The 72,089-nt window shown below is 39.8% G+C and overlaps 2 protein-coding genes and 1 non-coding gene across 5 annotated transcripts; 2 read left to right on the forward strand and 1 right to left on the reverse strand.

Annotated features, from left to right (window-relative positions):
* The first annotated feature begins 7,643 nt into the window (after positions 1-7,643).
* LOC149070793 (uncharacterized) lies at positions 7,644-29,221 on the forward strand. 2 transcript variants are annotated; one of them, XR_016194999.1, is made up of 2 exons: positions 7,644-7,814; positions 12,053-16,854. XR_016194999.1 is itself a non-coding variant. In XM_089248771.1 (2 exons), the coding sequence occupies exon 2, from the start codon at positions 24,221-24,223 to the stop codon at positions 25,307-25,309; it is 1,089 nt and encodes a 362-aa protein (XP_089104897.1). In that variant the 5' UTR covers positions 7,666-7,814; positions 23,721-24,220; the 3' UTR covers positions 25,310-29,221. The 2 variants fall into 2 exon arrangements, 1 of the variants encoding a protein (XP_089104897.1); XM_089248771.1 differs by lacking the exon at positions 12,053-16,854 and adding an exon at positions 23,721-29,221 and having other exon boundaries at positions 7,666-7,814.
* Positions 18,014-42,948, forward strand: LOC149070794 (uncharacterized). Of its 2 annotated transcripts, none has more exons than XM_089248775.1 (2): positions 18,014-18,137; positions 40,778-42,948. In XM_089248775.1, exon 2 carries the CDS (start codon positions 41,020-41,022, stop codon positions 41,758-41,760), a length of 741 nt encoding a protein of 246 aa, XP_089104901.1. In that variant the 5' UTR covers positions 18,014-18,137; positions 40,778-41,019; the 3' UTR covers positions 41,761-42,948. The 2 variants fall into 2 exon arrangements, with proteins under 2 accessions (XP_089104901.1, XP_089104900.1); XM_089248774.1 differs by lacking the exon at positions 18,014-18,137 and adding an exon at positions 33,239-33,481.
* A 17,561-nt stretch (positions 42,949-60,509) lies between these two features.
* On the reverse strand, positions 60,510-60,713 carry LOC149070795 (small nucleolar RNA U3). The gene has a single exon (XR_016195007.1). It is a non-coding gene; the product is annotated as a small nucleolar RNA U3 (small nucleolar RNA).
* Positions 60,714-72,089: the final 11,376 nt, after the last annotated feature.

Raw genomic sequence — 72,089 nt, forward strand, 5'->3', positions numbered from 1 at the left:
TTTTTTTTGACTAGTCAGCGTTTTCGCGCGGAAACATGGTCACGTGACGCGAAAGAGGGAAAATTAATAGAAATTTCTCTCCATTCAGGGAAAAGTGATTTTTTTTCTCTTTGGCCGATCGACCGCTGACCAATCCAAATTAAGCTTGGGATATATATATAACTGCTACTATCATCGCGCTTATATTATAGTAATATAAGCTCGATGGCTACTATACATTTACTGAATTTTTTGTTCAGCGATGGTGGCAACGCAAATTCATTTTTTATGCACGTGCAGAACATTTGTTGTTGTTTTTTAGCTCATTCTCAAAAATGAAAGGTGTTAGCGGTGCTATATACACTGAAGAGCCAAAAAAAACTGATGCACCTGCCTAATATCGTGTAGGGCCTCCGCGAGCACGCAGAAGTGCCGCAACACGACGTGGCATGGACTCGACTAATGTCTGAAGTAGTGCTGGAGGTAATTGACACCATGAATCCTGCAGGGCTGTCCATAAATCCGTAGGAGTAAGAGGGGGGTGGAGATCTCTTCTGAACAGCACATTGCAAGGCATCACAGATATGTTCAATAATGTTCATGTCTGGGGATTTAGGTGGCCAGCGGAAGTGTCTAAATTAAGAAGAGTGTTCCTGGAGCCACTTTGTAGCAATTCTGGACGTGTGGGGGTGTCGCATTGTGCTGCTGAAATTGTCCAAGTCCGTCGGAATGCACAATGGACACGAATGGGTGCAGGTGATCAGACAGGATGCTTACGTACCTGTTACCTGTCAGAGTCGTATCTAGACGTATCAGGGGTCCCATATCACGCCAACTGCACATGCTCCATACCATCACAGAGCCTCCACCAGCTTGAACAGTCCCCTGTTGACATGTAGGGTCCATGGATTCATGAGGTTGTCTCCATACCCGTACACGTCCATCAGCTCGAAGCAATTGGAACCGAGACTCGTCAGACCAGGCAACGTGTTTCCAGTCCTCAACAGTCCAATGCCGGTGTTGTCGGGCCCAGGCGAGGCGTAAAGCTTTGTGTCGCGCAGTCATCAAGTGGTACACGAGTGGACCTTCTGCTCCTAAAGCCCATATCGATGATGTTTCGTTGAATGGTTCGCACTTGTTGATGGCCCAGCATTGAAATTTGCAGCAATTTGCGGAAGGGTTGCACGTCTGTCACGTTTAATGATTCTCGTAAGTCGTCGTTGGTCCCGTTCTTGCATGACCTTTTTCAATGTCGTAGATTTAATTTTATACCGGATCCCCGATATTCACGGTACGCTCGTGAAATGGTCGTACGTGAAAATCCAAATTCCATCGCTACCTCGGAGATGCTATGTCGTTCCCATCTCTCGTGCGCCGACTATAACACCACGTTCAAACTCACTAAAATCTCGATAACCCGCCATTGTAGCAGCAGTAACCGATCTAACAAGTATGCCAGACACTTGTTGCGTTATATAGGCGTTGCCGACCGCAGCGCCGTACTCTGATTGGTTCCATATCTCTTTATTTGCATACGCGTGCCTGCACCAGTTTTTTTGGCTCTTCAGTTTATATATTTGCTAGATATTTTTTTTCCTTTTAGGAAGATGGAAAACAGAGGGTGGACATGAAGAATTATTTTTATGGTTGGGCATATTTTACAGCGTGTAAATATTATTCACGAGGATATTTCAGCATTATAATTAATTTATCGAAGTTCTTTAAGCCGTACTTCATTTGGGAGTTCATAAGGAACTATATTCAAATCGAGATAAAAAATGTATTGTTGTCCTTCATTGCCCATTTTGATGGACTTGGGTGATTATTATACTGCTTCATTAATTGTTTTCAGTATGTATAATGTAATTTTAGGAAAACATAAGTATATCATCGACTATTATACAGTGAAATCTCAATAGAAAGATACTCTCTGCGGACCAATAAAAAAAAAATCGTTTTAGAGAGGTTATCGTTGTATCGAGATGCAGCAGTTATATAGAGCGCAAGCATTTGCACAAACAAGACTCGAAGAAATATAGTTTAGTAGAGGGACTTGCCGTTGCAGCGAGGTTTCAGTGGTAAAAGGTAGATTTCTAATTTAATCCAATCAATTGTATAAGGCCTACGAAATTAATTTTATTGTTTACTTTCGTGGTGACCATACGACCCGTATTTCCGGTACGATCCCGTTTTTTGACTGTCCCGACTTTTTTCACGTATTTTCAAGGAAGCTAACTTGACTTTCTATCTTCCAAATTAACGATTAAAGTTATCTTTCCAACTCAGAAATTACATTGCGATATAATTACGACTACAAACATTCATCTCACACATTTGTCTCTGTTTTGGCGCTTCATTTCTGCGATTGGCGACTTTTCTGAAATTTCAGCAGGGCTACTTTTCACTACTTTTGGTGATAGTTGGCAATGTCCCGTATTTCGAAGCTCAATTTCCCGTACTTTCTCGAGCAAATATGGTCAGTCTAGTCGTCTTAATGAATTTTCAACTCAAAAAATAAATTTTTCATTAAACCTGTGCCATCGCAAGTAGGAAAAAATACAGTAAAACCTGTCTTTAACGGAATCGCAAGAAACCGAGATTTTTTTCCCCCGTTTAGGGGCCGTTCAAGTATTACGTCATCATCGATGAGGGGGGGGGGTTTCCGATTTGCTGACTTTTGATCACAAGGGGGGAGTGGGGTTTGGATAATGCTTACGTCATCAACCACCCTTTATGAAAATATGAATTGGATTCAGAGGGGCAGAACTGATGACGAAATTTTGCTGACAGGGGGGGGGGGAAGGGGGTCAAAAATGGCTAAAAATTTGCTTACGTAATACTTGAACAGGCCCTTAATAGAGGTACAATTGACATAATGTGCAAAAGTTGGTAACGATCTCATGTGTGATTGAAATAAAAGTAAAAATTAATTAATTGAAGATGAATAGCAGTAATTACTAAGTACTGTATTTAGATTTTGTCACGAAAAAAAAAGTCACGATTCGTAGAACAAGGGTGGTCATATCATGTGCACATGCTCCTGATAGGACCATATCAGGGACACGCACCTTAATTGGCGATATCCCGTATGAAAACAGCATTTTTATGGAGGAAATATGGTCAGCTAATGCATCTACTGTGTTGTATGCATTAGTTGCTTGTCCGTACCAGAAGACCTTTCTGTGGGGTCGGATGAAACCTCTTGACGGACCGCATTTGGTACCACCGGCTTTGTCGACCCAGGGCAAGCACGCATTTTGGCGCTCTGTGTGACGTTGAAGAAACCGGTTTAAAGCCGGGTTTTTCCTAGGGGCAGGTTTCCTGTGCCGCGCGCGCGCGCAACGTGATTCGCCCAGCGCGACAAGGCCGTCCACTCACCAATAAGAAAAGCAGCATGACTGTTTTCCTACAGAGCGCAATACGCCTCACGACAGCTCTTTACGTCGGGCGTGATTGGCCGACTGTTTATGGAGGAGTCAAATGCGTCGTGCGCCGCGGTTTTGCCGGTAATCTCTTCACTCGTGTGTGTTTTCTTTCCCTTCCCTTCAAACCGGAGCATGCAGACGACAGAGTAGCTGATGCCGGGGCCATATACTATAACATAGCCGCCCTGATCTGATGCGCCACGCTAGGGAAACACAAACGCGCAGCGTAATTATGTAACTCGTTTCTGCCGGCGCGAAATGGTCTAATTCGGTTCACGCGGCGCAAGAAACCTATTCCCAGGAAAACCCTGTGCTCACTAACTTACCCATTTGCTACGTCGGTGCTAACTTGCTCATTCACTGCTTCTTGCTCTCTCCAAATTCCTCATCCACTACTTCCGCGCTCTTTTGCTCACTAATTTGCTAATTCAAGTGACCATTAAGTGACCAGATCAGCGAGCGGGTAAGCACAGGAGTGAGTAAATGAGAAAAAATAATGAGCGAGTGACCTTGCGAATGAGTGAATGAACCGATCAGTGATGAAGTGACCATGGACAAGGTAAAATGAGCATGAGAGTTAGCAAGGAAAAATAAATTGGGCATGAAATTGAACAAAGAGCAAGTGAGCACAGATGTAGTGAATGATCAAGTTAGTGAGGAAGTGAGCATAGCAATGAGTGATTGATCATTTGATCAATGAGTGAATGAGCAAATCAGTAAGGGAGCATAAGACTGGCAATTGAGCAAATAAGTTAGCGAGCAAGTAGGCATAGGAATGAGTGAAAGAGAAAATCAGTGAGCAAGTTAGCATAGGAGTGGTGATTGATCAAATAAGTGATAAGTGAGCACAGAAGTAGTGGATGAGCACGTTAGTGAGCAAATGAGCATAAGAACGAGTGTGTTGCAAAGCAGTGAGCAAAGGAATGAGTGTAGGACAAATCGGTGAGCAAGTGAGCACTGAAGTCAGTGAATGAGCATGTCAAGGAGCAAATGAGCACTGAAGTGAGTGAATGAGCAAATCAGTGAGCAAGTGAGCACAAAGATATTGAATGAGCAAATCAGTGAGCAAGTGAGAATAGAAATGAGTTAATGAGAAAATCAGTGAACAAGTGAGAATAGAAATGAGTGAATGAGAAAATCAGTGAGCAAGTGAGCACAAAAGTAGTGAATGAGCAGATCAGTGAGCAAGTGAGGACAAAAGTAGTGAATGAGCAGATCAGTGAGCAAGTGAGCACAAAAGTAGTGAATGAGCACGTTAGTGAGAAAATTAGCATAGAAATGTGTGAATTAGCAAGTTTTAGTGAACATAGGAGTGAGCGAATTAGTGCTCACTGACTTGCTTATATCCCACTCACTAGCTATAGTCGTTGAATTGCTTGTTGGCAAACTGCGTGGCGGTGACTGGAACCTGACCGACACTGAACTGGTGGGTGTGAATAGCCCACACTGTAACGGGTCGGATGCATCGGCATCTGAACTAAGACGGTACGTCAGCTGCACTGATGCGTGTGAAGATACCTTAAAGGGTGAATTCGGCACCCTCTCTAGTCCAGCGTCCGGGGCATTCCCCCCCCCCCCCCCCCCAGTTGCGGCCCTGGTTGTGCATCCCTGTTGTAGAGAGTTTTACGGTTACGGTATCACCTGTAATAAGCCGGCATGCCGGGAACGGACAAGACCCCTAACATTAAAAAAATATATGGTGCCTCCCTCCCGTGTTTGGTCGCATGCCGGCTAAATGTATATTCACACACATCAGTACAATCGCCTTTGTTCAGACGCCATCAGTTCAATGTCGGTCAGGGGTTCCAATCACCGTCACCAACAAGCAATTCACTCACTATAGTTAGTGAGTGGGATCATGGTCAAGTCACTCAAGTCAGTGAGCACTAATTTCCTAACTGATTTGCTCACTCGCTCACCGATTCACTTATTCCCATGTTTACTCGCTCACTTATTTGCTCATTCACTTATTCCTATGTTTACTCGCTCACTTATTTGCTCATTCACTTATTCCCATGTTTACTCGCTCACTTATTCCTATTCTCACTTGCTCTTTGTTCATTTTCATGCTCACTTGGTCTTTCTTATAGCCCTTTCCTCACCGATCATGCTCACTCACTCACTAATTTTTTCGTTCACTCTTTCCTGTGCTCACTTGCTCACTGACTGGGTCACTTAATGACTCACTTGAATGAGCAGATCAGTGACCAAGTAAGCACAGAAGTAGTGAATTAGCAAGTTAGTGAGCATAGAAATGATGAAATGACAAATCAGTGAGCAACTGAACATAGGAGTGGTGATTGAGCAAATAAGTGAGCAGGCGTGCATAGGAGTGAATGAATGAGCTAGTTAGTGACCATGTGAGCATAGGAGTGAGCAAATGAGCATAACAGTGAATAAGTGAGCACAGAACTAGTGAATTAGCCTAACTATGAGCAAGTGAGCACGGAACTAGTGAATTAGCATAACACTGAGCAAGTGATCACAGAAGTAGTGAATAAGCAAGTTAGGGAGCACAGAAGTAGCAAATGAGCATAAAAGTGAGCAGATAAAGAATAAATGAATGAACAAGTTAATGAGCAAGTTAAGTAGTGAATGCGTGAGCATAGCAGCGAGTCATAGGAGTGAGTAATAAAAGGGAACACATATAAGAATGAGTAACAAAAGTGAGATAGGAGTCATAAATAAAAGTGAGCAGATGGGAATAATTGAATGAGCAACTTAATGAGCAAGTGAGCATAGGAGTGAGTAATAAAAGTGAGCATAAAGGTGAACAGATGGGGAATAAGTGAACACAGAAGTAATGAATGAGCAGGTCAGTGAGCAAGTGAGCATAGGAGTGAGTAATAAAAATGAGCATAAAGGTGAACAGATGAGGAATAAGTGAACACAGAAGTAATGAATGAGCAGGTCAGTGAGCAAGTCAGCACAGAAGTAGTGAATGCATGAGCAAGTGCGCATATAGGAGTGAGTAATAAAAGTGAGCATAGCAGTGAGGGATTAAAGTGAGCATAAAGGTGAACAGATGGGGAGTAATTGAATGAGAAACTTAATCGCAAGCAAACGAGCACAGAAGTAATAAATGAGCAGGTTGGTGAACAAGTGAGCACAGACGTAATGAATGAGCAGGTTGGTGAGCAAGTGATCACAGAAGTAGTGAATGAGCAAGCATAGGAGTGAGTAAAAATCGGAAAAATCACTTCACAAATTCGGAAAATGGGGCCCTCACTCGGTCGTCCGATTTGTCCCTTCCAAAGAAACCGAAAAATGACGGGTCGGATTCTGCGCTGCGCAGGATGAGTGCGAATGGAAATTGAATAATGAGTAGGCTGACCATATTTCCTCGAGAGAAATACGGAACATTGAGATTCCAAATACGGGAAAATACGGGACATCGCCAATTATCGCCAAAAACGACGCCAAAACCATACAAAGTTGCCAAATATTGTTGAAATTACGGATACATCACAATGGCAGAAAATGATGCATTACTGCAAATTGTAGTGGATTAAAATGTATTCCACGAAAAAAAAAAACGTTCACCAAGGCAAATGTGGGAGATTAGTTTTCTCATATATAGATGTAATTATCATAAAATAATTTATGAGTTGAAAAATAATGTCAATCTTTGACTTCAATAAAGAATAAAAATTTAACTAGGCTTCGTGTAAAATACGGGAAAAACCGGGACACTTTTGCCGAAAATTCGGGACGTCCAAAGAAACAGAAAATACCGGGACTGTCCCGGGAAATACGGGACGTATGGTCACCCTAATAATGAGTGGCAAGAAGCGTATTATTTTTCAACTGAGATGAGAGGCGGGAGTTTCGTGACTGCGACGAGCTGTCATGGATATGTTTGAATAGACCCTGTAGTACCCCCCCCCCCCTTCCTGTATCTCCACCCATGGAGAGGGGGGGGATACGGTATATCGAGTATCGTTACAGCGAGGTTTCACTGCAATCAGTTAAGAGTCGGGAAGTAATTTCAATTGTAAATTTCGATGAAAAGAATAAAAATTGGTTACCGTTCGTTGAAAATACATGAAGGTACGGTGATGTCTGAGGAAATACGGGACGTATGGTCATCGAAATCATGCAGGGATGAAATTTGTGAAGAAGTTGTCTGATGTTCCCTAGATGGCACTAGCGTACAGAGGAAGAGGAAAGTGCGGAAAAAAAAAGAACATCCAAGAAGACCAATGACGTCATAATTCGCATTGATAACCATCCAATCACATTCATTCTGTTAGAAGTCGTCATGGTCGGCGGCTGTGTGCGTAACGACGGCTGCTAATTTTAGTTATTATTATTATTAAGTGGATTATTTCAATACATAATCGATGCATTAACATAATCGCTGAACTGATTTGCTGCCAGTAATAATCTCGCAACGCTGTTGCTGTCGAGGTAAGCCATATTTATTGTTATTTCCTGGAAAAAAAATGGAAGCCTTTAGGATGTTTGGGGGGAGGCAGAGGGATAGCGTGCACTTTGGCTGTATTTGGGGGGGGGGCCCTTCTATAGTGAATTTTTAGCATGATAAAACTAAAAAATGATGGTAATTGCCTCGGGCCCCATTTGCCCTGCCATCAGGGGCGGACCTAGAGCTCGCTGTTGGGAAGGGTGTGTGTGTGTGTTTTTAAAAAAATAAATAAAAATACATTGTTGTGGATTGAGTGACCATACGTCCCGGAAAAATGTCCCGTTTTTAAATCGAATTTTTTTTTTTTGGGTTCCTCATATTTGTATTTCGCTTGGTGGGGGAGGGGGTTATCACCCCACAATCACATAGATCCGCGCCTGCCTGCCCTTGTGGGAGTCATGGTGCTCAATCTTGGGAAGAGTGGGGCACCCAATTAAGTGATCTGATATGTGCCACGGGACACTCTCAAGTGATCTGAAACCGTTGCACGGGCCACGTGAATGATCTGGAACTGTGCCGCGCGTCGTTAAAGTGGTCTGAATTTGCCTTGGGTCACAAGTGATCTAGGCATGTGCCGCACATCACTTGAACGATATTGAACTGCAGTGCGGGTCACTTCAGTGATCTGTAAACGTGCCTCGGGACCACTTGCGTGATCCGAAAATGTGCCTCTGGTCATTCAAGTGATTTAGGAACGTGCCGCACGCCGCTTGAATGATGTGGAACTGGACTGCGGGTCACTTGATTACTATGGAAGTGTGCCACTTGAGTGATCTGAGAATATGTCGCGGGTCACGTCAGATGACACCGAAGGCCAAGATATGAGCGTATATGTTTTAGGGAGTGCGGTGAGAGATCCGGCGATGCTGGGTGGAAGGCCTCAGTCAGTCGATCGTGGCGAAGGTGGGTATGGTGCGGACAACGCCTCATCGGATATATATATATATATATTATGTGATCATCACGTATTCCCAAGAGATCTTTACGATCTGTCAGGGAATTTGTTAGTGTGTTAATGCCCGAACAGGGATTCGAACCTAGACCTACACAGTCAGAAGCTAGCTCCTTAACCACTGTCAGGTGACAATTGCTGTTGGTACATCCGGTGTGCTAAGCGCCCATTGCCATCTGCTCGACCGTAAATCAGATGCATATCAGCGTATTCCTCAGCCATCACGATACTCATTGAAACGGACAACTAACTGCCAGTGTCGTCTAACGCATGGGCCCGGATGGCCTCAGGAGATGAGGGGCCCTCACAAAAATGAGATCCGGCTGAAATTGTCTAGAATTTACAAGGTAGGGCCTCAGAAAAACCACTTGGTCCGGGGGCCCATGATGCTCTTTTTTTTCCTTTAAAAAACGATCAAAATTCGGAATTTTCTTTAAAAGTTCAACTGGAACGCCATTAAGACTACTTAGCAAGTTGCCCACATTTTTAAACCACAGCATGTTTATATTCGTTTTTTCTTATTTTGGCGTAGAATCTTCCTGGTTGGCTCACAAATACCGCGTGGTGATTGCATGTAGGGGCATAGGAATCACCAATATTCTCTAAGCCCGATCATAATTTTCCCCGCACAACGATGAGGAGGGAATTTTTTTCCCCTGAATATTCTGATGGAAATTGGACTACTTGCTGACGTCACGAGCAGCGTGCGGAGGCCTTCTATCTCTAGGAGGTGCTATTTGTATGAGCTCGTGGTGATATTTGTACCCAATATTACGGAGGCTCTGTTTGATTATTCTCGTCGCAGTGGAGTCTCTGTGTTTTCTGTGTATGTGTATATTGCATATTCTGTAAAAGGAAGGGGAAACAACTGCCCAGCACAGTGTGGACGGAGGCTTTGTTTCTTGTTTCTTCGTTTCCCGTCTCGGTGGAGGCACTGTATGTGTGTATATATATATATACATACACATACATACATACATTGTGTATTTATATTTAGACCATTCTCAAATCTCTTCCTACTTCAACAACATGCCAACTTCTTCCTCTTCTTCTTAGGGGTCATTCCAGTATTACGTCATCATCGGGGGGGGGGGGGTGTTTCGGATTTGCTGACTTTTCATGAAAAGGGGGGGAGGGGGGTTTTAAAGTTGCTTACGTCAACAACCACCCCTTTTTGAAGATATGAAATATTCTAAGCTGCTGACGAAATTTTTTCTGACGGGGGGGGGGGCGGCGGGGTCAGTGTTTTGCTGACAAGAAGAGGGGGAGGGGGGTCAAAAATGGTCTTTCGAAATCCCAGTCTGCGGTCCCCGGCCCTTATGTGCCACTGGGCGCACGTGCAATTTTTCTCCCTGGTCATTTGGTTCAGCTGTCCATTCAAGTCAAATGTCTTGTACGTTGCATCGAGTTGATGGCTGTCTTCATGGGGAGAACGACGCGAGTGATTCGAAACTTGCGAGCACGGGGCAAGGGAAGCCACCGCTATAAATCTTTGCTAACTTTTCCGACACAACTCTGCCTCTTTTGAGGTAACGGAATTAAGGTGCTTTGCATCAATCCGGGGTTGTGAGTGGTTCTATATATTTATCTAAGGAGGTGCTGCATCAGGGCGGATCCGGGGGGGGCGCGATCGCCCATCCCAAGAGCCGAATAGTAAGGAGAAAAAATTGTTCTGTCCCGTAAAATAAGGGGGGGTAATCGAACGAACCTACACGAAATAAATCGCCCCTCCCGTCATGTTGTCCTGAATGGGGGGGCCTCACAAAAAATTTACACTCATTTCGCACTATAATATTTCTTACGGCCCAAGGAAAAGTCGGCCCCGAGAAGGCATGCTACGGTCCTGAATCTAGATTTCCCAGATCACTGAAAATACGACCGCAAATTTGTGTGTGTGTGTGCGCGCGGTGATGGATTGCATTGAATGTTCATGAATTATTTTTCTTTCAAACCGAGCACAACTCAAGTCTATCACCATCTATGGGCGATGTACTACCTAGTGAGTTGTGCCGGAAGTGTAACTGTGTGTACCTAACAGTCTGAGTGCGCAGTGTTGTGTTTGATTTTTCAGTGCTGCCATCTATAATTCAAAAGTGAAGTGAGTGATGTGTTATGATTGAATTACATTTGTACTGTTTGTAGGTCTGTTGCTCTTTGAGGCGAGACTTTTTTAAAGGGGAGATCGGCTCGCATTCGCGCCTTGAATCATGAATTATTTGATAGCTTTCTCCCAACTGTTACTTGGGGGGGGGGGGCTTATGTGGCCTGAGCTAAAACACCCCTGAAGAAGACTCCCTCCCTCCTGTTCAAGAGGGTGTTGCCTGAGCTAAGTTCCAATGCGTATGGGGTGTTGCATTTAAATGAACTTTAAAATTTTTTGGTGCATGTTTTGAAAAAAGTCAAACAATAGGTTTTGCCACTTTATTCAGTATTGCATGCTTTAGCAATGACAGGTACTTCGGAAAAACTTTGGATGGACTTTAATTTGTGAAGGAAATTTATTTATAGAATTTTCTGTCAATTTTTTGGCAAAACTTTCAGCATTTTAAGGGGAAAATCACCCCTTATATTGAAGATATAGTCTGTCTGTACTCCTGCTCCATTTTCAAAATTTCTGCTCCAAAAATGAAAGTTTGCTGCTCAAAAATGGATGAGTAGCACTTGCATTTTTTTTTTTAGGTGTAGTAAGTCCGACGAAGGGATCGATCGCTCTCTTTTCCAGGGATGCCGAACTACCTGTTACGGGATCAGATCCATTCCCTGAAAGAGATCGTAAATCGAATCATCGACAAGAAACGGTCATCCTTGGATGTGTGTCAAGACACTTGACAAAGATTAATCAGTTAAGACTAGAAAAGTTAATGTGGTTCCACAGTTTATCAGATAATCGGAGGTAAACGGACGAGGAGTTTTACAGCGAATGAAATACATTAAATTTTGACTACACGTTACATGTAATATCACTTCCTGACTAAGCTCCAATATTTTATAATCAGTAACAAAATATCAGTGTGGTCGACCGAATTCTATATGGCCATTTGTAAAACGATCATTGGCTTGCTTCGTCATATTTTCTAAGACCTATCAAAAGTTTGTTTAATCTAGCTTTTTCAAACTTCGAATGTTTGGATATATTTTGTAAAACTTAACCTGCCAAAAAGTACATTCTAAAATGCAGTAATGTTTCCGCAATAAAGTGTATTAAGAGCGACTAAATTAGTAAAAATCAATTCAGAAAAAATTACGATGATGGTACCTTTTCTTTCGCAGGTAATTGAAAATCATTGTTGGAGCTCGCACAAGAAAGAATTATAGATTTTGTGAAACTGCACAAGGCTCCCGACCGTTCTTCCAAAAGGATAGGAATTGTTAAATACATTGCAGAATGTCTGCTCTCTGCTAGATCACTTGATATTTTTGCATGATAGGATTCTTTGGTAGATTGGAGGTTACAGAGGTCACTCACTCTATGGGGTCGCAAAACGGGTATGACGAAGTTAATTCAAATAGTGTTCTGACCACGCACACCTTGTAAGTGAAGTGTTCCCAATCTGTCGCTTGTCATCTCATACATATTGAAGAAAACCAATATAATACCCAATGCTGTGAAATATTTTTGAGAAGAAATGGAGGAGAAAAACAGAAGATAAGATTGCATATTGAAAGAAATGTGATGTAAGGGCAATTTTTGTCAACTAAACATTTTATAAAATGGCTAACTTGAACCAACATAGACGAGTGCACACTGCAAAGAAGCCCCATGAGTGCAACTACTGTGGTAAAACTTTTTCCCAATTTGGTTATTTGAATATTCACATAAGAATTCACACGGGAGAGAAGCCACATGAGTGCGATTGCTGTGGCAAAATTTTTTCTCACATCAGTAATTTGAACAAACACAAAAGAGTCCACACTGGAGAGAAGCCACACGAGTGCGGTTGCTGCGCAAAACTGTTTTCTGACATCAGTAGTTTGAACAGACACAAAAGAACCCATACTGGAGAGAAGCCACATGTGTGCGATCTCTGTGGTAAAGCTTTTTCTCAAATAGGTAATTTGAATGTTCACAAAAGAGTCCACACCGGAGAGAAGCCACATGAATGCGATTTCTGTGGCAAAACGTTTGCTATCGTGAGCAATTTGAACATTCACAGAAGAACCCACACTGGAGAGAAGCCATACGAATGCAATTCCTGCGGTGAAACATTTTCAGGAATCAGTAGTTTGAATATTCACAAAAGGGTCCACACCGGTGCGAGGCCACATGTGTGTGATGTCTGCGGTAAAAATTTTTGCAACGTCGGTAATTTGAATGTTCACAAAAGAACTCACACTGGAGAGAAGCCACACGAGTGCGATCTTTGCGGTAAAACGTTCTCTCAAATGGGTCATTTAAAAGTTCACAAAAGAGTCCACACGTGATAAAAGCCACTTGAATACGATTCCTGCGATAAAACGTTTTCTGGCATCAGTAGTTCGAACGGGCGTGAAAGAACCCACATGACGCATTAAAACGTTTTCTCAGGTCGGCCGGTCATTTGAACGGTCACACAAAAGACTATATGTAATAGTTTAGTTGGTACAAAAGGTTTTCTCTTATAGGGCCGTATTCACCGACATGGTTTAAACCTGTAGTTACAATTTTTGGATAAGAGGTCAACATAGATTGGTTAAAACCCTGAATTTAAAATTATTAATTAATAAATTAAACCCTTAAACCATGTCGGTGAATACCGCCCATAGCGTAGTTCTGGTATAACCTATATGGGCGGACACAAGATTTTCTCGGGGGGAATAATCATTTCCTTCTACTGAAAGGGGTTTTAACGTTTTTTTCGTGTAAAATAGCATAATTTTTGCCTAAAGGGGGAATTAGAACCATCCCCCCCCCTCCCCATGCGTAACACCAATGAGACCATGCGTATATTTTCTGTGCAGGTATACCGGGGAGAGGGAACAGTGAATGACGATAATTGGGAATTAAGCAATTGAATTCAAAGTTTTGCGAAAATATAACTCACCAAAAGTTGTTTTGTTTGAATTACTGAATTTTCGAAAGCTGTGGTGAATCATGGGCGGTTAGAGGTAACCAATAATTGTGAGTTATCACAGTTATCACATTATTGTCGATCACTTTTTCAGGATTGTATTAAAAACTTTTATTTCTTTATTATAATTAACTATTTCACATGTTATGGCGGGATTACATTATAAAAGTTTGATAAAATCCCTTTTTATAAAACTTGAAAAAAATCCAGCCAATAAAGCTCATAGGTTACAGGCGTAGGGAGCAAATGCAACCCATAATCTCATTGGTTGAATTTTTCAAATTTTATAAAATAACTTTTAGAAAACTTTTGTCGTGTAATCCCAGCCTCAGACAGTGTTTCCACTAAATCACGCATTCGTAAATTGGACACTTCCATTGCAATTGAAAGATTACGCGTTACAATATACGCATGTGCATTCTTGCAACTATCTCTCTCTCTCTCTGGACTCTGTCGATTTTATGATGTATACGAATTTTGTTGGAAACATTAAAATGTTGATGCGGAATCAGCTCATTGATTTTTGCAAAAAATTATATTTGTAAATTTTATTTTGTTTATAAATGTGTCGTGTGGGTGAACTTTTCTTTGTCTTTACTTCAAATGTGGCAAAGTTGATATCCGCTTTGCTGTTTCATTTTAACACAATTTTGAAAGTGCTCAGGGTAATAAAAACTTACAGTTGAACCACGCCTATATATCTCAGTTGCATACAACTTTCACACTTATAAGAGAGACATTCAGCTTCGGTCGCAAATGGTTCCTAATGTTAAAATATTTCATTTATTCGACGCAAAAGTTTAATTATCCGACGTTTCTACTTCGACTAACGCTCCAAATCTAAAATATTCATAAAATGCACGTGATTTTTATAGACAAGAAAACGCGTTACTGAAACAATTCTCGCATATTTTCACTGCAAAAGCCATAAATTTTAGGGTGATTATTGATACGTACGGAAAATATTATGGAGCCGACTGAGATGACCGTATACTTTATGAGAGTACTCGGACGCGTTGAGCCTCAAAGAAACGGGGTTTAATTTTTTTTTAAATGGGACCATACGTCCTTACAGAATGTTTTCTCCCAATGCCTGAGAGGAAAGAAAGTAATCGTTTGCAATACCAGGCAATAAGAGACATACGGTACTAACACCGTATCAGTTCTTTCGGGTGTAGGTAAATTCGTCGTGATGTCAATTCCGTTGTCCCAAATTTGAATGGCTTGTCATGTTCAAATCGATCTTTTTTAAATTGGGTTTTCACTAAAAGCGTAAAATGATTGATTCTGTTTTCATTTATTGGGAATGTTCTCTCTCTCGATGCTTATTTTAACTTTTAAAAAATGAAGGAAATTATTCATTGCATCAAAAACAGCTACACACTGAAGTATTTTTGTTGATGTTTCCAAGATTATTTAACGAAGAAATTCCACAAATTGACAAATTCAACTTTCATTAAATATGATGAGATTTTTGGCCTTTGGTTATTTAACTCTGCTGTATTGTTCCGGATAAATTTTTGTATTCTAAAAATCACCAACGAATAAGGTAAATACAAAGCTTGCGTCACCCGAAAGTCCGAAATTTTCGGTCCTTATTGTTATCGTGAGCTTTGCGGCGAGGGCCGCCAGATGACAGCTTGCGTGAGCACCGCTGAGATGATCTCTTTCGCATTACATGAATAATGAGTAAACTCTTTTATGTGCTTGGACGAATGTTCTTGAGGTCGAGGTGCTTTTTATGGTGTAAAACAAAACAATTTTTCTACGTAAATAGCTCGACCAACAGGGTCAACCACATTTAAAAGTTCTGTTTCTATTGTGAAAATCTTTTCTTTTGTAATTAAATGCAAGCGTTACCGAATCCAAGTAAGTTGCTATAATATGTTTCTGCCAGGCATTTATTCCATGTGCTAATATTGGAGAAATAAGACCCGTGTGATACACGTGCTACATCAGCAAACAGGGGCGATCTGTCAGACTGGTCAACAGACGAGTCGATTATGCAGAACAAGATCTCGCCGACGAAGATGATGATGCGGAGAACCCGTATAAGAGTCAAAGTTCACAGCACTTCACGGAATACCCCTCTCGGCAATGGCTGCAGAGGACCAATTTAATATATCTGTAGTATTTTTTTTTTTGATGATGTGGCACATGTCTTTTGGCAAACTGCGGCTTTGACTGTCGCGCCCGCATGTGGCTCCTCGGGTGGGGGCGGGAATGGGTGTCGGCGGTCGGGTGGCTTCGTGCGTGGTCGGGAGTGGCGCGTCGGTTGGGGCCCTTGTTGCGAGGCGTCCGTGTTTTTCTTCGTGGGGGTGGTGTCCCCGTCCTGTGGAGGGTTCTCTCTCGTGCCCGCGGTGGAGGTTCGTCAGGATGGTCGGGAGTCTCCCTTCGTGGGGCGTTGTGGGCTGCGTCGGCTTGGTTGAAGGGGGATTGCGCCCGCGGTGCTGTCCTGGCTTGTCGAGCGGTGATGTGCCCTGGGATTGGGGGTTTGGGGGGGGGGTGTGGATGTTGGTCCCGGCCGGCTTGAGTTTTTTTTCCGGCACGCCCACGATCTCACGATCAATGAGCTTATATCGCAAAAGCGACAGAGCCTGGGCGTGCTCGGTTCTATACTATACTATACACCTGCTACTTAGTAGCCTTATTACGGGCGTTAATCCGTGCACGTAGTCGTATTTTTGAGTTTGTATGGGATAGTGTACAGTTTTCGATCATTGCAATTGATTTTTTTTCACGATGGGATTCATGAATACCTAGTAATATTTTTCTAAGATAATCACGATCACTAAGAACTGCCATACTTTGGGCCTTATAATATTTTCTAATGAATATTTATGCTAATGGTTTTTTTCATTTATTTTCTTCTTTATAAGTAAGTGTTCATGTTACAAACAAACTGCTTCAATGTGTTTGCAGTTATATTGCAAGTTCGTTTGGCTGTGGATATGAATTTTGAGATGTGTATCTGTGTATCACGATTTGCCATTTCTGTTTTTTGAATAAATATAGTTGATTTTTTTGGTGTGTTTATTTTAATTCATATTCCAATTCATTCGAATATTACCAGGGCTTGACTAATCCCATTGCATATTGTAACTCATGTTATCAGCATGCTGCTCTTAGATTTGATACCGTCGTGAGCGGGACTGGAAAAAAAAAAGTCAAAAAGTTTGCTGGGAGGTAAATCGTATTGTGTTGGGGGGTGCGAAATGAAAAAGGGCCAAGAACCAGATAGAGGGATTTTGCTTGCCTCTGAAAACGTTTTGGTTGCAATTGGCAACTTTACTTGCTTTTGGCAATTTTTCGGCATAAGTGGTGATATCCCGTATAAATACCGTATTTTTTATGAAGGAAATATAGTCAGCTTATGCATTTACCGTGTCACATGTATTTTGCTACCAAAAGACTTTTCTTGGGTCGGGTAGAACCTCTTAGCAGGCCACATTAAGCCCACCGGTCAGAGATTGTGCCAGGGCCGCAATTTCATACTTTGTCAGCCAGGGCAAACACGCATTTTGGCGTTCCGTGTAATGTAGAATAATCCGTTAATTCGGCTACCCCTCTAGTCTAGGGTCCGGGGCACCAGACCTACCTGCGCCTCCCCCACTATCACTGTTGCGGACCTGGGTTGTGCATCCCTGTTGTAGAGGGTTTTATCGTTACCGGATTCCCTGTAATACGCCGACATATCAGGAATGAACCAGAATCCAACATTCAAAAATATGGTGTCCCTCGAGTTTGGCGGCATGCCGGTTCTTGGGGGAGATACTGTATATCGAGTATCGTTGCAGCGAGGTTTCACTGCAATTAATTAAGAGGTGGGGGAAGTAAAAATTTTCAATGTTAATTTTCAATGAAGAATGAAAATTAATTACTTTCGTAGAAAATACGTGAAGGCGCGGAGAAATATGGGACGTATTTACACAAAAATCCAGGACGTAATTACAAAAAAACCAGGCAAAGTTACTCATTTTTTTGTGATAATATGGGACGTATGGTCACCGAAGGCAATCACAGATGAAATCTTTGTAAAGACGTTGTTTCATCTTCTCGAGAGATGGCACTGGTGCAGCGAGGGAAACGAAAGCTTGGGGGGGGGGGGAAAACGAATAGAGAAGCTCGGTGACGTCACCATTCGCTTTGGCAACCATCCAATCATATCCATTCACTCGGAAGTCGTCGTCAACGTCGGCTGTGTGTGATATCGCTTGTTAATTTCAATCATTAGTGGATCATTTCAATACATAATCGTTGAACTGATTTGCTGTCAGTAATAATCTTTCAAAGCTATAGCCGTCGAGGTAAGCCATACTTGTTATTATTTCGTAAAAAATGGACGGCTTTTTGGATACATGGTCGAGAGTTAGATGGCGAGCATTTTGGCTCTTTTTTTTGGCGCGAAATTGGTCGATACAACCGGCTGTTAGGGATGTGTGTGATTTGAGAGAGTTTTTTGCTTTGTTTCTAATACATTTTTTTCATCGAGCTTCGTATTCCTAGAGCAGCGGTTCTCAACCGGTGCTCCGTGTGCACTCTTCAGGGGCTTCAATAGTTTTAAATAATAAGAATAAATCAGTAACTTTGATGAATAAGTAAAAAAAGGCCTACGGGGCTCCGCCTTAGAAATTATATGTCAAAACAGCTCCACGAGTCTAAAAAAGGTTGAGAACCGCTGTATTGGAGGGAGCAAGCATCCAGCCGCCGCGACGGCTTTAGACATCAAATGCATGGAAATCACGTGACTCGGTGAAAACAAAGTTCGTTTGCCCATTCTTTCATTAATTGTGGAATTATCTTTTCATTAATTACGGAATACCTCATCAATGCTGAAATTATCTCTCTTCAATTCTGGAATTATCTCTCTTTAATTGTGGAATTATCACTTTTGTCAATTAAAATATCATTTATTCTATATTATTTTTATCATTAAAACTAGAATTTTTCTTTCGTTAATTCTCTGGAATTATCTGTTTCATTAATTCTGGAATTATTTCTTTCATTAATGCTGAAATTATCTGTTTCATAATAACAAGAATTTTTCTTTCATTTATTCTGGAATCATCTTTAATTCCGAATTATCTTTCATTAATGCTGGAATCATCTTTCATTAATGCTGGAATCATCTTTCATTAATTCCGAATTACATCTTTTATTATTGCTGGAATTATCTTTCATTAATTACGGAATTATCAATGTCATTAATTTTGAAATTATCAATTTCGTCAGGGCTGAAAGTATCGTTTTCATTAATTATGGAATTGTCTTTAATTGTGGAATTATCTTTCGTTAATGCTGAAATTATCTCTTTCCTTAATTTTAAAATTATCTCTTTCCTTAATTTTAAAATTATCTCTTTCCTTAATTTTAAAATTATCTCTTTCCTTAATTTTAAAATTATCTCTTTCCTTAATTTTAAAATTATCTCTTTCCTTAATTTTGAAATTATCTTTCATTAATTCTGAATTATATTTTTATCAATGCTGGAATTATCTTTCATTAATTCCGGAATTTCATCATTTTCATTAATTTTGAAATTATCAATTTCGTCAATGTTGAAAGTATCTCTCATTAATTCTGGAGTTATCTTTAATTCCGGAAATTATCTTTCATTAATGCTGGAATTATGTCATCGAAGCTGAAATCATTCTTTCATTTATAGTTTTAAACAACTATTTTTATGCCATAAAAAAATAACGGGGGTGGGGGGGGGGGAAATCGTGTTTGTTTTCACCGAGTCTCGTGATCTTCCGATGAAAGATGTTGGGGCCAAGGCGGAGACCGCTGATGTCATACTCTCTCCAGTAATACAGAGCTCGATGATGATACAACGTAAGCTATCAATAATACATTGGATAGGTGTTGATTAAGTGCAGTGGTTTTTGTATACACATTTTGATGCCTTATCGTTCAGAACTTTCGCTTGTAGAAAATTTGCCTCGTGAAATTCGCGTTGCAAAAGTTTCTTTTCCGATTAGCGTTTGTACCTTGTTCGTGCATAGTTCGATTGAGAGGAAACGCCATTAATACCAAAAATATTTCGTTGTTTGCTTACGTTATTGCACCTCGTGTAATGAACATGCTGCGCTTAAATTTGATGCTGCCGTGAGCATGTGTGACCCGGGAAAAACGTCAGAAAATTTAAGGTGCCAAACATACAGGGTGTGCTGTAAGTCTTAACCGACTTTTATCTCATCGACCGTTCATCGTAGAGGTATGGCTTTAATTTAAAAAAAAAAATTCTCAAAATCTGTTCAAATATCGCCCTGTACCGGTTGCGGGAGTGAAAATACAGTGTGTCACGAAATAAAGTGTGTCAGTAGCCCTTTGCCTCTCTCTGATTAATTCCGGCTCTGCTTAGCCTTGCGATCACGGAATGTACACAGCTTGTATACAGTTTTATAAACTCTTGTCTATCATTTGGAAATTCAACCCTCACACACTGATTTCTCGTGTGGGAAAGGGACCCTTTTCCGAAAAATTTCGTTATAATTTCAGAAATCAATTACTTTACAACATATGGCTTATAAAAACCACAGTATCAAGTACAGAAACGAACTCACACTTGCATGCATGGACGTATTAGACATGCATTACGTATTTTGGTGAAACACTAACATTTTGTGGCCCTTTAGTCTATTAGCAGGGTTGGGTTTTTGCCGGGAAAGTGGGAAAAAACCAGGCAAAAATTGGCAAAATCTGCAAAAATTGGTAAAAATTAGTCTTCTTACTCAAGACATAACAAGCTTGGTTTTTCAATTACAAAATATTCCCGCTTAATACAGGTTTTACTGTATACAGGGTGATTCAAAAAAGATGGGAACAAAAACTTTAAAAGAAGATGGCACCTATACCAATACAGACGATTGTCGTCAAAGAACGAATGGTCTAACATGAAACGCAAACGCGCTTGCGCGTTTCGAAACGGCCGCTCCGCAAACGTTAAAACGGCATTCCTGTTGAAATTTATCATTTAACACCACGCATGCAAATGTAACCTGGAGGGAGAAGAAGAACCCGTATGCAAATCTGCTTCGCAGGGAATAAAGGGAACTGATGCCAGCCCTGTGAGTTTATTCCATCGTGCAACCGTTCTAACAGTTGTAAAGTACGGGATAATGGCGCACTTTAGTAATACTGAGTCCGCGCCTTTTATTCACTGTGCCGCAGATTTGCAAACCATTTCTTCTTCTTCAGGTGCCCGATGAATTTCAACGGGAATGCCGTTTTAACGTTTGCGGAGCGGCCGTTTCGAAACGCGCAAGCGCGTTTGCTTTTCATGTTAGACCATGCATTCTTTGATGACAATTGTTTGTATTGATGTGTACTAACACCTCTTAAAGTTTTTCCCATCTTTTATGAATCACCCTGTATACATGGTAAAATATTATACATTGCCCATAAAATGTAATTGTGGTTGTCTTATATTACCCAATTAGAAAGTTGTTTCTGCTGAGACGAAGAAAAGTTGTAAGTGCAATATTTGCTGAGACATTTGAATTCAAAAGTAGCATTTTTCTTTAGTTTGGTATTTCTTTCCCAACTTTTCCTCAATTTTAAATTTAAATATATCACTAAGAAACGTGAAATGGTTTTTTTTTTGTAATATGGAGAATGTGCCGCAATCCACTCAAATGATGTGGAACTGCACTGCGGGTCACTTTAGTGATCGGTAAATGTGCCGTGGGGCTCTTGAGCGATTCGCAAATGCGCCGTGGGGCATTTTAATGATCTGAGGATGTGCCGCATGCCAATTAAATGAAGTGGAACTGCACTTCGGGCCTCTTCAGTGATCTCAAAATGTGCTGCGGGCCACTTGATTAAATCTGGGAACATGTCGCGGGCCACATCAGATAATACCGATACCACATTTCACCCGTGGGCCAAAGTTTGAGCATGTATATTTTAGGGAGTGTGGAGCCACTTTATGGGTTTGGGAACATGTCGCGGGCCTATTAATTTATCTGGATATGGACTATGAGTGTCTTCGATGAACTGAAAGTGTGTCGTGGGTGTTTTGAGTGATCCGGAAATGTGCCGTGGGCGATTTAAGTGATCTCAGTTCTGGATCAATTGAATGACATGTTTTCAAATCAATGAAGTAGACCGCGCTCCTGGGATTCTATCTGTCTCGACCCAAACTTGATTCGCAGGGGTTTTCTATATGGGTCATATAGATCCACGCCATGTTGCCCTAAATGCACTTATTGCGTCACTGGTTTCAATAATTTTGAAGGACAAACCGTTCCATTGGTCGTGGCTGGTCAAAAGGGTTAAGAACCCCCGGTTTATGCAGTGGTTGTTTTCGTGAAAATTGGTTTTCTATTTTTGGGTTGCCGTATTTTTCCGATGTTATTTGCCATTAATTTTTTATTTATTCGCAGATTTTGGTAAATGAAGAAAGCTTAAAATTTTTTCATATCAATGCTTTCCAGAAATTTTCGTGCCGTAGATCGGGGGGTTCTCAACCTGTTCTCCGTGTGCACGTAACGGGCGCTCCGCAAATATGAAATGAATATAAAAAAGAGGACTACGGAGCTCCGCCATGGAAACTATAAGCTAACAAGAGCTCCGCAAGTCAAAAAATAGTCGAGAATCGTTGCTGCAGATCATATAACCTTCAATGAATTTGTCAATAACGTGCATTTATGGGTCTCATGCTTTCGCGGTTTCGAATTCCCTTCTGGAGCTCGAAACTTTATCAGTCAATAATAAGTACCGCGACACTATTATGTTTGATGATATATAGAGGGTGAAGAATACTTGCTTCCCCTTGCCGCATTTAACTGGATCCCAGAGGATACTTCCAATTAGAAAAAGTATCCAAATAACTTGTAGAACTCCGAAACGTCAAGAAGGCAGGCAAACATCAAAAGACAAGAGCGCATTATCTTGACTTTCAACAAGTTAATGCGTCCTGCCATGGTGATGTATTGTACAGGATTGGTTTGAAGGAAATGAAAGAGAGTTTACTCTGTGTTTAGGTTTCCCCTCTCCCCTAGATCTCAATACCATTGAACATTTGTGGGATGAGGTTGAAAACACCAATCAGACCTCTTATAGTTCCATAAACACCTAATCTCACACTGTTGGAAAATGTTATCCATCAAGCATGGTCTCAAATTCTACAAACCAAACGACCTATCAACATCTTGTAGAGTCAAGATGAACCAACGCTGTATAAGGCAAAAGGTGGCCCAAAGAAATATAAACGAGATTGTCATTTTTGAGTGGCCTTTCAGTGTATGAGCCTGGTCGTCCACTTGAGGATATTGCGAGTGATACCAAATCGCTTTTGTGCGCGTGCGCAAGACAACTATAGCAGTTGTTTTCGCTCGTGGTAGGTTCTAGTGATTGACCAGCCTTTATTCTCATCCAAATGCAACTAGATCAGAAGCTAGAAGCAAAGAGCGTTCTTAAAACTTAGTTAGCGTACTTTAACACCTTTCAGTTCATTTAAACCATATTCAGTCATTTTTGAAAAGCTGTATGTACTTGTTTCATTAGTATAGATGTCCCTCTGCACATACACAAATGGGGTGATATCGTGTTCCGCCTATAATTGCACCAACCGATAGGGAAAATTGAAGGAAGTTGCCCATCATTCTTAGCCAACTACTCTCAAAGTTTTGCGAATTCTTCCTGTACAGAGAATACTGTTACCGCCCTCTTTTGGACCGAATCGCACTATTCATAGGAGATAGGACGAGATTTCAATGTGCAGCATCAGGTAGTCTGAGGGCAAATTTTTCTCGTGTTTCTTTTAACCATGCTCGCGAATGAGTAATTCAACCGACTGCTTTTCATGTAAAATCTGGAGGCAATCGAAACATAGATTTCCAAGTTATGTCGAATCGATGTAATGTGTTCATTTTTTTATCAAACAGGTACCCGTAGAGCCACAGCCTCACCTGAATCATTGTTGAAGTGTGGAGAAAAGTCCATTGATTCTTGAAAAGGTGTGTACGGAACGCTATGGCAGATCGTCATATAATATTCGACTGTGTTTAGAAGTGATGATGGCAAAAACAACGAATGATGTTTCACTTGCTCACGCCTCTTACTCGGTCATAGTTTCATTTCGTAATGCAAGGCTCACAATTATACCACACTCTAAGAAAATCATTTTGATGTAGTGAAATATTCTCAAGATGCATTACTTACTCGTGATCGGACCTGCACCGTTGGAAAGTCTTATGGGGGTGCTGTTTGTAATGAAAGGTTTACCAGAAGGCATCATTCATATATGAACTCGCATAGAAATCCACCCTACAGAAAAACCTGATGTGAGGTTTGTGGTACAAATTTTCTGTGTATTTCACTTTTGAGCGTTATGTGAGAGCCTACAGTGGGAAAAAAAGCACGCTATTGTCAGATTTATGGTAAAATGTTTTCGAGTGTCGCAAACCTGAACGTTGATAACGCAGTTAACGCTGGAGAAAAACCATATGTGTGTGAGGTTTGCGGAAAAACGTTTTCGGGAATTTCACACTTGAACGTTCATAGAAGAGTCCACACGGGAGAGAAGCCATACGGCTGTGACGTTTGTGGTAAAACGTTTTCGCAAATTACAAATTTGAAGGTCCATAAAAGAATCCACACGGGAGAGAAGCCATACGACTGCGATGTTTGTGGTAGAGCGTTCCAGCGAATTTCACACTTGAACGTTCATCAAAGAGTCCACACTGGTGAAAAACCTCATGTGTGTGACGTTTGCGGTAAATCTTTCACGCGAAATTCAAGTTTGATCTTTCATAATAGAGTACACACCGGAGAAAAACCGCAGAAAAAGACGTATGTTTGCGAAATTTGTGGTAAAGCGTTGTCGTGTGTATCCAATTTAAACGCTCATTTAAGAGACCACACGGGAGAAAAACCGTACGAGTGCGATATTTGTGGTAAAGCGTTTTCGGATAGTTCACGTTTGAATCATCATTCAAGAGTCCATACAGAAGAAAAGGCATACGACTGTGATATTTGTGGTAGAGCATTTCGACGAATTTCAAACTTAGACGTTCATAAAAGAGTCCACAATGGTGAAAAACCATACGAGTGCGATGTATGTGGTAAAACGTTTTCGCAAAATACAACCTTGAAAGCCCACAGAAGAGTCCACACGGGAGAAAAACCGTATAAGTGCGATATTTGTGGTAGAGCGTTCCGGCGAATTTCCCACTTGAACGATCACAAGAGAGTCCACACGGGAGAGAAACCATACGAGTGTGAAATTTGTGGCAAAACGTTTTCGCATGGGTCACACTTGTACATTCACGAAAGAGTCCACAGTGGTGAAAAACCATACGAATGCGACGTATGTGGCAAAGCGTTTATGCACGGGTCACATTTCAACGTTCATAAAAGAGTCCACAGTGGTGAAAAATCGTATGAGTGCGATGTGTGTGGTAAGAAGTTCTCGCAAAATTCAAATTTGAAAAGGCATAAAGGAGTCCACAGAAAAGAAAAGCCACACGATTGAGAAGTTGGCGCTAAAAACGTTTTCGCAAAGGATTCCATAATAATGAAAAACCATATGGCGGCGGTACTGGTAAAAATGGTAAACACTTTTTGCAGATTTTCACATTCTTTCTGCGGTTTTCCAAATTCGAGGCGCGAATGGGAGGCGATCTCTCATTTAAGAAACTGTCTCAGAGAGCAGACAGTCCTACAATACGATACATACACTCACCTCACACACCACGTTCCAAGATGTACCGATTCGTTAAAGATGCGAGATGTTAAAGATTCTCCACTGAGGAATGTGTACGAGCTACATGTTCGATTTAGTAGTGGTAGTAGTAGATTTCACATTCTAAAATGCGTGTGAAAAGCTCAGGGAATGTGAAATAACGTTTGAGTTCCTGTAAAAAATGCTCAGAAATCTCAAGTTTAAATATTACTCGATTTAGATGACTAATACCAAGTTTCAATTACAGACACGGTAGAGAAATATCGTATGATATGAATGACGTTTGGAATGAAAAGTTTCCATGAATTGTATAGTTCAGCATTCACACTGCTACCATTTTTCCCTACTTTTTGTGAAATTACTAATTCTACTTTTCCTACATTCCACCTGGTCCTCCTAAAGGACGATATACAACCTCTGACAATAAAGTTTGGCGAATGAAGTCAGAACGGCCGATCTGGCAACACTGGCGAAGCAAAACGCTGCACATGCGTAGCGGCAGGTGTTGACCATCTGCCGCCACCGTTGTTCAGTTGAGCGTCGTTTGTGTTCCGTGAAAGACTTGTTTTACAAAGTGCTTGTTAAGTGCGTTGGCTCTTAACTGAGAACAGGAAAATTAACGAGGTGATCAATTTAAAGTACCTGAGGGAACGACGATGAATGCTGCAAGGTACATTGAAATTTTGACCCGTTTCATGAAACGTCTACGCAGGGTACGACCTCAGTACGCACAACAAGGTTCATGGTTTCTTGTTCACGACAATGCTCGCCCTCACACAGCCAATATCGTCAAACAGCTCCTGGCAAAAAAAAAGGGGGTGCTGCAAATTGAACATCCACCATACTCGCCAGATCTCAATCCTCCAGACTTCTTCCTATTCCCACGACTCAAACTCGCTTTGAAAGGAAAGAGATTTGACGATATTCCTGACATTCAACGAAACGTGACGAGGCTTTTGAACTCCATCCCAAAAGAAGACTTCTTGCAAAGTTTCCAGGACATGTATAGGAGATCTCAGCGGTGCATAGTAGTGGGAGGTGGCTATTTCGAAGGACAGTAAGGTAACTTTCGTTAACATTTCATCTACGTTGATGTTACAGGACTATTCGTCGAACTTTATTGTCAGAGGTTGTATATATCTCGGGTTTTTCAGTCTAAGTATCCGGGAATCCAAATAATATTCTTCTCTGAAGTCGTTAAAAACTTCTGTTGATAATGAACAAACCTTTAATATTCACTAGCTTAAAAGCGTGGGCCATTCTTTGTAAAATTACTTCCGTTCCTAGTTTGACATTTCTGTGTATATGTACAAATAAAAGCATACAACAACAGAGTCCCCATGTAAGAAAGCGATCGGACAAGGCAAATAGTTGGCGTAAACAATGTTTATATACAAAGCTCTGTAAAACACTCGAGATAGAGCTTCATCAGTCTAAGACGATCATGGTTGGTGATTAATAATGATTTACAGTGATTAATGGGTGGTACACAAAATGTTTAAAAAGGTTAATAGTGCAGTAAAATCATAAGTTTCCGCTAGACTTGTTAACGTTTGGCTTTATAATTCAGAAGTTTGGCATAATGCTTTTAAGAGTGGCGTCCAAGAAATATTCTGAAGGAGGAAAAAATCCACATGCCTTTCATGATTTGTTGCTTATCGAGGAATAGGAGACTAGAGATCTTTTGGATGCGCTATATCTCTACTATGGCATGTCGAGAATGACTGACAAAATTTAAGAATTTGATCAGTTGCAACCATATAAGGTAGATTACGACATTGAGTACGCTAAAATACAGGCATACTTAGCAAACTTGCTGACACAAGTTCAGAATAACAGAAACAATCTCCAGTCACAATTCCCCCGAGGCCCAAAACTATGAATAATATATAGAATTCGAGTTCAAATATGCAGAATATGTGTACACATATACGTATGCCGGCTCTGCAAGCTCATAATATTAATTTGCACGTAAAAATGATATATAATTTATAGGTAACGAAACATTATAAGTGGCATTGACTAATATGATATGTGTGTTCAAAACTGTAAATAACTGAACTGCAATTCAGTGTTTTGGAACAAAAACATATTTATGCCGGCTCCGCAAGCTCATAACATTAATTTGGGCGTAAAAATATAAAATGATGTATATATGACATGAATGTCGCTCTCCACTTGTTAATACAAGAGCACTCGTCCGGCAATCGAGAGACCCGGGTTCGACTCCCGGTAGAGGCAGAGATGAGTTTTTTCCTTCCTTAAAAAATTAACATCTCAAATAATAAATATCTTCACAACATCCAGTCTTCTGTATATCTTGTAAATGATGTATAATTCATATTTCGCGGGCTTGATGAGAGCTGAGGATAAGAGAGGTCTTGGGTGTCCTCTCTTAATGGCACCCAAGACCAACCACTCTATCCCTCTCATGGGCGGAGCTCGAAGAGAGCCGTAGATGGAGGGGGGAGGCTTTGGGTGCAGGGCAGCCCCCACTCCATCCCGCTCGATGTGCCAGGGCTCTCCGTCGCCAAATGGCGAACTATAAAGAGGGCTGCTGTTGATTAATATGGACATGTGTGCTCAAAACTGTAGATAACTATACTGCAACTCAGTGATGTATTGTTATATACAGGGTGATTATAAAAAAACTATCCCGCGTGACATATGGGCCCCTAACTATCATACCATTCACAGAAACTGAATGAAATTTTGGCATAAGGCATTTTGAGGTATGCGCTCAAGAATGATATGGAAAACAACAGTGTCACTCTAACAGTTACGGTTACAGTGAGAAAATTTCGAAAATATCAAATGGCAACACCAAGTTTTTTGTATTGGAATGTGATCTCCATTGTGAAAAACCCTAAATAGCGTTCGAACGGCAACTGTAGCACGAAAATCACCGGCGGTAGATGAGGACAACCAATAAGGACAGAGAAGCAGCATAAAATAAAGCATTTTATTGTGTTTTCCACATGACCTTGTGGAGGACTAATCAGGCCTTGTGGGATCGAAGAAACGGTGTGACGAGTGAAACGAACATTAATGCTCTGGTGCACGGCAAAGTCCTTTTTACTTGCCTAGCTCCGTTGATTTTCGTGCTACAGGTGCCATTCCTACGCTATTTTGTGTTTTTCAGTATGGAGATCGCATTCCAATACAAAAAACTTGCTGTTGCCATTGGACATTTTAGAAATTTTCTCACTGTAACTGTTAGAGTGACACTGTTGTTTTCCATATCATTCTTGAGCGCATACCTCAAAATGCCTTATGCCAAAATTTCATTCAGTTTCTGTGACTGGTATGATAGTTAGGGGCCCATATGTCGGGATAGTTTTTTTATAATCACCCCGTATATTAAAAACGTATACGTTCAATGTTCTTGTTATGAAGCAAAAACATTTCTCTCTCTCAATATATTATTGTTATATGTTTATGAATTCTTTTTATTATTTATTGTACGATTGTTTCGTTATTTCTGTTGAAAGGAAAAAGACATAATTTGTATAATTATTTGCATTGGTCATTATGCGATGAAGAGAAATTATAGGAAAAGAAACTCGTTTCAAATAATGTTTTGTGCTTGGATAAATGTTCTTGAATCGAGATGTTTTTATTGTCGTGATGAAATGTCAACCCACATTTATTATTTCATGTAAGTAATAAATGAAATATAAATGCAGATTTGTCTCACGGTTAGAGTGTTTGATACTCTGTTTTATTGCGGTGAGTTTTCTTTTTTGATAATTAATGTAAAGCTAGGTTTTCCTAGGAGCAGGTTTACAGCGCGAGCGGCGTGAAAGTTCTACTCCTAGGGAAAACCCGGCTTAAGCGTTACCGAATCCAAGTAGGTTTCGGAAACATGCTTCTACCAGACATAAATTACTTGAGCCAATTATTGAATAAATAAATCCATGCGTGAAAGTTTTTCAATTTGTATGGGATGTTGCTTCGTTGTTTCTGATCGTTACAACTACTTTCCCGCAATATTAATTTCATTTGAGGCCGTTTTGTTCTGTTTTCTCGGATAATTATGATTATAAACAAGGGCGTAGTGGGGGGGGGGGAATGGGGGCATGGCCCCCATATCCTGGAGCGGGGGCCCTGGTCAGACTTTTCGCGGACCCCTTCTGTAGTTAATTTATAGCGTGAAAAAAGCAAAAAATGATTAGCACTGTGCCGGGGCCCCCCTTTGTAGGGGCCGTGCTTGTGGGTCTGGGTCCCCCCCCCCCCGAAATTTGAGGAAATGATCGAAAAAAGGGAAAAAGATGGCCAAATCTATTGTTCTATCACTTTGGTCACCCCCTCCCCCCGAACGAAATTTCTGGCTACACCCCTGATTATAAAGACTGCTGTACTTACCTGTGCTACCGCTGGAACCTCATAATATAATGTATTAAATGTTCACGCTAATAATTTTTCTTTTTCTTCTAATATGTCCATGTTTAAAACAAACTGTTTCAATAACTTGGCGGTTATATTTCAAGTTCGATTGGCAGTGGATATGGATTTTAATGTGTACAGTGTCTCTGTATCAGAGAGGATTTAGCCTTTCAGTTGTTGAATACATGTACTTGAGTTTTTTTTTCAGTCGAATATCACTCAAATAATCTTCAACGTTTTTTTTGCAAGATTCATCGTTTCTGTTCATGCGTCTTCTAAAAAGTCGTCCCTCGACCCTATTCATTGTTGACTCTTCATCATTATTGTCTGGGGAAAACCTTACCGGAGATGAGTCCAGTGCGGAAGTATTGGAGGTGCCAGGGGAGTCAGAAATTTTGAGGGCCCCCCCCCCTTTTGTATATTTTCATTAAAGGAAATCGACTTACAAAAATTCATACATTATTGCGTTATATGCAGAAATGCTGTGAAATATCTACTAAAAAAATATGTAACACTGAATTATATGTAAATAAACGAAAATTTTAGAATCAATGAAAATTCGTTACCCACAAATATTTTTTGAATTGGCGAAGATGAGACAATTCAAAAACTAATGAAAGTAATAATCTAAGAACTAATGAAAATTTAGAATGGATTCAATCGAGAATGAGAAAAATGAAAGAAAATAATGCTGTATAATATCGATAGAATATTCAGAGTTAATGGACAAATAATTAGCAGAATTGTTAAAAATTCGAGTGCAGTGCCCGGTGCAATTCCTCCTGTCTCACACCGCTAAGAAGGGCTTTATGAGCCCTGGGTTGCGTGACGAAATGCTTTAATCGGTAATTAGAAATAACTAAACCTCCTTTCGCGCGAAATGCCGTATCTTTTTTTTTTAAATAATTTAGGCTTTCTTCTGACTTTCAGCAAGTGCAAACTGGGCTTCTTAAGGGAAAATAATTTTTACCAAATATATCAATAAGAGGCTTTTATATGGAAGCGAGATATCTCGTCATTGCCGTTTAAAGAGTTGAATCAATTATAAATTGCACCACTGGTGGCATGTGCTTAAACGCAGACATATTTGCGCCCCCTATCCCTTATTTTTGGAGAGAATACATTAATGAAAATTACGATACGGATGCGAATTCGAAATTAAATGAAGAATAATAATATAATATTCATTTTATATAAATGAGGGATTTCTATACCCACGAGGTAGCTATAGTCGAATGCTATCGTGCTAGATAGCATAGTCGTTCTTGACTGGAGCCGTGTCAGCCTCATTGTTATGGGAGGGCGGCATGGCTTAAATTGCCTGGGCCCCCAGGTCCCGTTGCCTACAACGTGTACGAATGAACAGACATTGTTATCCCACTTAGGGACTATATAATTAATTTCGCCACGCATCTGGTAAAAGTCTCCCTTGATCGTGACTGCCACATAGGAAGCTCTGACTGAAGGCTCCACCCTTGTCAATAGCTCCTCCCAGGCCGCAACTAGATGCTTGGCCACTCGGGACAAGCCATCACCTCCTAGAGATAGAAGGCCTCTGCGCTGTTTGCCATAAACGTCATTCAGACTACCTAGCGAGTTTGCCGCATTTTGAAGCACAGCGTCCTATTTCGCCTATAGAAGCTCGTCCACAAAGTAACAGAAAACCCTCGATGGCTGCTTCGTCAGAGGAGGACTCGGACGAGGTGGAGGAATAAAGTGATAAAGGGACGCTCAACATCGCCAGTGAACCGCCCTGCCGCTGTGGTGGTCGAGTGGTCATAATGACGGACTCGCATCGCGGGGATCCGGGTTCGAACCCCACCGCAGTGGTGGTCGGCTGAAGTTGGTTTCCTGTGGTTCCCAACTTCGAGGCGCAAATGCGAGCCGATCTCCCCATTAAAAAGTCTCGCCACAGAGACACGCTTACAACGATAGATTGTTCAATCATTACACTTCACTCGCAGTTAGAAAAACTGGTGGCAGATAGCAGCACGACACATAACAAGCATTACACAGAAGCAAACTTCACGTAAGGTTTCACTACACGTACACACACATTCCCGCATGTACCAATTCGTTAGAGGTTCCGCAGAGGAATATGGACGAGGTTCATGTGTGGTTTAGTAGTAGTAGTAGTGAACGATCCCTCCAACACATCCGAAGATACGTTTTCAACTTTCAGCTTAGATACGAAAGCAAACGACAAGCACCGACAACATCATCTGCCCCCGAAGTGGCACAATGTCGCGAGCCAGAAGATGAACTGCACACAGGAAACGCTGCGCCCCGAGGAGGCGAATGCTCGCGAAGCAGTTTCTGACATTTTTGTGAATAATTGTTAAATTGTTATTTGATGATGAAGAAATTCTGGAGAGGTAGGGCTTCGCTGGGTGGTGCGCATGTGCAACATCGGGAGCCACAGCATGGTAAGGAGCCAGATGGCAGAATTGCATCAAATCAGGTCGGAACGAGCGGCCCACAGGGACACCACTAATGCTAGGCTGCTTGATGGGAGGGGGGGGGGGAGACTGGATAGTGGTGGATAGTCCCTCATCATGGATAAAAAGAGGAAAGAGGGCTGGATGTGCCGGACCGGGTGGCCTTCGAATGTATCTCGAGGGCTTCCCGGTCGGACACCCTCAGCACTCTCCAGCACGGACCAACTCAGCCGAGTAAATGGCTAATATCCCTAGCGGGACAGAGCCAGGTCCCTGCCTAGTAAGAACAAGGTAAGAAGCGTCCTATTTCGTTTCTTCTTATTTTGGCGTAGAATCTTACGGATAGGCTCACAAATACTACGTGTTGATTGCATGTGGGGCATAGAAATCGTCAATTCTTTTCCGCGCAAGGATGATACTAGCACGAGCAGGGAATTTTTTCCCCTGAATATTCTGAGGGAAAATGGACTACTTACTGACGTCACGAGCAGAGTGCGGAGGCCTATCTCTAGGTGGTGCTGCACAAGCGCGCATTTTGACGCCCCCCGATAATGTTGAAGGAGAGGTTTCAGAATGAAATTTGCGCCCCCTCGGGGTCCAGCGCCCGGGGCACGAGACCCGCCTGCTCCCCCTCTAGTCGCTGCCCTGCCTCCTCCCGCCACCCCTTCTTCTTTAAGGGGTTTTGCCCTGGTCCCTCGCCTCCCTCCCCTTAATTTTAATAGGGAAAAAATCGTCTTCCTCGTCCAGCACCGTGTCTCCTGCCCCCTTTTGTTGGGGTCATGTCCGGGCAAAGTCCTTTCTACGTCAGCCAGCAGCTCGGATAAAAAAAATAATGGGGGGAATAAATAATCCATATACCGAACCTCGAATTTCAGTTGAAGTAGCTCATCTCGCCTAGAGATGGCGCTCCTCGCACAGCAAAAAATATCAGTGGAGGGGGCAGGGAGGAATACACACACAATATCACGTGGGTTAACGAAACAGTGCAGAGGCAGTCTTCCTTTTGTGTCTTGTCGGCGTCAGCGGTCGTTTCGTGATTTTGAATTAATTCTAATTGCTATTTACTTGAGAGAATTCATCCTTCTTTTAAAACATGTTGGCGGCATAAAAAGAACATTCTTGAGCAGGAACGTCACGGGTAAGCTATTTTATGTCTTCCCAACATCTCATAGCAGCATCTGCCATTCCAAAGCTTGGCTGCGTGTGTGTGTGTTTTGGCTCGATTTTTGGCACTTTATTATTGTTCTTTTTTCGTGTGTGGCCATGGGCGTAACGAGATTTTATGAATTGGTTCAGTGATGGTAACTCGTGGGAAGTTTCCCATATTCGTGGGAAAAATTGGCCAAAATTTGTCTAAATGGGAAATTTCTTAGCATATGTGGGAAATTTCGAGAGAGTTCATCAAACAAAAGAATTGACCATACGCATGGCCCCCACAAGGGGTGGGCTGACAAAGCTCCAGCCATGGAGCCCGGGACGATTTTCACCATTTTTTTTGCTTTTTCACGCTATAAATTCGTCATAAAGGGGCCCGTGAAAGTGTGGTCGGGAAGGGGGGGGGAAGGCCCGCGAAAGATCCCAGCCCAGCCCCCAAAATTGCTCTAGGATATGGGGGCATGACCATACGTCCCGCATTTTCTCCCGTAGTTTCCGGGACGGTCGTGGTTTTGCCCTCCGGTCTTCGACTTTCTGAAAAAATGTCCCAGTTTTTCCCTTTTTTGGTCGAAGTTTTCTTTAATTTGTCATTTAATCAAAAACGTTGATACAGGTAGTTTTTTTTCAACGGCTTGATACACTGAAGAGCCAAAAAAACTGATGAATCTGCCTAATATCGTGTAGGGCCCCCGCGAGCACGCAGAAGTGCCGCAACACGACGTGGCATGGACTCGACTAATGTCTGAAGTAGTGCTGGAGGTAATTGATACCATGAATCCTGCAGGGCTGTCCATAAATCCGTAGGAATAAGAGAGGGTGGAGATGTCTTCTGAACAGCACGTTGCAAGGCATCCCAGATATGTTCAATAATGTTCATGTCTGGGGATTTAGGTGGCCAGCGGAAGTGTCTAAAGTCAGAAGAGTATTCCTAGAGCCACTTTGTAGCAATTCTGGACGTGTGAGGTGGTCACCACCGATCACCTGTCAGAGTCGTATCTAGACGTATCAGGGGTCCCATATCACGCCAACTGCACATGCTCCATACCATCACAGAGCCTCCACCAGCTTGAACAGTCCCCTGTTGACATGTAGGGTCCATGGATTCACGAGGTTGTCTCCATACCCGTACACGTCCATCAGCTCGAAGCAATTGGAACCGAGACTCGTCAGACCAGGCAACGTGTTTCCAGTCCTCAACAGTCCAATGTCGGTGTTGTCGGGCCCAGGCGAGGCGTAAAGCTTTGTGTCGTGCAGTCATCAAGGGTACACGAGTGGGCCTTCGGCTCCGAAAGCCCATATCGATGATGTTTCGTTGAATGGTTCGCACGCTGACACTTGTTGATGGCCCAGCATTGAAATCTGCAGCAATTTGCGGAAGGGTTGCACGTCTGTCCCGTTCTTGCATGATCCTTTTCCGGCCACAGCGATGTCGCAGATTTAATTTTTTACCGGATTCCCGATATTCACGGTACACTCGTGAAATGGTCGTACGTGAAAATCCAAATTTCATCGCTACCTCGGAGATGCTATGTCGTTCCCATCTGTCTTGCGCCGACTATAACACCACGTTCAAACTCACTTAAATCTCGATAACCTGCCATTGTAGCAGCAGTAACCGATCTAACAACTACGCCAGACACTTGTTGTGTTATATAGGCGTTGCCGACCGCAGCGCCGTACTCTGATTGGTTCCATATCTCTTTATTTGCATACGCATGCCTGTACCAGTTTTTTTGGCTCTTCAGTTTAGAATGCAATATAGAAGTTCGGAAAATTTCATGAATTATCGCTTATTTTGCGTGTGGGGGGGGGGGGGGATTAGATCCGCGCTTGGCTTTGGCATCATATCATTACAGCCGATAGTGTTTAGCGGGACATTTCTTTTGGGGCGTTTCAAGTATTACGTCAGCAAATTTTTAGCCTTTTTTAACCCCTCCCCTCTTGCCAACAAAAGTCTGACCCCCCCCCTCCCCTCATTGTCATCAAAATTTCGTCAGCACTGCCCCCACCTCCTAACGCATATTGGTGTGGGATCAGAAACGTGAGGGAGAGGGGCATAAGGCAGACGGAAAAAAATATTTTCTTTACATGTTAATATAATCGATTTCTGTCAATTTCATTGCTATTTGAAGGGTAAGAGCTCAAAATTTCTCTTTGAGAAATTCATTGCGACCCACCCTCCATATAAATAATATGGTAAACCTTTGACCCGCAGACCAAATGTGGCCCTGACGGTTATCTGATGTGGCTTGCCCCCCAAAACCTAATGTTGTGAAAATAAACTAAGCGGCGCATTTACAAATAGCTTAAATGACCCGTGGCACAATTCCAGAGCATTTGAGTGGCCCGTGGCACATTTACAGATCACTGAAGTAGGCCTCAAAGATCACTTTCACATTCAAAGATCACTTTAGTAACTCGCGACGCAGTTCCAGAACACAAACGATCCGTGACACATTTAGAGATCCATTGAGTGACATGTGGCACAATTTTACAGCACTTATCTACATCACTCAAGTTACCCGCGGAACATTCCCAGATCACTTAATTCATTTGTGGCATAATTACGGATCACTTCAGTGATGCGTGGTACAGTTCCACAGCACTTAAACGGGCCCAAACACATTTCCAGCGCACTCGAAGGATCCGTGAAACATTTAGAGATCGCTGAAGTGGGGGGGGGGGGGGGGGGACTCTGTAGGGGACTCATATCAATAGTTAGAATGATAGTTTAGGTGCCCACAAACTAGCGAAAGGGTTTTCTCGTTTTTAGCACACCGAATAAGATGTCATTAAGAATATTTCATATTTTCATAAAGGGTGGTTGATGATGTAAGCATCATCCAAACTCCCCCCCCCCTTGTCATCAAATCGGAAACCCCCTCTCCCCCATCGATGCTGACGTAATACTTGAATGACCCCCTTTCCCGCTGCCATATCGGACCGCCCTGGGATGGGACGATCTCGTCATTTTTTTGTTTTTCCACGCTATAAATTCACTATGGGGTGGAGGGCCGCAAGATTTCGGGGCCATGCGGTCCATTTCGACCATTGTTTTTTTTTCTTATTCCCCCCCCCCCTCCCCCCACCCACCAACATCCGGGAATTAAATCAATCAATTTCTTCTTACGAATCACCGAGCGAATGCAAGTGCGACATTCGCACAGGGCTCCAAAATTTAAACACCAGGACAACCAAGCATTTTTTTTCTGGCATACAGGCATTTGGGAATGAGAGAAATTTTTGAAAAATAGCATTTAGCAACAGAATTTAGCATTTAGCAATGGAATTTAGCAACAGAATTTAGCATTTAGCTATAGAATTTAGCATTTAGCTATAGAATTTAGCATTTAGCTATAGAATTTAGCATTTAGCTATAGAATTTAGCATTTAGCTATAGAATTTAGCATTTAGCTATAGAATTTAGCAACAGAATTTAGCATTTAGCAATAGAATTTAGCTATAGAATTTAGCATTTAGCTATAGAATTTAGCATTTAGCTATAGAATTTAGCATTTAGCTATAGAATTTAGCATTTAGCTATAGAATTTAGCAACAGAATTTAGCAACAGAATTTAGCATTTAGCAATAGAATTTAGCAACAGAATTTAGCATTTAGCAGTGGAATTTAGCAACAGAATTTAGCATTTAGCAGTGGAATTTAGCAACAGAATTTAGCATTTAGCAATATAATTTAGCAACAGAATTTAGCATTTAGCAGTGGAATTTAGCAACAGAATTTAGCATTTAGCAGTGGAATTTAGCAACAGAATTTAGCATTTAGCTATAGAATTTAGCATTTAGCTATAGAATTTAGCATTTAGTAATAGAATTTAGCAACAGAATTTAGCATTTAGCAATAGAATTTAGCAACAGAATTTAGCAATAGAATTTAGCAACAGAATTTAGCATTTAGCAGTGGAATTTAGCAACAGAATTTAGCATTTAGCAGTGGAATTTAGCAACAGAATTTAGCATTTAGCAATATAATTTAGCAACAGAATTTAGCATTTAGCAGTGGAATTTAGCAACAGAATTTAGCATTTAGCAGTGGAATTTAGCAACAGAATTTAGCATTTAGCTATAGAATTTAGCATTTAGCTATAGAATTTAGCATTTAGTAATAGAATTTAGCAACAGAATTTAGACCAAAATTATAGAATTAGACCAAGTCCCCTGGTCTTAATTTAGGGGTGAGTCGTTGATCCAAGAGGCATAGTTCCAGTTGGAAAAAGTATCCAAATTACGCGTCGTGGACCTCATATTCGGCATTCAAAATTGCAGGCAACAGTTTGTATAGTTATTGAAATACAAAAGTAACTTTCTGTACGGACACCCTGTCCTCAAAAAGCCAATTAGAAAGTTGTTGACCTGTTTCTTTGTTGGTCAAACAAAAACAATCCCACGTTTCTAAGTATTTGAATTCAAAAATCTGAGAAATGTTGGGGGGGGGGGGGAAATAAATAAACGGGCAAGTTCACATTATTCCGTTAAGTTCACCCCCCCCCCCCACAACTTAGATTTTTGAATCCAAATATCTCAAACGAATATTGCACTTGAAAAACGGGGAAATTATTTTTGGGACTGAAGAGAGGAAACGGGCCAACGACTTTGTAATTGGGGGGGGGGGGGTTATTGATGAGGTGACCATACGTCCCGTATTTCCCGGGATAGTCTCGGTTTTTTTTGGCCGTCCCGGTTTTTCCCGTTTCTTACACGAGGGTTACCTGAATTTTTATTCATTATTGAAGTCAAAGAATGAAATTATTTTCCCACTCATAAATTATATTATGATAATTACAATTATAAATAAGAATATTAATCTCTCACATTTGTGTTGGTGAGCGTTTTATTTCGTGGAATTCATTTAAATCTACTGCAATTCGTCTCTAATATTTGGCAACTTTGTTTTCTTTTGGCGATAATTGGCGATGTCCCGTATTTGGAATCCCAGTTTCCCCGTATTTCTTTCGAGGAAATATGGTCAGCCTAGTTATTGAGCTTAGGGGGGTGGCCGTACAAAAAGTTAATTTTTTTTTTTTAATTTTAGTAACTATACAACAGCCGCTGTGGTGGTCGAGTGGTTATAGTGACGGACTCGCGATGCGAACCCCACAGTGGTGGTCGGCTGAAGTTGGTTGTCTGTGGTTGCCAACTTCAAGGCGCGAATGCGAGCCGATCTCCCCGTTTAAAAGTCTCGCCGCAGAGAGCAACAGGCCTACAACGTTACAAATATTCAATCACTACACTTCACTCACAATTTGAAGTATAGATGGCAGCACTGAAATATCATACACAACACTAGCTACACACTCAGACTGTTAGGTGTACACACTCACTTTGTTCCAGACTCTGCCACGCACGAAGCTGGGCTGGAAGAGATCTCGGCAACGGGATAAGTCCGGTGGCAGAGACCCTGGCGTTCATTCATCCAGTAACTATACAACACCTTGCAATATGAGTGACTTATTTGAGGTCTATACGTTATTTCTAATTGTAAGTATACCTCTAGGATCAACGGCTCGCTAGTAACTTGGTAAACAGTGATTATGCATAATCACCCACCACCTCGGCAATGTTGATGAATTTTAATGTGTTTATCACTTTCTCACTGGTGATTACCAATAAGGGACCGTTCAAGTGTTACGTAAGCAAATTTTTAGCCATTTTTGACTCCCTTCCCCCCCCCCCTGTCAGTAAAATTTCGTCATCACTGTCCCTTACCTCCTAACGGATCAGAAACGAAACTTACGCGGGAGGGGGGGGCATAGGGGGCTCGTGCGCCTCCCCCCCCCAGACGAAAATGAACTAAGCGGCACATTTACAAATCGGTTAAATGACCCGTGGCACAATTCCAGAGCATTTAAGTAGCCCGTGGCACATTTTCAGATCACTCAAGTAGGCCCGTGGCCAATCAAAGATTACTTAAGTAACCCGCGACACAGTTCCAGAACACTTAAACGATCCGTAGCACATTTAGAGATTCCTTGAGTGTCATGTGGCACAGTTTTACAGCACTTAAGCGGTTCTACATCACTCAAGTTACCCGCGGAACATTACCAGATTACTTAAGTGGTACGTGGCATAACTACTGATCACGTGAGTGATGCGTGGCACAGTTCCAAAGCACTTAAGCGGCCCGGAAACATTTAGAGATCATTAAAGTGGCTCTGTAGGGGACTTATCAATAGGAAGAATGTTAGTTCAGGTGCCCAATAACTATCGAAAGGTTTTTGGTGCACCGACGAATAAGATGACATTAAGAATATTTAATATTTTCATAAAGGGTGGTTGATGACGTAAGCATCATCCAAACTCCTCCCCCCCTTGTCAGCAAATCGGAAACCCCCTCTCCCGCCACCGATGCTGACGTAATACTTGAATGACCCCTTTCCCGCTGCCACATCGGCCCGCCCTGAGATCGGACGATCTCGTCATTTTTTGTTTTTCCACGCTATAAATTCATTATGGGGTGGGGTAGGGGGCCAACCCCCCCCCCTGTCATCAAAAGTCAGCAAATCGGAAACACCCCCCCCCCCCATCGATGCTGAAGTAATATTATTTACCGAAGTAATAATATTACCGATGCTGTGACCCCCTAATTCCTGAAGGATAAATTTCATGAAGTTCTCTGCACCTATTATGCAAGTGTTCTGATCTAGGGGGTCTGTCCCTACTATAAGGCAGGGTTTCTCAAACCTTTTCCACCCGCGGCGCCCAATTTTCCTATGCAATGCTTATCCGCGACCTACGCCGGCTCCCCCAGAGCTGTTCAAAGCATATTTTCGAAAAAACCTCTGTCATGGTTACCGCTCCGCGGCTCCCCTGACAAAGGATGGATGCGCACAGTTTGAGAACCTCTGTACTAGGGTAAGAAATGGAGGTGAATATTTTAGCGTACAATGTAATGACGTATCAGTTAGCGTACTTCAAGGCCCGAGTTCATTTGAACCACATTCGGACATACACTATCTTGAAGAGCTGTTCCCTGCCCGTAATTCCTCACCAATGCCTTTCATCTCATAGTTTCGCAAATCGTTCTTACACGGGTATGACAGTTGTTTTGAGCTGATTCACACTATTTATTGGATGAAATTTCAATGTGCAATACCAGGTAAAAAATAGGGTAAATTTCTCTTACATTGGTCTTTACCACATATAGGTCAATTAGTAACTGCTTTCGTGTAAGATATGCAGGCAATCGAAGCAGAGATTTCCATGTTATGTGGAATCTATGTAATATGTTCACGTCACAATTTTTTTTTTTCCCATCAAACAGGTACTTGTAGAGCCTCTGAACAATTCTCGGAGCATGGATAAGGAGAAAGCACGCTGATTCTTGGAAAAGCCGAATACTAAACTGGATCATATCATGTAATGCACGTAAGAATCCACACTAGAGAAAAATCAGATGTGTGTGTGTGAGGTTTATGACAAGTGACTGTATATTCGACTTTCGAGTCGTCGTAGGAGAGCCCACAGTGGAGAAAAACCACTCGAGTATCAGCTTTTTACAGTAAAATGTTTTCGCGTGTCACAAATTCGAACGTTGATAAAAGCGTCAGCAGGGGTGGTAAAACATACGACTGTGATGTTTGTGGCAAAGCGTTTTCAGATCGATCACATTTGAACGTTCATAAGAGAGTCCACAGTGGCGAGAAACCGTATGAGTGCGATGTATGCGGTAAAACTTTTTCGCAAATTGGGAATTTGAGCACCCACAAGAGAGTCCACATGGGAGAAAAACCGTACAGCTGTGATGTGTGTGGTGAAGCGTTTTCGTGTTCGTCAAATCTGAACCAACATAAAAGAGGCCACAGCGGTGAAAAACCATACGAATGCGACGTGTGCGGTAAAATTTTTTCACGAATTTCAAGTTTGGCCAGCCATAAGCGAGTCCACACGGGCGAAAAACCTTACGAATGCGACGTATGCGGAAAAATCTTTTCGCACACTGCAACTTTGACCAGCCATAAAAGAGTCCACACGGGCGAGAAACCGTATAAATGCGACGTATGTGGTAAAACCTTTTCGAAAATTACAAATTTGACCAGCCACGCCAGAGTCCACACGGGCGAAAAACCATATTGCTGCGAAGTTTGTGGTAAAGCAGTTTCTTGTTTATCGAATTTGAACGTTCATAAAAGAGTCCACACGGGGGAAAAACCATATGAATGCAATATATGCGGTAAAGCATTTCGGTACGGATCACATTTCAACGTCCATAAGAGAGCCCACGCAGAAGAAAAGCCCGCACTATGACGATGTTTGTGATAGAGAGTTTCCGCAATTTCACACATGAAAACTGGTGATGAGATGTTTCGGACCCGATAGCGATTTTTTCGCCAGTATGATTTGATTTAGGGATGGGAAATTTTACCCACCGGTTGGCAATGACTGGTGGCTTGCTCAATGTCGCGTTTTCTGCAACGGGAGAAAAAAAAATTCTTGCATTTTTACTTTTATTAGGTAAAATATATTCCAGGGTTCAACTGGTTCGCATCCAAACGGTGTCTCAGATGCTTCCCCCCTAGGGGGGACAGAACGGGGGTCACGGTTGGTATGTGTCTATAAATCAGGTTATAAGATACTATAATTAGGTTTACCTCGAAGTCCCCTTCACTGAAGCTCTGTCAGCCTCCTGCCAGGGCGGCATGTAAGCTCGAGCCGCCCCTGATATCAGCGTTACCGAATTCACGCGTACGTTGCTATAATATGTCTCTACTTAGGCATATGAATCCGGCGAGTTAATATTGAATAGTAATAATAATAGTAACAATTAAATAATAATAGGGCGCGCGGTAGCCCAGGTCGATAAGATACTCGCCTAAAGTACCAAAGGATGTTTAGAGGTGTCGCAAGTTCGGTACCCGGTTCGTCTTCGTCAGAAAACTTTCCTGACACAAACAGAAACGGCGACACGACCACAGAAAAAATTGCTACCGCAGGGAGTCCCACATCGAGGGGTTAGCGCACCAACCTCTCCCGATGAGTATAAAAAAAAAAAAACAGGCCTGCCGTTCGGAATCGGCAATAAATTGTAGGTCCCGGTCTAATTAGCCCTCGTTTGCAGAAAATGACCGTGGTGCGACAAAAATGATTGAATAAATCCATGCATGAAGTCGAATTGTTGAGCTTGTGTGGGATTGCTGCGTAGTTTCTGACCGTTTCGGTTATTGTTTCCCTATGGGAATTTCACAATTGCGATCACCTCGTACTATTTACTCAGATAATTATGATCACAAAAGAGGAATGTCGATCTTTGGTGCCTCATAATATTATGTATTAAATGTTCATGTTAATTATTTTTCTTTTTTGTACTTTTTTCCCCTCTTTTCAAACTGTTTCAATATTTTGGAAGTTGTATTGTTAATTCAATCGGCAGTGGATGTAAATTTTAGATGTGCATCTGTATCAGGAAGTTTTCCAATAAATGTACTTGTGTGTGGTTTTTTTGGGTGTATTTCTTTAAGGTGTCCGACTACCTTTCTTGTCACTTTTCTTTAAAATGGTTCTGGAGTGAACTTTAAATACATTTTTTGATAGAAAGTGTCTGGAAATGGTGGAAACAGTGACAAATTTTGGTCTATCTATTATATTTTCTATGAAAAAGTCGTTTTTATGTCAAATTTTAGGCAAAATTCATGTGATATTCGAAACGATTGCAAAAAGTTTTATTAATGAAATGCTTTGTGATTTTCACAGTGCATTTAGCTAGTAATGCTGCAGGTTATGAACCAAAATTTAAAGGATTGCACGACATGTTCATAAGTTACACCAAAATATGCTTAAGTACGCGTGAATTTTTTGAAATTTCATCCTACATTTTGTTTATAAAACACTGTAATTCGAATAATATATGCGATAGACCTTAGATTTTGGTTCACAACCTCAACAATATATAGCAAAATATCACATTAAAATTTCGTAAGGATGCAATGCATCTATTTTTACAAATCATGTCACAAAGTCAAGTAAAATGTTGAAAATATCGTTCTTCGTAAAACACGTTTAAAGTTTTTCTTCCCATTTCGTTAGGACTTTTACTTTGTTAGATTACTTTGCAATCGAAGGTGCAATATACCTTTAATATCGATTTAGTATATTTATTAATTTTTATAATCATTATATTTACTATTGCAAGTTTGATAAGCAGGCGATTTTGGCTATAAATATAGCTACATGGAATTATATATTATTTTTTTAGCTGTTGAATATATGTTACGTGAAGAATCATTATTTGATTTATTTCTTGGAAAGAATGTTCATAACGTAATTTAAAAAAGATTTATAGATAAAACTTTTTTGTGTTCATAGGTGATAAAAATTAATGTACAATATTCGAACAATTTTATCAAAAGAGCTTACCTAATAATAGTTCTTTGATGATAATATACAAGGGCGTAGCCAGGGGGGGGGACTTGGGGGTCTGGTCCCCCCCCCCCGAAATGTGAGAAAATGACCGAAAAAAGGGAAAAAGATGGCCAAATCTATTGTTCTGTCACTTTGGTCCCCCCCCCCCCCGAACGAAATTTCAGGCTGCGCCCCTGATAATATACTTGGCAATATTTACTCTCTATAAATTTCCGTCTTGAAGATCGATTAAAATTACCCAATAGGTATTCAAGAAAGTCATGGCAGCTTTCAATGAGAGATAATTATGTTTATTCATTTAAATTCCTTTCGAACAAATACTTATACAACTTAAAACTAGAAAAAAAAAACAATGAAAATCTATTCACAAAAATAAGTTATTCACACTCCATTCACGAATGAATATAATTTGTGAACTAATCAAGTTGCCCTTTGATGTGTGTGATTTTACTCTCTGCTATTCATATGCAGGTTTTTAACGGCTGGCTGAAGCGAAGATGAAATTCCATTTTTCGCTTCATCCAGTTGTTAAAAACCTTCGTAATTAGGTTGTGCAGTGCTTTCTCCATATATTAAAACACTAAAGTGAACGTAACTTTGATTCTAAGCATCATACGAACAAAACAAGACCCGTTTTGGAATCACAACAAATAATATAATAGGCTTTTATAAAACAAAAAAAAATAAATGAAAATCCATATTTTCTTCCAAAATGACGTTTTCAACGTAGTCGGATACCTTAATACACTGTGTTTGAGTCGAATATTACTTAAATCCTATTCAGCTCTTGTTAGTGCAGAATTCAGCATTTCATGTTCGTGCGCGCGTCTCTTCTGAGAAATCGTCCATTCAAAACCACCGACTCATTATTACTTAAAACGTTAAACTTCTCGCGGATACCTTGACAATCATAAGGCTGTTCTACGGCAGTGGTTCTCAACCGGGGGCCATATGGGCCCCCTTGTGGTACTGGGATACTTCAGGGGGGGCCACGGAAGAAAATCGAGAAGGGGGCCGTGACAGGTGGTTTGGAGAGCTGAGAAGAAAAATTTTATATTAGTGAGAGAGAGAACCCAACAAAGCCACTCATAAAACCAGGGCCTTCTTTAGGGCATGGACCCACCCAGGCCTCACCGCCTACATTTTGCAACAAGTTCCCTAGGATGGGGTTTTTCTCAAGTCCCCGGCTAAATTTTTTAGACCCCCTTCCCTATATGAAATTTATTGTATGAAAAAAAAAAAAATGATGAAAACCATATTAGGCCCCGGGCTGTAGCTCTGTCAGTCCCACTCTTGTGAGGGGCCTCATGCCCATAAGTGACCCCACCTTATGATATTTTGTGTAGTACAATTTTGAAAATAAATAGGAAATATGTAGGCTGTTTATTTCCAGCTAAAGTATGGGACTACAATAGCATCGCTTTGCATAAGGAGGGGGGCCTGATAGAACTTGTACTAGCGGGGAGATCAATAAATTCTAGCCTACTGGTCTGGAGGCCAATTTTCTTTGCAAAATTTTGGTTCAGTATAAATTCACTGAAAAAAAATCATTTCAATACGTATAAAGTGTTTTGCTTCTAGATGAGAGTTGAAAACTCTGGGTAAGACAGGAGGCAAGAGGAAAAAAAATATGGTTCAAAGGGGGCCACGGGCAAAAAAAGGTTAAGAAACACCGTTCTACGGAGCCCTTGATGGTACTTAGGCTGTTCCATGAAGAACTCCAACAAATTCTTGAATATTTATCAAATAAAAGTGTGCCCCCGTCTCAACTGTATTGTATCCCTCAAGGGCAAAATTCAAGAGGACTTAGGCACTACCTCTCCATTTACATATGCATTGTCATAAATTACAGTCGGGACTGAAACACTTTCAAAATGTCCCGGATCTATCATAATCATGAACGAAACAAAAAAGGCAAAATAAAGTTAAACGGAAAAATTATGAAACTTGCATTTTATTGTAGCTTCATATTATTTTCCCATAGACACGAATGGGATACATCGAATTTTCAAAATAAATTGAAGGCGTTGAACTAAAAACTTATGACGAGTTGAGAGCAGGCCCGTCATTGGGGGGGGGGACGGGGGGGGTTCCCCCCTGGCTTTTGAAAATACACTAAAAATGTTTTATATATATATATATACAGTAAAACCTCGATAAGTCGTCACCTCAAGTTATCGAAAAGTTATGACGGCTTAAGCGGAGTTCCGTCAGATTTAATGTGCAATGTTATGAAAATCGTATAAATTTAAAGTAATATGACATTTATTAAAGTATGAATAATATAAAAACAACAATATCAATAAAATTTACAGACTTTGAGAAAGAAAAAATAATAGCAACTTTTTACCTTTTTTATCTCTTATTACTTAAATTATTGTGTTAAAACGTACACTTTCATTAATGCTAGTAATTTTTAATTTAGACTAATCTCAGAGCAACTGTTAGAATAGGTAGCTTTTTTTTTCATAATAGAAACTCTCTATTGCACATTAATTTTACATAGACATCAAATTTAATTTTAGTGTTTGAATTCTTCGCCAGTAGTTCATGATACGACTACAAAGTAATCTCGAACACTTTTGACTTTGTAGAGAGGGGACCCCCACATAGTGGGGGGGGAGGCTGACAGGGCTCTAGCCCTGGGGCCCGCCGCGACGGTTATCATTGTTTTACTTTTTCACGCTAAAAATTAGCTACAGAAGGGGCCCTTTAAAAGTCTGACTGCGGGGGGGGGGGGCTTGCAAAAGATCCTAGCTTAGGGGCCCCGCTACAGGATGTGGGGCCATGGCCCTGGGCAGGGAAAAGTAAACAGAAGACCTCAACAAAGATATTTTGTTTAAATTTCAAGCGTTAAATTAGTAGAGCCCATGCTTTCTATGATAATTTATTATCCGTAGCCGCGTTGCACTTTAACTTGATTAATTTATCAAGGGCGGGGGGGGGGAGAATTGGGGGTCTGGTCCCCCCCCCCTCCCCGAAATGTGAGAAAATGACCGAAAAAAAGAGAACAATATGGCCAAATCTATTGTTCTATCATTTTGGTTCCCCCCCCCCCCGAACGAAATTTCTGGATACGCCCCTGATTAAGTTGATTCTACGATTTGCATAATTTTTTATTTCCTTGCGCTATATGTAATCTTTGACGAATAAATAAATTTTGGTTTTGCCGGAGATGCCCTGGTCCACCCCTCGTGGGGGAGGGGGCGAAGTGCTTACGTTGCTTCTCGCGATAGAGCCTGGGTGTCTTGCAGTTTCTCCAGTAGAGCTCATGCAGAAATAAATGAGCTCTAGCTTGAACAGTCCCCAATGTTCCAAACACCTTAGTCGGCAAATTAACTTCCCCAGCGTAACTGTCGTTACTTGGACTGTTTCGTTTGGGTAAAAAGGATTTTATGGTGGACTTTTAAGCATATGGCAATGTTGTTAATAAGCTCTTTTTTTTAATGGGAGCCATAAAAATAGTCTGTTCCACTTTCTCAAACTTTTTCATAGTGGCGTGTTAACCGAAATTAGCGACGAGTAAACGAGGGTTTAATAACATTGTTGTCTATGAGAACTGGAAGGGCCTGAAGAAAAATGACAACTTAACCGGAGTGTCGACTTATTAGGGTGACGACTTAACGAGGTTTCACTGTATATATATATATACACACAAATATATATATAAATACATTGAGTACATGTTCTTTGCCCCCACCCCCCTGGAAAAAGTTGAAATGACGGCCCTGGGGTTGAGAGTGAAAAATGAACTCCCCCTTCAAAAATAAATTAAAAATATAACAACCCTCTTATATAAAGGATAAGGTTTTATCTTTACCCATTATCGGATCATGCAGATTACCTGAAGACGCATCAAATGGTCATGGTGCTTAAATTTATTTAGTTATTAATATTTAAAAGAATTCGATCCGGCAAAACACATGTTAAGTATAGGGAAAAGAATAAGAATATGGGCTTACTTGGGCGGCGGGATTTTAAAGGGGGGCCAAAATTAACCGTGGTTATAAAATCCTCGAATTTTACAATGGTGGAAGGGGTGCGGCAAAGTCATGCTTATCTCCCCCCCCCCCCCCGACAAAAATTCTTGCTACGAACCTGCTTTCGACATTTGTTTTGATATTGCCGTGTTTTACCGCGGAAACGCAATTCCTACACAAATAAGAAGTTTAAAAGGGGTGCCAAAAAAATTTTCAGGTACCCCTGATTAGGATGGGGCGCCCCCTGATTAGGATCAATTATTATTATCTGCAGAAATGAAACCTCGTCTCCAAGGCTTTTGACAAACTGATAATTTGGATCTGTAATCTCTATTCGAATATCCATAATTTTATTTTTCAACGAATACTTAGTATTAGATCTGGTAGTATTAGGTTTCGAATTCATTCGTCACATCATCCGATGTCTTCTTGGATGGAAAGTGGCCTTCACGACGTTTTTCTTGGTGGTGAGCATGTGTGCCCATGTGATTCGCGAGGGCTTGAAGTTAAATTCAAGATTAAGGCTTTTTGCATAAGACGTCCTAACCATCATCAGCATCACTTTGAGCGACAGGTACGGGATATCCCCCCCCCCCCCATATAAATCAATGTTAAAATTGCCGACTTAGCGTCAGAAATGCGAAAACTTATTTAGACTTTTCGCCACATGGATAATTTTAGATGGCTCTTTCTCAGCCCGAGATACCATGCTTGCCCGGTATTGGTTTCATTTAAATGTCCCCACAAAGAAGTTCTATCCGTCACTTTGCGAGAAAGTATACAGATTATAGTACTGCGTGTGGGCATAAACTGTTAAATTCTTTCGAGCATAATTACTGATAAACATCTACCTCTTACAAATATCAATCAACAATATTTCATTCCCCCAATATGATATTTAAGTTATTTCTGAGTGAAACAATATTTAATAGCAATTTATTTTATATATAACATGAACATCCAGTATGACCGCGAACCATGAATTTCAACACATACTGATGATGTGACAGTAGGTTATAAATTGAGCCAATAGATGGCAGTAATTTAGTATTTCTTAACTTTTCAATAATGTGTCGCCATCTTTGGGCGAGGAAGATGGTTAGTCATGTATATAGGGTTACTAGATTCTTGAGCTGACAAAAGAGGATGCCTGCATTAAGACGCCTTGTAGTATGTGTATTAAGGAGTTCTAGCCTGCATTAGAACTCCTTAATATATGAAGGCGTCTTAGCCTGCATGCGCATCCTTGATGACGTCATTTTCTCCAATTTTCACAATAAAAAGACGGGGACACTTTTCCTCGAAAAAAAAAAACAAATCCACCATCAGAATTACTTTTTCTCATTAAAAACAGAACCTCTATGTATGTTACAGAAATGTGATACATCTGCTTATTACGCATAATCACCGGCTATTATTCATAGTTATTAACTATTTTTCTATAATTTTTGTTTGAATAAATTTAATAAGTAAATTTTGTTTTTCACATTTACCTGTAATTTTTTTGTAATCCCCAGCCCCCATTTGGGGTCATTCAAGTATTACGTCGGCGTCGAGCGCGGGGAGGGGGTTTCTGATTTGCTGACAAGGGGGGGGGGGAGGGAGGGTTTGAAGGTTGCTTACGTCATCAACCACCCCTTTTTGAAGATATGAAATATTCTAAGTTGCTGACGAAATTTTGCTGACAAGGGGGGGGGGGGTCAAAAATGGCTGAAACATCTGCTTACGTAATACTTGAATGGCCCCTTTGGTAAATATGATAAGTTTGCACCCTTCAAAAAGCATTCAAATCAGCAGAAATCGGGAAAACACTGTAAAAAATATTTTCTGTCGACATTTTAATTTTATTCATACAAATATATGGTCGGAATGTATGCCCCCTCACACCGTTAACGTGTTGCCACCGAACACTAGTAGCAATTTCCAAATGAACAACTTATTCACCACAAATGATCATTGCTCATTTCTGTCACACCACGGTCATTTCCTGCACAAGAGGGGTAATTAGACCGGGACCTACAATTTATTGCCGATATTCCGAACGGCAGGCTTGTTTTTTTCATACTCGTCGAGAGATTGGTGCACTAACCCCTCGATGGTGGATTCCCTGCGGTAGCAATTTTCTCCTGAGGTCTTGTCGCCGTTTTTTTTTTTTTGTACCCCTGTGTCAGGAAAGTTTTCTGACAAGGACGAACCGGGTATCGAACTCGCGACACCTCTAAACATCCTTTGGTACTTTAGGCGAGTATATTGCCGACCTAGGCTACCGCGCCGCGCCCCTCATGACGAATGTGGAAAATAGATTAGCTTATCTCTTGACACGAACCGAAATATACTTCTCTCAATCAAGGGCCACGATTCACAGAAATTCTTCAACTTACACAGATGTTCATTTCAATTCACACAGGACTGACTTATTACAAGCACAGGCGTCACGTAAACAAAAGACTACAAGAGCGATCGTTGCGCACTTATTCTCTACACTGGTGGAAACTGCCGACTGGTGGCCTTTGTTGCCAACAGTCAATAAAATTTCCAACAAAATCTTCATTAAAAAAAAACCAGAATTGATTTTGGTATTGTTCTGATGACCATAAATTTTGCATAATGCTTTCAAGAGTGGCGTCCAAGAAACATTATCTATTTTCTCGGGTAATTATGATTACAAAGACTGTTGGACCTCATAATATTACATTATGAGGACTGTTGGACCTCATAATATGTTCATATTAATGATCTTTCGTTTTCTTCTATACGAATTCATGTCGAAAACAAGGTGTTTCAATAACTTGGCTGTTATGTTGCAAGTTCGATTGGCAGTGGATGTGGATTTTAAATGTGTATCTGTATCAGAGGGAAAGAGGATTTAGCCTTTCTATTGTTGAATAAATGTACTTGACATTTTTTTAAATGATTTTATTGAATTTATTGTGTTTATTCAGTCGAATATCACTCAAATAATTTTCAACGTTTTCTTTCAAGATTCATCATTTACGTTTATGAGTCTTCTAAAACGTCTTGACCCTACTCTTTGACTCACTATTTTTTATAGTAGTTTTCTTAACATTATGGTCTGGGGGAAACCCTTACTGGAGATATTAGAGGCTCTAGGAGGATCTTAGAAATTTTGAGGCCACCCTTTTAGCCTCCCGATTTTATATATTTTAATTGAAGGGGAATCTACTTATAAAAATTCATACATTATTGCTAGGCTGACCATATTTCCTCGAGAGAAATACGGGACATCGGGATTCCAAATACGGGACTTTGCCAATTATCGCCAAAACCAAACAAAGTTGCCAAATATTGTTGAAATTACGGAAAAATCACAATGGTGGGAAATGATGCATTACTGCAAATTGCAGTGGATTAAAATGTATTCCACGGAAAAAAAAAAAGTTTACCAAGGCAAATGTGGGAGAATAATATCCCATATATAGTTGTAACTATCATAAAATAATTTGAGTTGAAAAATAATTTCAATCTTCGACTTTAATAAAGAATAAAAATTCAAGTAGGCTTCGTGTGAAATACGGGAAAAACCGGGACACTTTTGCCAAAAAGTCGGGACGGCCAAAAAAAGAGAAAATACCGGGACTGTCCCGGGAAATACGGGACGTATGGTCACCCTAATTATTGCGTTATATGCAAGAATACTGTGCAATTACATTAAGTGCAATTTACTGTGCAATCCATTAAAAATATGTATGAATGAAAACTTCACATCGATGGTGGCCAACCTTTCTCCAACTCGTTCCACAATCAAAATTATTGCCAATGCGGGTGCCACTACGCGCATCGGCATATTTCAACAAGCAGACCATACATCCCGTTTTTTACCAGACTAGAAAACACATTTACTGCAAAATATAGTTCGGCTGTCCTTTTCCTTTCCTAATATTCTTCAAGTTTTCACTATTCAGTTGTAAATTGTTTTTATATTTTTAAGCCACAAATTCCATTATCGCAATGCAGATTGTGCATTTACGTACATCGGTAGAAAAGTTCATCTTGCCCACATCATGTTGCAGGACCGTTGCCAGAATCTTAATTCGGAGGGGGGGGGGGAATCACTAGTATATTTTACTCGGGGGGGGGGGGAGAGACCAAAGTTGTACAACAACACATTTGAGCACGTTATTCCATAAAAACCGTTGATTTTTAGGTTTTCGGAACCCCTCGGTCCACCTCTCTCACAACGGACTTGCAATGTTGGACATAAACACCGGAACCTGAGTACTCAGGGTGCTTGCCCTTCCCCTAATGAATTTTGTAAGAGAGATTCAGGCCCCTACATTGCTTGCTGGACACTTGATTAAACTTTTTTTTTCCTAGAGTCCCGCTCACGACAGTATTAAATCTAAGAGCACCATACTGATAACACGAGGTACAATAGCATAAACAAACCGCAAAATATTTTGAGTATTAGTAGAATTTTTCCTCAATCGAGAAATGAAAAGCAGTTGCGATCGCTAACCATTAAAAAGGCAGCATCATCGCAGTCGTAATGATGAATCAATTTTTATTCAATTATATGGATGCCATACAGTTTTATCATGCGCGCAAAGTATGAATGCACTATTCAACACTACATTTTTTTTGTCAGAAAATTTGCAAAGAAATTAATAAGTGCTGAAGGTTTCAGAAGTGTATTGAAATGAAACTGCAAATCGAATAGAATCAATGACGCATTTACAAACCAGATGAAAAAATTTACAAAAATCATTGAGCTGTTTCCACATGAACATTTTAATGTTTCCAACAATAACCGTACGAATCAGAAAATTGGCAAAGTGTGTCCAGAAAGATAGCTGCGAGAATACATATGCGCATATCATAACGGGCGATCTCTTGATTGAAAATGAGAGAAAGAAGTGTCCAATATGTAAATGCATGATCCAATGAAAACACTGCCGGAAATTTCAAATAGTTGATTATAATAAATAAATACATTTTTAATACAACCCCCTGGAAAATTCATCGACACTAATGTGATAACTCAAAATTTTCGTAATTATTGGTTACGGGTTAAAGGCTTCCTAACCATCCACGATTCACCAAAGCTTTCTAAAATTCAGGAATTCAAACGAAATAACTTCTTGTTATACTTTCCCAAAACTTTTCATGTAATTTTTGAATTCCCAAGTAGCGCCATTCACTAGTAATATTAGACGGTAGATATTGGTTTTGACCAGGCCACTGGCCAAAAGTGGTTTTAACCGGCCAAAAATTATTTTACCGCCTAAAAATGGTTTTAACCGGCCAAAGTGGTGAAGACTGTTGAAATTACTGAATATATTGAAATGGTAAGACATTGGTAAAATACATTGAAATGGTAGTAATAGTTTTAATTGTTTTCTTTCACCATTCTTTGAGAGATTTTGGATGGGTTTTTTTATGGCTTGACACTAAATCTTCACTCAAGTATAATTAACTAATATGCATTTAAATATTTATATATTCATACTTCAGTAATTAAGTCGAGTTATTAAGGCATTCATGTAACTACCTTTAACAATTAATGGGAAAAGTTTTTTTGAGCCTGTTCAAATTACTGGTGTCAGAACAAGTTTTTCACAGCAATCGCACTAGTGTGGGTTGTTTTGTGTCTGTTAAAACTACTGATTTGAGAAAACGTTTTACCGCAAAGATCACACTTATGTGGCTTCTCTCCAGTGTGGACTCTTTTGTGAACATTCAAATGACTTATTCGAGAAAAAGTTCTCCCACAGTGATCACACCTATGTGGCTTCTCTCCAGTGTGGGTTCTTTTGTGAATGTTCAAACTACTGATGTGGGAAAATGTTTTGCCACAGCAATAGCACTCATGTGGCTTTTCTCCAGTGTGAGTTCGTTTGTGATTGTTCAAACTACTGATGTGGGAAAATGTTTTGCCACAAGAATCACACTCGTGTGGCTTCTCTCCAGTGTGGGTTCTTTTGTGAATGCTCAAAATAATGATGTGAGAAAACACTTTACCACAGAGATCACACTCATTTGGCTTCTCTCCGGTGTGGGTTCTTCTGTGAAAGTTTAAACTACTAATGTGAGAAGACGCTTTACCGCAGAGTTCGCAATCGTGTGGCTTCTCTCCCGTGTGAACTCTTATGTGAATATTCAAATGACCAAATTGAGAAAACGTTTTACCACAGCAATAGCACTCATGTGGCTTCTCTCCGGTGTGCGTTCTTTTGTGTGTCTTGAAATTACTGATGTGAGAAAACGTTTCACCGCAGAGATTGCATTCATGAGGCCTTTGTCCAGTATAAGATCTTTCGTGTTTGTTCAAGTCAGACATTTGAGGAAATGTTTGGACAACAATTGGACAACAAAAATTGTGCCCCTATCTCACATTTCTTCCAATGTGATATTTTCTCTGCGCTTGTTCTCTTCAACTTCTGAAATATTTCGCAGCATTGAGTTTTATACCGGTTTTCTTCACCATGTATGTGATCACGAGCGATAGATTAGGAACATGTCACATGAAAGGTGTGCACCATGATCGGAAAATTTTTTTAATTATCTCTGTCATATCCATTTTGTGACCTCATAGACTGACCTCTATAACTTCTCGTCTACCAAAGAGTCCTGTCACACAACAATTGCAAGTGATCCAGCAGAGATCAGACATTGTGCAGTATGTTAAAAATTTCCTATCATATTGAACATTGTTGGAAGAGCTTTTGGGAGTTTTTAAAAATACATAAATCTTCCTCACACGTTCGAACAATGATTTTCAATTACCTGCAAAAGAAAAGATAACATCATTATAAAGTCTGGATTAACTTTTATTAACTTCTTCGTTCAAATTACTCTTAATATACTGCATTCCGGAAACATTTATTGGATTTTGGAATGTTCTTTTCGGAGGTTAAGTTTTACAATACATATTCACATCCCTAGGCTAGAAGGGGGCCTAATTAGCATTAGGCCCCCTTCTAGCCCATTGTTGGACCCAGAATGGCCTATTTAGGCCCATTCTGCTCCCCCCCCCAAGTGGGCCCTGTGCGGGTGCACCTGCCTAGTTACTTTACTGCCTTAAAGGACCATATACTATATGACACCTATCTATGACGGTTATTGGCGTAGGCTCCTTGCGGATGTAGAAATGGAAAATGTCACCACATGGTCTCTGCATGCGTCTGTTGCTTAAAGGAAAACAATACCGAACAATATTCTGTATTGTAACCCCCCCACCCATCGCATCTGTGCAATTCAGTCTGCATTGATTTGATTCTCAGTGTCCTTCATTTGTGATAGCAGGGGTGGGAACGGATGAAGTTCATTTTGGAGCAATTTTCGGGGCAGTTTCCACCGCAGTAAAAATTAAGTTTTATAGAAAGCAGGGTTCATAAATATTGCGATACTTTCGAAAATGCCTTCAAGACCATTGTAAACCATCTTCAGCTGGCTGCACGTTCACGGATATTATTGGGGTTCCGCGGTGGGAAGCCCGATAACGGGCCGGGGTCATCCCAATCCGATTTTCGGGAACAAAAAAAAACGAGCTCTCGGGAACTTGCTGGGAAAATCTGAATATATAGATTCGAAAAAAATAATAATTAGTCCGTAACCTTCTAATTTCGTATATTTTTCTGGCAACCTTTTTAAGGGGAGACCGGATGGATTATCTGTTTGACATGTTTGTGGAACAACGCTCTCTCAGAAAGAATCGTCTCACGGCACCAACATTTTTTGGCGTCCTTTTCCGAAATTCAGAGCAAAATTGGCGCAGTAAAATACGAAAATACACTATTGAAGCAATGTAAATTTTGGCGCAGTGTTCTCCCACCCTCCGGCAAATAAAATAAATATGCGTATTCATCTCACATATTTGACAAACAAACACGTACGTTTTTTCAGTGAATTGAATTTTGACTTGCAGCAGCCATCATTTCAAACGATTGGTAATTTTTCTGTGATTTTGACGATAGATGGCAACTTTAGATACCACTGAATTTTTTTCTGGCTGTAATTGACAACTTTACTTGTCTTTGACAAAATTTTGGCTTTTTTGTGGCAAGTTTACTTTCCTGTGACAATTGTTTTTGCCTTTGACAATTTTTCCGGCTGTAAATGGCTGATTGACTTGCCTTTGACTATTGCTTTGGCAGTAATCGTCGACTTGCCTTGATAACTTTTTGGCGATATCCCATATTTTTGTGAAAAAAATATAGTCAGCCTAGGCGTTTGTCGTGTTGTGTTTATTGATACTTTTAGACCCGTACAGCTTCCACTGGCTGGATGGAACCCTTTCACGGGCTGTGCACCATTTTTGTGCCATTTATTTTGACAGAAAGATTTGATTAGAGAATTTTGGACAATTATTTTGACACAATCAAACTCGGTTATAACGACCTCAGATGCAACCGAAGTCACAGCATCAATAATTGGCTGTCACGGACGTGTGGCACACATTTTGAGAACTACTGTCATAGGGGATGCATCACGTGATCCAAAAAGCCACATTGAAGAAAACCCGCGCAGCGCCGGGTTTTTTTAACTAGTAAAGAAGAAAAATTCAAGTACGCGTCATGTAAAAAACGGGGGGAAATCGGAACACTTTTGCAAAAAATCGGGACGGACAAAAAAAGAACTGGGACTGTCATGGGAAATACGGGACGTATGGTCACCCTACTTGCACGAGTAGAATAATACTAAAAGCGCCAAACGTCGAGCCAAAACCACACACGCTTGAGATTAAGACGCCTTCATATAAAATTATTTTTTAATTGCGATTTGTAGCATGTATTTGCCATGTATATTCAAATTATGATTTAAGATGGGGAATTAGACATTTTTACGTGCTAAGGGTGTAAACACATCTCAACGAGAAAAATGCGGGAAATCGCGATCCGTAATACCAGACATAATTGTAATAACAAAACTGCAATTTACGACGAATTCCCTAATTTATTGCGAAAATTCCCGAAGGACGGAGAAGTAAAGAGTTGCTACAAATCGCAATTAAAAAATAATAATTTTAATAGACATATTTCAATATAATATATTTCACCACGTGACTTGCGTGTGTGTGGGTGTATATTTTATTATAAACCCAACATATTTCATTCAGAAAATACAGGGAATTTGGAGCTTGAATATTGCAGAATACGGAATGTTGGCAATTTTCACCAAAAACTTGATTGAAAGACGGCGAAATCACCAGTTATTGCTCTTAAATTTTTAATTAAAGGGTAATGAAGAATTTACTGGAAATCGCAATGTAGTCCACGGGGTAAAAAACTTGGAACACAACAAATATGTGTTTAGATGAATATTTATACGTAATTATCATAATATAATTTACAAGTGATGAAAATTACCTTCCTTCATAATTTCAGTAGAGAATGCCGCTTCAAATATGCTTCGTTGAAAAAAAAAAACAGAAAATTGTACAAAAAAGGGAGAATGTCCAAAAACACAGGAATATCACTAAAAATACGGGACATTCCTGTGTAATATGGTCAAATATGAATTGTTTCAGACATTATGCTGGCACGTCAATCACTGACCTTTGTTCTCAGTGTGAAACCACGGGTTGTTTTATCTTGATTGACAGTAATCCAGGGAAGTGGGAGGGGAAACAAGAGATCGGATGAAACGGGACTATTTTTACCTAAGGATGAATCGGGAAAGGACGAAACGGTACCTAGCCAACGAATATAAGTGGAAATTTTTCATGGCACTCGCAGCGGGAGATGACCGACAAGCTTCCAAGTCCGGGGTCCCATGTTTTCAGGTTTCATTTTGGGGGTCCTGGATGAATCTCATTCCTTTTTGCTGTAGAATTTGCAACAGCGGAAGCCCGAGATAAAGCCAGTCTGGGGCCCCACTAAAAGTACGCGAATTGGTGTCCCGGGTTGGAGGCCCCTGGATTTTATTCGTTGGTAAAGCGAATACAAGTGGAAATTTTTCACGGCACTTGCTGCGGGGGATGACCGACAAGCTTCCAAGTCGGGGGCCTCATGTTTACAGGTTTCATTTTGGGGGCACTGGATGAATCTGATTCTTTTTTTTTTTGTTTAACATTGTAAAATTTGCAACAGCGGAAGACCGAGATAAATCCAATCTGGATTCCCCACTAAAAATCTGAGCATTGCGTCTACACTACTGAATGGGGGCCTTGGATTTCTTTTGTTGTAAAATTGATGAAAATTTAAAATTTTCGTTGCCCCTCACCAGGGAGATGTTCGACAAGCCTCCAGGTCGGGGCCCAACGGAAATGTTGACAGGTTTCATTTTGGGTGTCCCTTGATGAATCTCATTGATTTTTGTTGTTTAACATTGTAAAATTTGCAACACATCGGTAGACTGAGATAAATCCTGTCAGGGGCCCCACTAAAATTCAGCGAATTGTAGTCTAAAGACCCCATGGGCAAGTTTTCTGGGAGTACTTGATGAATCACATTTGTTTTTTGTTGCTTTATTATTGCAAAATTCGCTTCTTCAGTAAGCTGGTGCTTTCACACGTCCCTTTGCATAGCACGCTGATGAAATTGGACGAAATAAACAAGATATGTTGTGAAGAGAAGTTGGTGTTCTAAATTGCTAATACACTTGCTGTACACTTGAAAGAAAAGAAATAACTGCCTAAAATTCCCTGGACGGCTACAAAATGTCTGAACGAGAGCGGCTTTGTAAAAGGTTTAGATTGATGTGCGGTATACTGCTACTTAAATCAGTACATTGGAGCTCCTTCTGAGCGAAAACTAAGAGGTGATGAACGAAAAAAAAAAACCATACGTCGAGACGGGGTTTATTCACTCTTCATCTGTGAAAAAATCAGGGTCGAACGGCAAAACTTTTTTTGGTGTTTTGGCCACGATTTTCGCAAAATGTACCACTGTGCGGCCCTTGGCGCGTTTTCAGATCACTCAAGTAGGCCCGTGGCACATTCAGGTACCACTTATGTGACTCGCGACACATTTCCAGAACACTTAAGCGGTCCATGGCACATTTACAGATGTCTTGAGTGACATGCAGAACAGTTCTACATCACTCAAGTTACTCGCTGCCCATTTCCAGATGACTTATAAGTGATGCACTGCGTAATTACGAATCACTTGAAAGCTTCGCGGCACAGTTCCAGAGCACTTAAGCGGCCCACGACACATTTCTAGAGCACTTGAGCGGCTCGGACACATTTCCAGATCACTTGAAGGATCCGCAGAACATTGAGAGATCACTAAAGTGGCTCTGTAGAGGACTTATCAACAGGGAGAAATGTTAGTTCAGGTGCCCATGTCATGATCGCAATTTTCCCTTTAAAGTATTCATTATAAAAATCTAAAATCCCATTTCAAATATTAATTTAAAGTTAACATGTTCAATAACATCTTCCTACATTCTTTCCCACGCTGAGAATTGCAGCGCGCATTCATTTAATTTATATTAGATATAACTTGTTGGGATCCATCAACAGCATTCACGCCAGTATATGAAAGCATAATCATGACATAGAAGTCGTCACGCCATAACATATTTGTTTTTCAAAATATCTCTGGCATTAGAAAAGATGCGCCGTTTCATCTTATGAATCATTGCTACGCCACAATCTGGATTTTAACAGTTGAAATCCAAAACACCTTCTCCACTTCATTCTTTGGTTTCTTAATATGTGATGAGTGCAAAAGCACCTTATTAGCCAATCACATTAGTTGTTAATCCGAACAAACAAAACTGAAACTAAAGCAATTCTCTCTGATTTGTTTGTTGAGACAGACAGAGCTCACCAGGTTTTCTAGCAGAGAACACACGCTCGTTATCGTGAGTTCGACGAGGGTGTAGTCCTTAGTGTTGAAGTGCTAGGCACTTCGGATCCTGTTGTGAAGATGCGTCTTTAATTTCTTAAAGCGCTAAAATGCGCGGAATTAGATCAAGAGGGAAATAAATATGTGAGGTGCCGTCAAAGAGGGATGCCTCGGTAAAAGGCTATCGCTCCAGGTGGTGTCTGGTGTGAGTGATTAATATTTTCTTTTTATATATATTTGTCTTTGAGGGTGAGTGAGATAATGATGTTGATATATAATATAATATGGAAATTTAAGAATAAACTTTATGCGGCACAACTATTATCTTGAGTACGTTTTTGATCAATGTCGATATATTTAAACTTAATATGATCGCGTTTGTCACGGCACGCGACACCCACAATCTACCATTTATGATACAAAACGTGATTAGGCCTACACGTGGCTGAACAAACATCACATTGATGACAATATTTCTGAGCCGGTGAACGCGAATCGTGAGTGGGTGGATTGATAAGGACCGTGTTTTTTCTTCATGGGTTGACATAAAGAAAAAAAACTACCAAAAATATATTTAAAAAATTGGAAGTATAAAATCAGTGGATTAACAGGAAATAAAAATATGGATGAAAATATAATCAGTGCTGTTGCCAACGTCAATAACGAAAAAAGGCAATAATAAATTGATCGCCAATAGTGCCAAAGACTACATCCTGTGCTTATCGGTCACCTACCAGGCACATCGTGCGAGGAAGGACTACTAACCAGAACTGCCATATGACCCCAAGTTAGAAACGCTGGCTAATGGTAGCGGCCCAGTCTCTAAGATCAAATTGGCTCCGTGAACTACGAACAACATACGCGGATTAGGCCGCGCTAATCTACTTGTTAATGATAAGATAGAGCCACTCAGAACGAGTTACCTCCCGTCGGATATTCCTTGAAATACCCGGCGCGATCATCAATGGCAAGAACCTTTTAAGGTTACGAGCCGGCTTCACGCTCAGGAGGCAACCCCTCACGTCATCATCGTGGTTTGGGTTGCGAGAGTTCGAAGACACGAACTCGTAAATCATACTATAGAAATGATCCTATGAAGTATGATCTTAGCAAAATTACAATCGCAAAAATTATATATAAAAAATTAACTTACTGACACATCAACAGTTGTTTTATTATAGTATTTCCAACTTTTTTGGGAATAGTGTGAGCTGTGCAAATAAAATTTTAACGGGATCATCATTATTATTGTGTGAAATGTCATATATGTTCGTATTTTTTTCCACATCCAGAACCAAAGTTAATTATGTGGCATGCAATATAGAACAATAGATGGCGCTAATCTACAATGTATCATTTAACTGGCCTGTAGATTTATTATGGGAAAAAATTTAATCAATGCTTTAAACTGAGTTCATTTTGATCAAAATAATCAATTTATTTTTCAAATATAGCTTTATACTTGAACCAAAAGTTTACATTTACGTCAGACTAAAAATTTTAACTGATTCCCAAATAGATGTTTTTTTTTTTTTCTTTTTTCCCAAAGTCGCAATCACCAGATGGCGGCACTTACGGACTTTCCATCACTGAGCTATAAGTAAATGAATACACAATGCCCTGCTTTCTCCATGTTGGTAACTCTGGTCCTCCCTTGAGCTTCGATTGCATAATTGTGAAAATGCCAATTTAATGCAGTTTTTTTTGGATAGTATCATTTAAATTCTAATATATCTCGCCTGTGAAATAATATCTTTTATTGAAATTTTGGGCCACCACCTGGTCATCTTCCTTAATGTGTTGATTACTGCTGAGCAGGGCCGGTCTTAGACTAAGTTGCGCCCGGTGCAAAACCTACTGTCGGCGCCTCCCCCCCCCCCACCCATAGGGGACGAAGTTGGTCAAGCCCTCTTCTTATACAAGGATTCCTGTAATTAACTTTTTAGCAACCATCAAAACTAAGTGATACTTAATAAATTAGGAGATTTAGTAACATTGAAAATGTACTAATCTAGTATTAACAAATATATATAAATATTTAAAAAAATTACGCATTTACGCAAAATATACACAATAATTAATCACAAAGGCTGTAATTACTTTTTTTAATTCTGATTCTCGAAAATAGATTGTGCTTAGTTTAGGAAAAGTTAAAAGTCGATAAACCTACTAAACACAACTACAAAAATACAACTGCATAATAAATATAAAATTAAGGTACTCAATGAAATAAACAACTAAAATACATATAATACACCTGATATATCTCTTTCGTCTGAAATCTGACAGCTTTGACGCTGTCAATGCGACTCTTCCCCCATCGTGTTTCACTCAGAGGTTTAACAGTGAGTGTTTTTACATGTTTCTGAAGAACACTCCACCGATGCACAGAAGCTGAAAAAACTGTATATACTCTCTGGAGGATTCCAAATAAAGTTATTTTACCACACTATTTTTTATGAATTTTATCAGCTTCAAAATACCTCATTTCACCTCTACGAAGATACTTATATCTGAAATTTATCTCGTTCGAAACGGATTTTCCACTCTCATTCTTTTGTTTCAAATATGTGAGGTACTACTTTATTTTCTGTTTTCCATGGAAATCACAATATGAACTTACCGTATTTTTCTGCGTATATTATATACGGATTTATTTTTTATATACGTTTAAAAATTCATTTCTTATTGAGGACACTATATACCACCACGTTTGTATCTGCCGAATATTTTTCTTAGAAGTTTGAATTGAAGTAAATATTTTTAAAATTAATTTAAAGATTTATCTACGGCGTATAAATAGAAAAATCGACATTTTTGTTTTTTGCATAAACGATACAAACAACCCCTTCTATACCTCAAGATTAAATTGGTGAATGGATTTTTTTTTTTTTTCCAGGGAGATATACGCCCTGCTACGAACTTCACGGTACTTTTTCCATCCTCAAACTAGCGAAATTCGCATCAGCGGATTATACGCAAGAAAATACAATAGTTTAGTTTAATTCTTATTCAAGACTCACATCAAGGGAAGATAAAAAAAAAAACATAAAAAATGGACTTACCTTTTTTCACACGTCTGTTAGTTTCCAATAAGGTCTCCGTGAGAGCTTCCCTAGAGTTCCAGACTGTCATAAGCTGTAAAATTTTTCATTGATGTTGATACAAAAACCATCTATGTATATTAGAGTGATTTTTGGTTTCTTGTAGACATCAAAGGTTCCACGTTAATTTAACCGTGGAACTCTCTAGTCTGGTCAATTGCATTGGACCATTGTCTCTGATCTAATTGTAAAGGTCCAATCATTTTTTTTCAAAAGATGCTAAAAAAAGCTTATAACTCATAGAAAACTGATATAACAACGATAAAATTGAAAATTTCTCTACGATCATTGAGCACCAGATTTTCAAATCCATCGAATTCATGTTGAACAATTAGTCCCCTCCTGAAAAAAGGCGGTTGACGTATTTTTTTTTTTTTTCAAGCAATCCCAAGTCTTGGTCAAGAACTTGAACTGCGTGATTTGTGTTTACCACGACGCTTAAAAAATTATTGGCTGACCACTCCAACAGAGCTGTCGCAAAACATCCCCTCGAAAGTGCATTCCCCCCTTTTACGAATTTAAAGTGCCTATAGTAGTGAAATTAGTCTCTAACAATGGGATACGTAACACTTTTTTTCGCATTTGAACAGCGAACAATAGCCCAACCCGACTTGGAAGTCATAAAAAATGGGACACTGCAATCGTTTTCGATTCCTGCCTTCCAACATAGCTGCATCTAGCTCCCTATAGTATTTGTTCTAAACCGATGGTTATCAACCTCCCCCTCACGTTTGAAGGGAAAATAACTTTTATTACTGACTTTTGCACAGCCCTCAACATGATGAGTATTGAAAAGGGAGTTCAATCTATGGCCCTTTATACAAAGCTGGGCTGATTGTAACTTTCAACTGTTTTACATCTCCTCCTAATGGCAATAAGACCACCCAATCTTCTCCTGAAAATCCTGCATTTCTTTCAGATATTATCTTTATGGTTTATCTATTACGTGTTTCCTTTTCCTAAAACACGGCCATAAAAATCGCCCTAGTTCCTAATTTTTTTGGTCCGCGGTGCCCTTTGTGAAAAGTATGAAAAAGTTTGCCATGGTGCCTCAATTCACAACATAAGCCTACCAAACAACTACAGTGCAGCTTGATTAATTTCAAGGCAATATGCATTACATGGGGGGAAAATACACGTTTTAATAAATCGTCACACAATTAATAAATATATTTGGCGAGACGTATCGTATACACCCCTCCCAGCTTACTTAAGCGCAGAATAATGCCGCGGAGCACAGTTTTGGAACAAATATCTTATAAAGCGCTATTCTTCACTTCAAACTTCTTCCTTTGTTTATAAACGGAATTGGGAAGGGGTTATTAATTTGGAATCTGGTTTCCAAACACAGCTATTGAAAAAAATCAAATTGGATTTTAAACAAAAATACCTCTAAGTTTCTTGAAAGAAAAGAGAGAAATTTAATTTTTGAGGCCCGGTATGACAACTTACGCACAGGGCCGCAATCAAGTGAGAGCAGGGTCGTTTGGCACCCTGGGCGATGGACAACTAAGGGCCCTGAGTCACACTTTTTCCTGTTAAAAATTATATTGAGTGGGGCGCTAAAATGAAACCTGGCCCCGGGCGACAGAGTTAACTTTCCTTCCTAGTTGCGGCCCTGCTTACGCACCAGATTAATTCTGGGCCTGGAACTTCGGTCTAAGAAACTCTAAAGGGTGTTCAGTTGTGAATGTTATAATTTTTCTGTCCACGTACATGCCCTGATCCACTAAGAAAGTCTGGTAAGCCTGGAGACATACCAGTACCAGGAGTCCTAAGTAATTTGCGACGCAAAAAATTCACGATTTCCTAACGTGAGACATTTTTCTAATTTGTTCTTGTGAGACGGGCAGAAAAACGGCGCCCCGCGCAAGATCCCTCTATTCAAACAGGGCCTACAAATAATTATTTTTATTCTCATTCATTTTTTAAAAATATTTCTTAAGTCAATATTTAAAAAAGATACTGTGTTCACAATTGGATTGCGTAATTGGGTGAACTTTTTTCCAGATGGTCCAGCCCAAAGCGCTTGCAGCCTCTCTTCAAGCGCTTTGGTCCAGCCTGTCTGGCCATTACCTCAAAAAAAAATCTCAAGAGGGAAAAAAACCCACAACTTTCTCGACTCCTTGGTTTCCATGTATATTTTGTATAATAATTTTTCTTTTTTAAATACCTTAAAGATTATTTTCCATTTATGTGAATCTAATTTTTCTACCTCGTTTCGGCGGCGCCCCCCCCCCCATTATTATTCTTCGCCCGGTGCAATTGCACCGGTCGCACTGCCCTAAGACCGCCCCTGCTGCTGAGCTATATATGCAATAATTATTACAAAGTCTTCATTAAAGGGAAAAGTGTGTTTCTGGTACCCTTGCAATGTGAGAAAACATATCAGTTGTAGAGTCATGATGAAAATAAATCTAATGAAAATTTTAAAGAATTTCTTATATGCTGTGAATAATTGCATATGTTGGAGGGGGAAAAAAAAATCCCTTCAAATTTAGAGATTTTGTCTGTATAAAATACTAGATAAAGGTTTGCATTGTAACTAAGTAATTATTTGATTGCAAACACATGAGTGCTCTTGTGATTTTAATATTCCAAATTATTCTCTGTGCACCTGTTTGTAAATTGTTTATTGGAAAAAAAACTTGTATATATAAGTTTGAAAAAAAATATATTTAACACTTTTCATTTCATTTCTTGCATTGAAAGTTCTTTTTCAGCAGTTAATTCGCGGAAATATTCACTGCTATGAATTTTCGAAGTGGAAGCCTGCCTTCACCAAAATGCAAAAGATATTAGAAATGTATGTTGTTTTATTTAAAAAAATACTCAAATTACTCTCAAGTTTTGGAAAAGAAAGGGTATTTCGTGTACGAAAGTAAGCATTCATTATAAGCGGCGGGAACAATCAAACACAGCCCTGAGTGGCAGCGATCACATTTGAATTACCCACACATATTTACATAATATACGCTATTTACGTAATAAAAATTTCCCCTTTTATATAATTGTTGATACACATAAACATCACTATGTACGTCACATATATTCTAAACAAATGCCATAATGAGCTCATACAAATATTCAAGGTTACAAACCACCATTATACTACTATTAAAGTGTATATATACACACAAAAACATTCGTAATTTATACAAGGTGTATTACTTAAATATTATGGTTTAGGAGCCTAAGTGCGCCCTCTATATTGAATCTGCATCGGTTTCAGATTCCACTTCCGAATCACTAGTGGATTGTTCGCTGCTCCCAGTTATCAAAATAGTCATTATTTATCAGATAGCACAAGACTTGTAGTTTCCTCGTTGCAGATCTTGGTAAAATAATTTTCCGTTTCCACAAGATCTCTCGTCCGTTCGGTGGCGCCTCTAAATGGTATCCTTTTGCGTACTCACACTGTGTCACATAGTGTATCACGCTTCCCGGCTGACCGAAATAAAGCAGATGAAGTTTAAAGAGATATCTCGGGATTGCCGCTGTACGGGTGAAAACATCCATTATGGCTATAGCATACCAAAAGAATGGGGATAACCAAGAAAATAATTCGGATATAATTCACTGCAAAAAAACACCTGGACAAAAAATAGTCAACATACTTTTTATACATTATTCATTGTAAGGCGCATTATATTTATATATTGACGTTTTCTAACAAAAAGACCTAAATTGCTTCAATAAACGAAAAGTTTTTTTTTTGCCAAAATATGTGGTTACATTTCTGATCAACAGATGACGCTTCTGTGCAAACTGCATAGTCTATGCTATTTGAATTATTGAATGTTTACTTGTGTGTTTGTTACTGTGTGATCACTGTATGGATTGTGGTAATAAAAGAACAATCGTTGTTTACGCTCACACACTGTTGAGAAGCTTTGCTAATTCAACTGTATTATTGATTGTTGCGAGACGTACATGTGTATATAAAATTTATAAACACCAGTGGGTTTTTTTTTCTGAATAAGTTGTACAATGCTAACAACTTCGAAGGAAAATCGTTAGCATAAACAAAAAGTCATTAACATTTCCAAAAATGTCTGCATAGTGTTTTCTAATAATTTTCAAACATCAAAAAACTATATTCGTGCTATATTACATTCCAATTTTGTCCGCAATATAATCAGTTATGCATTTTGAGCATACGCATTAGGGTGGAACGAAAGAAAAAAATTTTTGAAATTGCCATTGTAATAGAATTTAAAATATGCCTTTATGTAAAGAAATACCATTCCTAATTTTCCCCAAAATTCTTAAGGTTCCTCATCGCCCCTGAAGTTTTACGCACGTGTGGAATTGACATGACATTGACTGTAACAGGACACTTACCCATTCCCCTGAACACGTGATTCCCTTGTTTTCAGTATTCATTTGCAATCTTACAGAACTTCTTAACTGACAGGGTGTATAGCAGTCAAAATGACCAGAAGCTTTTATCTTATCAATGACATTTTAGGAAATCCTGAAGAGTTGGATTCCCGGGTCTTGCCCACCTATGGCTTTGTTATTTGCTGACTCAACGCAATATGAAGGCACAACAGTCAAGAAAAGATCCAGCTATTGCAGACATTCTTGAAATTATCGTGCCAAAGACAGAAAATATTTGGAAAACTGCTTCAATTGCTACGGTTTCTCACCAACGGATATGCAAAAGTTTCAAAAACTTTTACAGTAAATACAAGAATCTTCAGAAATATATGAAAGCAAGGAAAGATTCTCAAACTTTCAAGTTGAACTTTTGAAATCTCTTCAGTGCGAAGCACGGAAATTGATCGACATTGCAGCATGCAAATGTGATTTTGAAGACTAAGTGTGACAAGTTGAGAAAGGTCCCAAATTTAGAGCGATATTCCTTGCAAGATCAAAGAAGTACACGCAAGATGGCCATTGGTCGAGTAGATGGCCTAACGTCGAAGAAATCGAAAAACAATGAACAAAGGAAAATGGTATCCCGTTTGAAGTCATCTCAAGAGAAGAAACGGTGGAAACTAGTTCAACCGCTGAAAACTCATCTATATCCTAAACATACTTTACCGTTGAAGTTAGCATTTCCAGTATTGAAGTCTGAGAATCTCATTTACAAAGAACTGGAAATTAGAAATGATTATCAGAAGCAGAAATCCGTACATTCCATGTTCCGAAAATAAACTTTTCTGCTAAGCACTATTCGGAACTAATTGCATGGGATCAAGTATCTGAACTGAATTTTCCGTGTCACACAAACAGTTGAACGGTGCATACTACTCGTAACTGAAGCATCTCTTGCTGAGAATCGTGAAGGCTTCATTCAAGCCGGAATAAAGTCAAGTACTCTTCCGTCGTTTGAAAAAAAAAAACGGACTATTTTGCAAACAAGTGAAATGTGATAACAGAGGAAGCAATAGAGGCATTCTCATGACACCTATATCGTTAAACCGTTTGTTTAAATATGAAACGCGTTTTTTGAAATATAGGACATCCATTGGGCATTTTGCCTGTTGTGGCGTTGTATAGTTTTGTCTCCCTTTCCTCCCCACCCAAAAAAGGGTTTATTTCACTATATATTCGGAGTGTTTGAAAAATTCTTTCAACTGATATTTCTCTGGATTTATATATACTAGCTATAATACCCGGCGTTGCCCGGGTACAAAAATGGGAAAGAAAACATGTTGCGAACTTGCAGAATATAAAAAATGAAAGAAAAACATGCTATATATGAACTTGTATAACGACAAAAATGAAAGAAAAACATTTTGCAACTTGCATAATTACAAAAATAAGGGAACATGCGGATTTGTATAATTGAAAAAATGCGGGAGATAAATCTGGATGATAGATATATTATACCCTGTAATCTAAATATTAAGGATTTTGGTCTCTTTTTTTTTGGCCAAATGCCTAGCTATAATACCCGGCGCTGACCGGGTTTTCTTCAATGAGGCTTTTTTGGATCACTTGATATCTCCCTCTTTCTTTGAGGTACATGCAAACCGTGTCCAATATCACCAATATAGCGACTTCCTACGCGACTCGTGAAACAAATCTAGATTTAAAGTAATGTAAAAAAAACATGTATTATTTTTCTTTTATTAAAGGGTGCTAGGTATTTCAATCCATCTGCGCTTCAAAAAATGCTTAATTAATGCTGTGGAATTTTTTCAATGTACTTTACGGACCCATAATTAATTTTAAAATATCCTAACCTACATGAATTTATGCAGTTCAATATCAAAAGACAATACGGAGACATTTTCATGCTTGAGAAGATATAAAAAGTTGAAATCAATGCATGGATATCCAACTCGAAAGTAGTTCCGGCTAATTGCTTCATATATCTCTAAGCGAACTTAATATTTCAAAAATCGAGTATTTAATACAATTTTTAAAATCATTGATGTGACAGAAAACCGAACCAAATTTCATTTCTACATTAAAATCGGCAATTTTAACATTGATTTCTATAGGGGATCACCCTTTGCCTTACCATCAAAGTGATGCTGATGATGGCGTCTATTCAAAAAGCTCTTATTACTGGGAGGATTGAATAAAGTGGCAAACCATTATAAAGGCATAAATATTATACATATACTGACAGCGTTGAAGAAATGACAAACCATTGTAAAGGCATATACACGTTTTAAACGCATTGCTAGGGAACCACGGCAACCAAAGTAAACGTTCGGAAAGTGATTGTTGAGGCCCGAAAACCATTGTTGCCCGACCCTGACGAAATTTTAAAGTAGCCTATCGTTTAAGTTGGGTCCCATTTGGTATATATGCAAAATTTGGCGACGATCGATCTAAAATTGTAGATTTGTATAGAGAACATATACAGACAGGAAAATCAATTTTATATATAGATATTTAGTTTCGCCTCATGTACTGAATAACTTAAAAAATATACTTTTTAAAAAAACAACTTCGTTTATGTTTGGAAGGACCTTTAGGGTCTGTGAGGAACCTCAAGATATTAAAATATTTTCCTAGATTTTGGTGCAACTTCTTAAAACCTTGAAAGGCATCTTTTGAATACTAAGGCATCATCAATTTCCAAAAAGTGAAAAATGATTCGTTCCACCCTAGTGCATATGCCTTTACAATGGTTTGTCACTTCTCTAATGCTGCCCGTATTATGTATAATAGTTCTTTTATAATGGTTTACAACTTTTCAATCCTTCCAGTAATAAGGCTTTTTGAATAGACGTCTTAATCATTAGCATCACTGAGGGTCAGGCAATGGATGATTCCCCCATAGAAATCGGTGTTAAAATTGCCGATTTTACTGTAGAAATTTGATGGGGTTTACTGTCACACATCGATAATTTTAAAAATTGTATAGGATTTTTGAAATATTGGGTTCGCTTAAGAGATGTACGAAGCCTAGGAGGTTAAATATGAAGTAATTAGCTGGACCTACTTTTGAGTTGTATATCCATGCAATAACATTAATTTCAACTTTTTATTTATACATTCATCCATTTTGGAGAAGAACTAAAAACTATCTGCAATATAAGGAGTAATTTTTCCGTGAAATACAAGTTTCGCCAAAAATAGTTGGGACGAATAAATTTCCTTCACAAATTAAAGCCTATCGTATCTGTCACTACTAAAACATGAATTACTGAAATGACGAATACAAATTATATATCTCTCTTCAAATTAAGCACCATGCATACTGAAAACCTAAGCAACAAAAATTTTGAACTCCAAAATCTTATTCATCCCGATATATCCCCAAAAAAAAAGTGCGTGCAGAATATAAGGGTAACAGTGAAAAAAAAAAGTTAGCTTTTCACAGAATTTAAAATGATTAAATTTAAAAAAGCGAAATGGGAAAAATATAAATACCTTATTTACTTAAACAATTTCTCAACATAATAGCATGTTAATAAATTTAAAAAAAATTTGTTTTTCTCAGCCTGAAGCCTCTTACAATATTTTCTATACAAATGAGTCACTTTCAGAAGTTCATCTTAATTTTTTTTCGAATTTTTCATGCCCTTGAACATATGGGCATGGTGATTTTGTGTTATTCTTTTAAAGCATTAGGACAGATTTTTCGCTGTTCAGACTTTTGTTAACACTGAACTCTCTTTCACTGCTACAAAGTTTGAATGTCAGCCCAATATCTATTTTCTGAACTAATTTCACTTCTTGCAATTCTTTGCATTGTGGCGAGACCCATTCATCACTCATAATTGATAGTTCTGTTGGCGATACAATGTTAAGCAACATCCTAGCAATATGTGAAGGAGTAATGTACAATCCCAGCAATACACGAGAGGGAGCGCGAAAAACAAGAGGGTGCAAATATTTCATTCTCTTCATGTTTTAGAAAGGTAGGACATTTATATCTCTCAGAAGTTATGTATGTATAAAATGAGCATGCTCCTAGTATAAACTCCTCCTTTTGACTATTGTTAAGAGCATGCCCTCCCCCACCAATGCAGGGGCGGACCGCGAGGCCATATTGGGCGCCGCTCAAGAGGGGTGCCAAATGGAGTTGAAAGGGTGAAAAAGCTTTGTCGACCAAAAAAAAAACATGGTCAGTAGCACCAAAAATAGGTTCTGCATGGGTAGGGATATTTTTTTTTTTTTTTTCCCTCGAGCCGGGCCCTGTTCGCCAAATCCGGATTTTCGCGATATGAAATTGTCACGATCGCATAGTGGCTAGACGACAAAACTATGGATATTTTACAGATCCCGTTTTTTCCTAACAATCTCCGAAAATTTTCGGTAATTTAAACGACTAAACCAATGTCGCTTTTGGATTCTTCGCAAAGGCGCGGGTGGTGTCTTGCGGGAAATAAAGCAAATTTACGCCATAGATACGCTGTCTTTAAACGCAGGTTGGTAGCGGAGAAATTAGTTATTTTCAGTATATAACCAGGAGAAAAAACGCTCTTCGAAATCGGAAAATTCGGCATATTCATTCAGTGACTTTGATAGCCCGCGGATTATACCAATAACGGTCCCGTACCGTTATTGGACTACTTCAAAGTCATGAGATGACGTGATTGTGGTAGATGGTGGGAAGTGAAAAAAATTGAAGTTTCCCTTCCATATCTTTTTCCTTGTCTGGAAAGCACGCATCCCATGAACAAGATTTTCATGCTTCTTTTCCTTAATTCCAGGTATTTGACGCGGTACATCTGCGAACCACAAACAAGAATTGGCGCAGGGATTCGGCGTAATTGGCACTGTTTATATCTTCTCAAACATGAAAATTAATGTCTCCGTATTCTCTATTTTAATATTCAACTAATTATACTAACATAAATTCATGCGGGTTAAGATATTTTAAAATTAATTATGGCCCGTAAAAAGTGCATCGAAAAAATTCCACAACTTTAACTAAGCATTTTTTAAAGCAGAAATAGGCAGAT

Source organism: Pholcus phalangioides, unplaced genomic scaffold (assembly GCF_987345545.1).
Source record: "Pholcus phalangioides strain wild (caught in Gottingen) unplaced genomic scaffold, Ppha-v1.0 ptg000020l_1, whole genome shotgun sequence".
NCBI lineage: Eukaryota > Metazoa > Arthropoda > Arachnida > Araneae > Pholcidae > Pholcus > Pholcus phalangioides.

Excerpts from the sequence above, each read along its gene's own strand:
- LOC149070793 (XM_089248771.1), top strand. The coding sequence starts at position 24,221 with ATGTTTTCGAGTGTCGCAAACCTGAACGTTGATAACGCAGTTAACGCT.
- LOC149070794 (XM_089248775.1), top strand. The coding sequence starts at position 41,020 with ATGTTTTCGCGTGTCACAAATTCGAACGTTGATAAAAGCGTCAGCAGG.